This window comes from Benincasa hispida, chromosome 5, assembly GCF_027475165.1.
Source record: "Benincasa hispida cultivar pf3 chromosome 5, pf3_genome.v1.1, whole genome shotgun sequence".
Taxonomy (NCBI): Eukaryota; Viridiplantae; Streptophyta; class Magnoliopsida; order Cucurbitales; family Cucurbitaceae; genus Benincasa; species Benincasa hispida.
Genome location: NC_143482.1, coordinates 57,091,002 through 57,163,090, shown reverse-complemented (window position 1 = coordinate 57,163,090; position 72,089 = coordinate 57,091,002). Strand labels below are relative to the sequence as shown.

Here is a 72,089-nt window from a genome sequence, read left to right as displayed (position 1 = left end):
GTCGAACAAGGGATTTTCTCTAATAACGATCCCGCCTTTAGTAGATTCCATTAGTTTTTTCGTGATGAGGGAGCTTATATAAGTATTGCTTGCGACAGTAGCTTTGGATACAACTTTCTTTGGTGCCATTTGTAGGTTTATGGACTTGGATGACGAGAGAGATGAGAGGTAGAGAGATCCTACTGGGCATGCCAATTTGTTCGCACGAGATTTCAAGAGAAATTTATTTCGTGGAACTTGAACTTTGTATTTGTATTAATTTTGTGGAAAGTAAGTACAATCTCTAATACATAGTATTTTGATGCTTTCAAAATAAATTATAATCTTTAAGTTGGTTGATCTTCTTGAACGATCGGCCTTTGGACTTGTTGATCTTCTTGGGTGATCGGCCTTTGGGCTTGTTGATCTTCTTGGATGATTGGCCTTCGGGCTTGTTGATCTTGGATGATCGACTTTTGGGCTTGATGATATTCTTGGATGATCGGCCTTTAGGCTTGTTGATCTTCTTGGACGATCAGCCTTTGAGTTTGTTGATCTTCTTGGAGGATTGGTCTTTGGGCTTGTTGATCTTCTTGGATGATCGACTTTTGGGCTTAATGATCTTCTTGGATGATCGGCCTTTAGGCTTGTTGATCTTCTTGGACGATCGGCCTTTGGGCTTGTTGATCTTCTTGGATGATCGGCTTTGGGCTTGTTGATTTTCTTGGAGGATTGGCCTTTGGGTTTGTTGATCTTCTTGGACGATCGACCTTTGGGCTTGTTGATCTTCTTGGAGGATTGGCCTTTGGGCTTGTTGATCTTCTTGGATGATCAGCCTTCAGACTTGTTGATCTTCTTAGAGGATTAGTGTTCACATGAGGTTTCCGGAGAAACTTGTTTCGTGGAGTTGGACTTGAGTTGGTGTTGATGTTGAAGTTGATTTGATGCGATGTGGTTTGATCTCTAATACTTGATCCTCTGATTCTCTCTCAATTGAGTGAATATGCTTTACTTGAAAAGAAAAGCATCGAGCATTCTTGAAATGGAAGTTTTGGAAGAGTCTTTGTGTCTTCAAGGGTCTTCTGTCTTCTAGGAGTGCAGCTTCAGGAATATTGGGAGTCTTCTGCTTGTTGATGAATTCTCTTTGTGCTCTCTGAATGTAGAAAATGCTTATCTTCAAAGTACTTCAGTCTTCAGAATGTTTGTATCTTCAAAGGACTTCGGTCTTCAGAATGCTTGCATTTTCAAAGGACTTCTGTCTTCAGAATGCTTGTATCTTCGAAGGACTTTAGTCTTCAGGTATGGCCAGCTTCAGGAGTCAATGAGTCTTCTGATTGTAGAGAATTTTCTATAAATTTTATGGAGTATAGAATTGTTAACCCCCACAAATGAAAAGAACTTCTCTATTTATAGAGTTCTCAAGTGGGCTTAGGCTTGGTTGATCCATGGGTTTGGCCTTTGGACCCAATTAGTTGGACTTAGACCTGATTTGACATTTGGGTGCCTATTTTTGGGCTTAGTTGGACTTCAAATAATAATATCAAATTTGGTCAAATTAATCTTATCTGATTTAACGGTCATGATAAAACCACGTGGTGTCATCGAAATTTGTTGTAACTTCAATTCAGGACATATGTCAACTTCTAATTGAGCCCAAATTTAATAATTTGAAATTTCGTCATTAATTTAGTAAATGACGTGGCAACTTGTGATTGGTTTAAAATTTCTCATTCAACAGCATCTTATTTTTAAGTAGAATTTCTATATTCGAAACATTTGATCGAAATATTTTCCTAATTAGTTTATATTTTATATATCTTTGAATATAATTGTTATATATGGAAAAATTATGATATTTATTTCCTTAATTGGATTTCATACTCTTTTTTTCATAAGAATTGAGTTTCTTTTAAATAAATGTGAGATTATCTCATGATAATATTTCTTTTATTTGTTAAGATTATCTTTTATCTTTCAAATATGAGAATAAATATCTAAAATTATCTCAATTTTATTTTGAAATGTTTACGTTTTTAAAATATTAAAGACTATCCCTGAAGTGAATTAGCTTTGATATGATGAAAAAATAAAGTTTAATCATTCACATAGATTCATTAATCTATTGATTAACTCTCAACTAAAAGATTAATGAATTATAAATTAAAATTTGACTATAAAGGAACTCTGTCTAAGAATTGTTTTAGGTTGAAGTATTTAAGTTGATCGTAAAGGAGCACCTCTAACTGGGAACTAACTTGAGAGTTGAATTAGTCAAATTCACGTTAATATTGAAATTTATCCAATTATTGAATATTTAAATTATTCTCGTGTATGCTTTGTGGATAAACTTGTGAACTTTAAAATTTATGTATGGTAAGATTGAATTCTCTCATGGCAAAGATAATAGTTCATTACTCTTCCTAAATTTAATTATGAATCAATGCACCTAAAGTTGCATAAATCAAAATGCATTTGATTTTATGAAAATAATGAATTTCGACCATTTAATATCATTCCTTGGAGTGAATTGCAATATTTATTAATTGTGGTTGAAATCATGTTAATAGAGGAAATTATTATATTAGAACCACATATAATTATATGAGAATTTCATTTTTTTTTTCAAATGTGATGCAAAAGAGTCAATAATCTTGTACCTGTCATATATTAAGATTCTATTAGAAAAATTAAAATCCTTAGTAATGAAGAGGAGAATGATGTGTGGAAGCAAACTTTGAGAATTTATTTAAATCTCTGAGATTATAACTTATCTTTTTAACCCCTAAATATCTTATTATTTGGATGTTACAAGTTTCTTAGAATCTCCTAAAAAGATTATTATTGTTTTTTATCCACTTATAAATGAGATATTTGGATTTTTTTAAAAAAAATTTTATGAAGAAAATAAGAATAAATAATATTTATCTTTTGCATAAGAGTAAACCATATGTTTTCCAAAATTCAAATGCTTGAAGCGAAAAATCAAATATGATATTAAGTCCTTGACTTGATCAAAGATTTTGGAAAAGAAAATAACGTTTTACCAGAGGAGCAAAATTGACAATTGATATACTTTATTCTCTTGTAAATCAAAAAGAAGTTTAGTAAATTTGGAAGATATACCAAATTTACTAAGGAAATCTGCCGATTCATTATACGGTTCCTAAATCTGCTTATTCATGTGGTAGAGCTACATAAAAGGAGCTCACTCAACTCAACCTATATACCCTTTCTTGCCTCAGACTCTTTTACTGGTTTTATGGCTTGCGATGGGAATTTTTCTAGCTTGGCAAGGGTGTATGCGCTTTCCTTGCTAACGGAGATCCGCTTGTCTTGTGTCTATGCCTCGGCTTCGGAACATGGGTGTAGGGATCCGTTTTTATATCTCAAACAGCTGCGTAGTAAGATGAGAGATAAATGGGTAGTATGGGGGGCTTTCATTCAGTACTCTTTTTTATTCTGAAAAGACCACCGGAGGCAAGGGTAGGCAGAAGACCGGGGGTTTGGAGGGAACTACTAAAGGGAGGTGCATAAAAAGGTCCGTATTTTCCCGCGAAAACTTGCAAGTGCCGGAGGTAGCTGCATTAGAGACTCAGCGGGTGTCATTGTTTAGCATTCTAAAGAAGTAGGTGGCCACGGTAGCCCCCTCTTTAACCCATTTCTCAATAAGCGTAGTCAGGGAAAAAGAAAATGGAGGCGGAGGCTAAAGCCTTACTCCAAGGGATTCTCTTAGCTAATCAGTTTGGCATTACACTTAATTACATAGAGAGGGACTCTTTAGCTTTCACAAATGCAATGCAGTCTCAGGTCTCTGACACACTTCTTGGCAGATTCACTATCAAGTCAGACAAATTAAGAACCTTCTTCAAGGCAAACAAGTGCATCACATTTACGACAAGTAATGGCTTAGCTGACTCTCTGGCAAAAGCTGGACACTCCTCAGCAGATGATCTTCTTTCTACCATCTGATCTTCCTCAACATTGCTACACTGTGGTTTTGAATGATTTACAAGGTCTGTATGCAACCAGGCCGACTTCTTAGGGCAAGAGTGTGACTTTGGTAATCCGGTTCGTCGCTCGGGAGAATACATCCGGGGTTTACTGTTTTCCTTCTCTCTCTAACGTCTTGGTATTGGGTCAGCTTCCGTAGCGGTAATGAACTTTGTCTTCTTGGTTGTTGACTAATGCTTGTCAATTCTTGGTGGTTTACAATAACTTTCCGATCACTTCCAATGACATAAAACATTTCCTATTGATTTGTCCCCTGGACCTATTCTATCTTTGTCGACGCGCGATTTCGTTTCACCATTTGACTCTGTTGACTCTGAAGCTTGATTTCACACTGATAGGTTTGAAAGAAATTCAATTAACTAACCCTTTCTGACTCCCACTACTTCATCACCCGCGACAGCAGGGACGGATACAGACAAGGTACTCGCTTACTTGATTGGCTCAAAACCGCTCCGTGGGCTTGGATTTTAGCCTTCTGTTAGCATGAACATGAATTAGATTCTATTTGTCTTCTTTATTCTTAAGAGAACCCCCCACCCGAACATTCAGATTCTTTATTCCCCCCAAGCCGGTTCATCTTTGCTTCCTTGCATGCCGCTTTGTTAACAACCGGCGAGACTCTCCTTCTCAAGCCAACCCCAGGTCGGGACGAGACTTTCTTTGAGCTACTGGGGAGCTACTTTCTACCCTAGATCTTCTCATTGCCTTCAAAGGAATGCTGAATCCCTCTACAACCGCCTAGAATTCGTGAAAAAATCACTTGATTCGCTTATCCAGTTTGCGTTCTATTCTACTCCAGCTTTCCTTGCTAGGTCCAATAGGCTGTTAGAAAGCGTTTGTTTACCCCAGTAAGAGAGGAGGATGATCGGCATATCGATCATACTACCACACACGAATCCAACCAATCACAACTAGCCCGAGAGAGAATTTCCACTATCCATTCCGAGTTATATTAGTGATAGCGCAATCATCCCAACTGTCGAATCTCGTGCAGCAGGAAGCATCCGAGTGAGATTCAAAACCATTTAGCAGTCTTCGATCTGACATATTGGCCATATCGGAATAGTGTCTAGCGCTTCGACCCTGTCCTCCCTTGGGGATTGGTCTCTTAGATTGTGCACGTGAAAAGAAAGCAGTAGCATTAGCAGGAGCAGTAAGATCCAATAAGAAGCCATTGAATCTGCTGCATCGAATGCCGGGTTCTTTAATTTGAATCTCCTGTTAGGCGCGCTAGCCCTGTTTTCAGGAAGTGAATAAGATAATAAGAAAGCCAGTCTCTTTCGTTCACTCGATCCATTGCCCGAAGAGGTCCAATCCTCCACTCCACCCCTCTGTCAGTTTCAGCCAGAGCAGAGCATTTGGGCTGTCTTACGTGGTTGACCGAATCAAGGTTTTGAACCAATGATGCAGACGACCTAGGACCAAGGTCTTACCCTAGCAACTACTTAGACAATGGCTGTAAGAAAAGAGATCTCGACGGGAAGATATCTATTAGCAGTTTCCCTAAATAATAAAGAGCTTAACAAGTAATAAAAAACAAGTAATGCAAAGGAAACTTCGACTGAAAGGCGCTTTCCACTGTAATAAAACCCGACAGGGAATATTAATGAATAGACGAAGGTTTGAAGATCTTAGTACATACGCTCTTCAGCAGAAGACCATAGGACCAACGAGAGAACGGATTATTGCAACCCATCTTTCATTGTGATGAGGAAGCCGGCCAATCAACCATGTAGACAGAAGAAAGAGAGTCAACTGGCTCATCAGTACAGCTAATAGGAGTCGCTATAGCGAAAAGGTCAGTGAAATTCTTTGTTGGCCCAATTCTTCCATTCCAGAGCCCAAAGGAAAGTCCATGCGGCGAGGCATCGCTAATAACATCGCCTGTTGTCCCGTTGCTTTAGCCTAGGAGCCAACCTAGTTATTGCAATATCCCAAAGAAAGTAGGGGCAGCTAACTGTGTAGATAGAGACTCTTTCCTCTTGCGGGCATAAAAGACCTTGAGTTGAGATGCTACTGCTTAGATTAGATGGTTAGCTCAGTAGATTCTTGTAGCTACCTATCCCTAGAACTACTAAACGCTATGAAAGCCATAAAACTGCTCTACTGACCAGTGACTCTACTTTTAGATAGATAGAGAATAAAGAAGTCACAGTCCTTTGTTCAGAGAGAAAACAAATGTGACAACCGCGAGGAAGTACTTGAAGAAGGCAGGGAAGACCCCTGAACTAGTAGTAGCAATTGAGAAAGAGAGTTCAAGCTTAAACGGCGGCTAATGCTACATCTTCAACCTTAGTCACTCTGTTACTCGCTTCAGTCTTTGGCTTTGAATCTTCTATTCTCTCAACTATCTTTTTCATGACTAATCCATGCTACCTATTTGAGTGCTCTAGGTAGGAGAGGGAGACAAGAACTACATTGCTATACCTGAATTTGACTCAATGCTTGCACTTGGATCTTTCTCCCCTTTCTACGATTCTGAAGAGTCAAGCAAATTTCTTAAGATCGTGACAACCCTTAGTCAGAGTACAGACTAAGCTCTGAAACCCTTCAACGAGATGAGATCTTAGAAGGTGCTAAATCAGTCGGTGCCAGAGCGCGCTGAAGCAGGAAGCCGTAACGTCATTTTACTACTCATAGGTGAGGCGACTTCCCCAAGGTTTCAGAAGAAGAAGGAAAAATGTGATCGGATAATGGTAGCTGTTGTCCGTGTTTGATTGGGAAGTTCCGGGTCGAAGAGTTGCTATCGTTATAGATATCATATAGAAAAAATAATAATAATAATCATATATAGTATTTATATACTATACCGATAGTTAACTATGGGAAATGTATATAGAAAAGTTGTGTTTTTCCTTCTAAATTGTATTCATACATATTTGTGTAGTTGAAATATATGCAACAATGAACCTGAAGTTACTTGATCCAAATATATTTTTCTTTGACATGATAAGTTATTTTGGGTCAATGGTGAAAATAATTATTGGAAATATATATTGGTATCCATTGAAGAATTAGAAGAGTCTTCCATATAATTAATTATCAGAGTGTTTTGTTTCTAAGAGATTAATTATCAAAATCCCACTATCTAAAATTGAAATTGAACCTCTCCTATTTTTAGAACGGATTCATGGTTGTATATCTAGATTTATTAATCCACCAAGTGAACTATTTCAATATTTTATTATTTTTGTTAGTCCATCTAGTTGATGGTCACATATATACTTATTATTTTATTTTGATATTGCTAGTGAGTTTGCATCCCAAACATTTGATAATTAATTGGGATAAGTGTTCAATATCGTATAGTTTATGTTCAAATGGCAAATCTTCTAAATTTGTATGAGATCATATTATTGTATGCTCTAAGTCAATGGCTTATAAGTTTGTGGCCAAAGTCAAATATATTTCATGTATAGTAAATGTTTAAATTGTTCTGCAACAACAATTAAGATGGTAGAACAATTTAAAATAGTCCTCAAAAGAGGTTATGAATCTATGTTGAAATTGATTTCATATCAATTAATAAATACTTTGAACCCCTTATGGATTATGTATTTAGTATACAAATTTTTCAATATTTGGGGGAGGGGTTAAGAAGTTAGAAACTAAGTTGAATGAAATTTATGTGTATTGTTTCATTTTGATCATCATACAAATCAATTTGAACTATAAATTCAAAAGATAATTCATTTGTAAAATATTGCAAATCAAATGCTAGATGCATTAACAAAACATTTACCGTTAAAAGAAAGTGACCAAGTTATAAAAATAGTCGCAAATACACTATCTAAAATTGACATCCCAATGCAACAAGTTGTCAATACTAATGAGTCTGCAATACGCCTGAAGCATGATAGACACATCGAGTTCCAAAATAAAAATCCTCGAAAAAAAGTAGTCAATATCAAAATGACTTATTAAGAATGTGGATATTCCTAAAAAAATCCTAAATATGAATATTCATAAAAAACACTGATAAAAAGGATAATAAAGATAGCTTTGATTAAAATTATATTCATGCAAGGGAAAGAGGGAACGCATACTTAAATAAGTTGACGACATTTTTGCATACAATGATGCTCATGATATCATTTATGAAAATGAGTATTACATTACACAAATATATAGGAATAAATGTAGTGACATATAAAGGATTGACTTATGTGGAAAGAAACAATCAAATAGAAATAAACTTATTTTTTATAAATCCGTAAGAATTAATAGTTTCAAATATTGGTAAGAAAATAAAATAAATCGGACACATTATTTATCACGAGACAAGTTCCCACAGTATTCTCACAAAGAAATTGTATTGATTATAATTAGGGGTGTTCCCGACAATCCAAACAGTTCGGACTACCCAACCCAGAATACCCAACCCAAAATGTAAAAAGAATTATGGGTTGTGGGTTTGGGTTGGCTAAAAAAAAAATTTGGGTGAACCCAACCCAATCCGAATTTTGTATATATATATATATATATATATATATACCTCCTGGTTTAAAGTTTGATTTCTTTGTATTGATTAATTTTTGAATTTTTAATATTTTTCTTTTAAAATTGAATTTTGTATATATATATATATATATATATATATACCTCCTGGTTTAAAGTTTGATTTCTTTGTATTGATTAATTTTTGAATTTTTAATATTTTTCTTTTAAAATTGTTATGATATTTGTATTTGTTTAAAGTTTACAATAAATATTACAGATATTTGGTATTTAGCATCTTAATTTTATGAGATTTTAGTTATTAGTCATGTGTTATATATAAATTTACATATTTTTCATTTAAAAAAAAAAGTTATAACCCGAACCCAATCCAACCCAACCCGAATTTTAAGAATTGGGTTGGGTTGGGTTGGAAACTTTATTTGGATCATTTGGGTTGCCAATCAAACCAACCCGGATTTTCGGATTGGTCCAAAAAAATACCCTCAACTCAACCCAACCCAATCTATGTACAACCCTAATTATAATAAGACATATTCTTCTATGGTGGATACAATACCATGAGATATCTAATTTATCTGGTTGTGTAGGAAAAGCTTAACATACATCTTATGGATATAGTCATTACACATTTATATGAATCTCTTAATAGTTATATCCCTGAAGGATTAAAGGTACTAAATTCATATAATTCAAATATTAAAGAATATATATATATATATAATACTCCTAACGAATGTGATATAATCATTTTATTAAATATTTGTTGACATGATGGTATAAATACAACTCATATTTGTCCATATGCTTTTAAAAAGAACCACAATCTGACATACATACGTACATACATACATACATATATATATATATATATATATATATAATTTAAGCATAAACTCCGAAAGAGATTTCAAAAGTAAATAGAGTTTCTTAAGAAATAGATTAAAATGATAAGTTTTGAAGGGATTGAAATTCCCCGCAGCAGAAGAAAAAGTGTCCCAATTTTAATTTTATAGAATAATAATTTGAGGACGGAAATATAGGATAAACAAAACTAATTAAATGTGCTTTCTACTGAACAAGAAGAAGAAGAAGGGTTAGGATATTACATACCTGTTGAAGACCAATTATTTTCATTCCTCTCTGATTCGCGTCGTCTTCTTCCGATCTCTTGAACACCACAAGGTCTTCCTCGTTATTCTCAAGGACGAGAACCGTGCAGAGGTGTGGGCTTGCATTTAAATTTGGAATGAGGGAAGGATAAGAGAACTAAGAGATTATATGAGAAAAAATGTTTTCTACAGAACAAAAAGAGAAGGAGATGAAGATCAGAGAGAAAAACTTTTTTTTCTCTCTCTACTTTCTTTTACATGATCTTGGCAGTTATAACTCCCTCCCATTTAATAATTCAAAATTCAAATTCAAGATCTGAATTTTAATAAAATATTAAATAAATAAATATATATATATATATATTAACTAACTTAGTATATATAAATATTAAGCTATATGTTATATCACATATAACATATAACCTATAGTTTATATTATATCACATATAATATAACTTATAGTTTTTATATAAATCACATTCATATAATTTAATATTTGATTCACATTCAAATAACAACCATTTTCATCAAACTATATAAATTTAATATGAATCATATTCATATTAATTTTAATATATAGTTTCTATAAGAATCATGTTCACATAATTAATATTTGAATCATATTCAAATATTTATTTATCATAAAACTATATACATTTGGTATGAATCATGTTCACATTAAATTTTAATATATAGATTTTAGGTAAATCATATTCACATTAAATTTTAACATATAGATTTGAAGGAACTCCGTTTACAGAGAACCTTTGAGCGGAAGCGGATCGTTCAAATCCCATTGTGATTGAACTCAAACAGAATAGATTATGCATAAATCTTAAATTACAACATGCTTTTGAAAATAAAAAGTAGCGGATTAGAGATTATACCTTTGAAGAACCATTCTTCAAGTAATCTCTTGATCCAACTCGTTCATGAACGCGCGAACAACTCAAACAAGCAGCAAGTAACACTCGATCCTCGAACCAACCGAACACTACCACACTGGTGATCTTGGTATTCTTGGTGTGAGAATCTAGGAGTGGCGGGCTCTGGTTAATTTTGATTAGAGGGGAAGTTTAAGTTTGAGGAGGAAGACAATCGAGTAGGAAACAACACAGTCGTGTAGACGACGAAGTCTATCGTATAGACAAGCTTACTCGATTGTGTAGATAATGAAGCTATCGTATAGTCTCTCAAGCAATCGTGTAGATACTCGATCGTGAATGCTTGTTTTCTCGTGTGGAATAATTAAAACTAATTTTATTTATCCCACATTGCCATAAAACTAAATAATTACCCACTAAGGGTAGTTATCAAATTATTAATGAATATAAATAAATATGATAACTAACTTATCATATTATATTTATAACCTATAGTTTTAATATTGCATCATATACAACATATAAACCATAGTTCCTTTCTCTATTTTATGGTTTAATAACTACGAATCTAATTAATAGAAAACATATTTGAATCATATTCAAATATTTGTTCCTCCAATTAAACAATGATGTATCAAATACATTATATCGATTATATCATATATAATTTAATTAATTTAATTATCATATATAATTAAATTTCCTCTTATTAATTTAAACATTTCAAATTAACCCAAAAACTTATTCTCAACTTAAATCCATCGAGCTACCAAGGGGACCTTGTGGCCTGTAGCTTGAAGCTCCAACGGTACATGAATAACTTATTAAACTCTTTAATCACATTATCCACCATCCATTAACTGTCGAGCACTCCACTAAAGATCGACAGCTGCACTCTTCACACTACAGATATATTTATGTGTCCATTGGATATAACCAATCAACAGTACGATGACCCTTCAAAAATCGCTCGTAAGTATATTTGGGACAAATTACCATTTTGTCCCTATAGTTATATCTAACTTCTTAAGTACCATTGATCCTTCTAATGAACAATAGAACATAGTCCCACTATGACTAAACCCCTCTCGAGCCAAGAGAGGGTATGATGCCACGTTGTTCAAGACCCCGAATTAGCCCTTAAGGGAGCAATTTATCTACTTACCCCTGCTTTGGGGAAGGAGTAAATTCCATCTTGTGTAGCTGAGTTCCCAGCTCTCCAATCAGACGAATCCCCAAAATGGTAAAATTGTTGAGTCGGCGATCTGGCCACTCTCACCCATGCAAATCAAATGACTGCCCTCATAGACAAGAGTTCACAACTCACTCAGGATCGATTAAGGTCATGTTACCCATGGTCATCCTAGTGAAATGAAAGTCTCAATTATGAACAATGTTATATGACAAGACTAAACATTTCGTGGTCCGGTCTTATACAAACTCCTTTATATAGAATATCCATGCTCACATGTCTAATACATGAATGATCAGGATCATATCATTTGTAGCATTTCACAACATTTGTAGCACCTACAAAGCGGGCCATACTCGTAGTGTCACCAGGGTAAGGTACCTAGCCTTATCCATATACTACAGATCATTTAGTTTATCACTTAAAAACGATCCACTTGTATGTCTCCACATACATGTTTAAGTTACAACGATAACCAGGGATATTAGTTTATTGGTTTGTGGTTAATGCAATTAAAATATCATATATTTCATAGACAATGTGAATAAAATATCATATATTATAAATCACATAATGTTTGTTCATACAAGTGTTTACAAACTACAAGACCCTACAAGATTTATGCATCAACCCCAACAATCTCCCATTTGTCTTAAAGCTAGTGGGGTGTACAAAATAATCAAATTCAAAATATACAAAATAATAAACTAGGGCATAAACGCCCAGTGCAAGTTCTCTCACTTGCGTTAGTCTAGCCGTGGTCTGTCCCATAGACTCATACTCTGCAGGTGACCTTCAAACACTATATTCATGAGGGCCTTCATAAATGGATCAACAATGTTGTGCTCCAAAGACAATCACGTCCCATCGATGCATAATCTCTCGGATAAGATGGTATTTTCGTTCAATGTGTTTGTCGCGCTTATGACTTCTAGGCTCACGGGAATTTGCCACAACACCATTATTATCACAATAAAAGGTGATAGGCTTAAACATGTCTAGAACAAATTCCAGATCAGTCAGGAATTTTCTGAGCCAAACAGCCTCCTTAGCAGCTTTACAAGCCGCTACATACTCGGCCTCTATGGTGGAGTCCGCGATGCACCCTTGCTTGGTGCTTCGCCATATTACAACCCATCCGTTAAGAGTGAACATCAATCCTGAAGTGGATTTTCGAGAATCCCTACCAGTCTGAAAATCAGAGTCAGTGTATCCTGTAAGGATCAAATCCTTAGAACCACACACAAGCATGTAGTCCCTCGTTCTCCGAACATACTTGAGGATGTTCTTGATGGTTGTCCAGTGATCATATCCTGGATTAGACTGATATCTACTGACTATCCCCACTGCGTAGCATATGTCAGGTCTAGTACATAACATCGCATATATCAAATTGCCTACGGCAGATACATAGGGGACCCGTCTCATTTTCTCAACCTCTTGAGGTATCTTAGGACACTGTTCCTTAGACAATGTAACTCTGTGCCTGAAAGGCAAAAGACCCCTCTTAGAGTTTTTCATTGAGTACTTAATCAAACTCATTCCACCCTAAGATCATGTTACCTATGGTCATCCTAGTGAAATGAAAGTCTTAATTATGAATGGCGTTATATAACGAGACTAAAAATGGCGTTATTTAATTGTATATCATATAATTAATTTCCTTTAATTAATTTGAACAATTCAAATTAAACCAAAATTAATTTGATTCTCATTCATCTTCAATGAACTAACGAGGGGACCTTATGGACCTATAGATTAAAGCTTCAATGATACGAGATTAATTGATTAAACTTTTTTATTCAACATTCATTAACTACCCATCACTCCACTAAAGACCAACAGTTGAACTCTTCGCACTATAGATATATTTTTGTGTCCATTGGATATAACCAATCAACAATATGTTGACCCTTCACAAATTGCTCATACGTACAACTGGGTCAAATTATCGTTTTACCCCTATAGTTACATCTAACTCTTTAAGTACCATTGATCCCTTTAATGAATAATTAGTCATAGTCCAACTATGACCGAACCCCTCTCAGTCTAGGAGAGGGTGAGTCACCTCATTGTTCAAGCTCTGAAATCAGCCCTTAAAGGAGCAATTCATCTTTTTACCCTAACTATAGTGAATGAGTGGATTCCTACTTGTGTAGTTGTGTTCCCAGCTCCCCAATCAGCTGAATCCCAAAAATGGTAGGCTTATTAAGTCGAATGGTCACTCTCACCCATACAAATCAAAGGATTGCCTTCATATGCAAGAGTTCATAACTCACTCATGATTAAGGTCAAGTCACCTATGGTCATCCTAGTGAAATGCAAGTCTCTTCTAGCAACGATATTATGAAGAGAGACTTACATTTCATATGTCCCTTGCTCATATGTCTCTATATCATGTACTTAAGTTACATGGGTCGTATCAATAATGATAAGATACCTTGGATCACTTAGGTTAATATATGTTTAAGTTACATTATTGCACACAAGTAATATAAAATTAATCAACCATTGATGCAACTAACATAAAACTACGAAGCTTTAAAGCATACACCCCAACAATTTCTTGCACTGAAGTCGGAGAAATATGGGACAGTGAGACGTGTATCCTAGGGCATACACTATATCCTACATGTTCTCCCACTTGCCCTAACACACTAGAGACATGTCTCGTAGTCCTAGACAGTCTAGGTTATCATCCCACACTTTAGCCTAGAGAATCATTTCATATAATACAAAACAGTTATGTTAATAAGAACCATTTATTCACCAACGAGATGTATTCACATTCCATGTTATTCCTTCCACTAGGTGAGCACATATGATCTCCAACTTAATCTTTGAATCACATTATTGCATAAAGTGAATAGATTGAGTTATATTTGAAACAGTTTTCAAATATCTCAAGAAACCTTGAACATAGACAAATTATTGCTTCACATGCAAAGTACTATCTCTCAGTCCAATAAACACCATATTAAACCAATAATTGTATATTAAACTATATACATTGAAGTTTTGTTATCCATAATTTTTAATTTTCAACACTCAATGGTCATAATCGAATTCCCCGATTAAACCAACTAATTGTATATTAAATGTTAATGAAATCTAATGTAAAATTGATATCCCCTCAACATTTGAGGTGTCTTATGAAACATTTTCATTAGACATCAACGTCATTGTAGATTGGTACATTATCATTCCATCTTTAGCAATCACATTGGACATTAAACAATAACTTTATAAATGTAAGATGCATGAGACAAATTAAACAACATGTCCTAAACATCTGTATGTGAACTTTTAATATACAAAATCACTTCTAATCAACTATTTGAAATTGGTTGAACAGTCAAAACTCGTACATTGATTTTTACTTCATTTATAAGAAGCAAAAATCAATATAGAACATACAATTATCCACGTTTCATTTTCTTGTCTGTACAAGAATATCATCATCGCTTAAAGTCATTGATTATGATACTATATAAAAAAATGAAATTGTATAGACGCTTTGAACTCCTTTTCATAAAAGAAGGTATTCATTTTTTACACATCTCTTATGTAATAACAAATGCACTAAAACTTTGTTGTAAAACTAGGTAGAAAATTGACTCATACTCTATTTCCACCCAACAGCTCTAGCGTGGGTTTTCACTTGATGTCAAGAGTCTTATTTTGAAGATTTATATCTCAAAATACTACACTTTCAAGCTTTCTTTCCATAGACCCCTGCATATCCTATGAGGTAACTCCATTAATGAAAGTCTACAAAAAAGTTGGTTGAGATTAAGTACAGTACTTCATCTCATAATTATGATTTAGTAACGTTTGTCAACTTCTTTCAATACTTATCATCTAGTATGACAGCTTTGATTTCCAATAAGTCATAACGTAAGTTGAATCACCGTATAGCTCTCCCACTACTGAAAGATTCATAAGTTGTCATTTTGTCATCTTATATGACAATAAAGACTTCAAGTAAGTCTTGTCATAAAGGTCGAGTTATCTCATAACTCACCCACTACCATGAAAGCTTATGTGTTTGGCAGTTAGAAATTGACGTTCAAATGAAACAAAAGGTTAACAACACTTGTTAACTATTACGTGGTGTTACTTTAAACAAATTCATCAACAAAGTTTGCACTCTTCAACGTTCCAAATAAATCAGTATTTGTCACACAAACACATCATTTTAATTTGGAAAGTCCAAAGAAATAACTAGGTATCTTTTGAACATTACTTTCAGTAAGGGTTTGTTTTGACACAAGTGTATTAACTTACCCAAAACTTGAAATGTCATAAACAAGTTTTATAATACTTCCATGATACAACAATGTTTTGCAAGCATGTTGGCAGAAATAACGTTCAAAACAATGCAATCTATATCGCACTACCTTAATGAAGTCAGACATCGGTGTAATTTAAAATCATTAGGACTCAGTTCAACAGAGAATTTAAATTGTACTAAGTTGAACAAAGTCATATTTCTCTTGCAGCAAAATGTCATAGAAATTATACCGAATGCTCCAAGTGAGAGCTCATCTCATCTTTATCAATTACGCTCAGTACATCAAATATCCAGTACTAATTATGATCAGATCATAATGTCACAATATGTTTTCCTAAGTGATTTAAACTTTAGTCTAATTTCTTTTGAACATTTTAAAGAAAATAAGACCTGAGTTGAATTAGAACAGGATACACTTATTTATAAACACTCATCAATCATATTAATGGATTATCTATGAAATCAGACTTGTACTTTCTAACATGGACCACTTGGGTCAAAGAAGGAAAAGTCGAACATTGGCTAGATGACCTTATCTAATAAGGTTTAAAGACACACTTGGATGAGAAGTAAGACTTTTGACAGGTAATAATAATTTAACTCTAACTCTAAGAGAATTATCCATAACTGTCATTTCTAAAAACCAAAGTCATGTATCCTTCAACAGAATAAAATTTGTCTTTATTTTCGGATTCATTAATCCTTACACTCTCACAGTTGAGTAGTAAATGTGTTAACCTTTAACACACCGTTAATGCTGAACATATTTTCAAAACAACTTTTGAAAACATGTCTGATTACCAAAACTATTCATACGTTATGAAATATTTTAGTAATTGAATGTCTCTCATGGTGATAAAAACACCATATTCAGCATAAATAAACATCATTACATTTTAATGCACAAAAATGCATCTAACTAAAGCTGAATATGTTTTGAAAAACGACTTTTGAAAAAACATATCTTATCATAACTATTCATACACTATGAAATATCTAGTAATAAAGTTCGGAGAAGTAGAATTTCTTTTATGGTGATAAAAACATCATATTCAGCAAGATTAAATAACATTTAAGGTCTCCCACTACTTTAACTGAGATGGGCATATTGTTACCAATTAGTAGAACTATTCCACTTATTAAGTATTCGCCAAGATTTACAATCTAATTGTAATGAAGAAAAGTTCTGATAGTGAATCATTATTCAGTTATCAAGGTGTAAATTTGTATTCTCCACCATGAACTTAGTAAATTAGATTTACTTGTTCTCATTTTTCTTCTTTTTGAGACATTTCCAAAATCTCTCAACAACTGACATCCCAAACTAATTAGAAAACTTTTTCCTCATTAGTTTTAGTCATTATAATTTTCTTAGAACCCCGATGATACCTACCTTATAAATCATTTACTTCCCATGACACCAACATACAATATGTTTTATCATGTTTTTATCTAGACACATCATATTTTATGTAGATAATTATAATAAGCTACCGCTGCAAAGTTTATTCATGAACACTTCATGAAATGGCAACAATTCTTTTAAGAACATTTCCTAAATTAAATGACAAAATTACACTACTTTTATGTGTTGATAAAAATTTCAATGTAATATATTCATCATAATCTTTGACTTATATCGGCAATTAAAACTTTTAGAGAAATAGATATAACTTTGAATTATATAAAATATGTTATTCGATTATATGCAATCTATTATACATTATAATTCAGCAAAGAAATTTAAAGATGAACCCATGAATTTGAATATGAATCACATTCATATAAATGCAAAATTTCTATTGTTATGATACTCCAGTGAGTCAAAATAAAAGCCACCGTACGGCAGTTAGTCATTCATTCACTAGATTGAGACATTTTCAATCAAATGTTACACCAGAATAACTCTTTATTCATATAACATCTAGTTACCATATTTTGGTCAAGAAACCATTAGCTTACTTAATAATTTCTTTTAAGTGTAACCATTCATTTTAGATTATAGAGTTCCGCCCCAATAAGCCAACTGTAGGGAAAAACTAAAGTAATCCTATCCATTTTTGGAGTTTGGATAAAATTTCATGTAAGCACCATCCCTAGGGGGACACAAGCAAAGGTGTCTCGAGGCCAAGCATGAAAGTTTACTGCAAATCAATGAAGGAGACCGTGGAATGTGTTGACACACTTTCCTCTCTCACTTACTATAAACACTATTTCCATTCATCTTGGTATTGACCTATGTAAACACCATCCGTAGGGGACACAAGCAAAGGTGTCTCGAGGCCAAGCATGAAAGCTTACTGCAAATCAATGAAGGAGACCGTGGAATGTGTTGACACACTTTCCTCTCTCACTTACTATAAACACTATTTCCATTCATCTTGGTATTGACCTATGTAAACACCATCCGTAGGGGACACAAGCAAAGGTGTCTCGAGGCCAAGCATGAAAGCTTACTGCAAATCAATGAAGGAGACCGTGGAATGTGTTGACACACTTTCCTCTCTCACTTACTATAAACACTATTTCCATTCATCTTGGTATTGACCTATGTAAACACCATCCGTAGGGGACACAAGCAAAGGTGTCTCGAGGCCGAGCATAGATTTCACGGTGTGAACTATTTAAGGAGAAACACGAAAAGAAAATTGAAGTATCATATACATCATTTTCTTCCTACTGAGTATTTTACAAATAAGGGTTTGTAACTTAGGTAAATTAGGCTAATAAATTTATCTAAGTGAATTGTTAACTTGACACAATATAACAACTATATTGGATATTTTAAAAATGTTGATTCTTGCATATTGAACATTTTAATAAACTTAAATTATTCATTGCATGCTTATAACATTATTGTCTAATTCACCTTCCAGGTCGATTCCCAGGTAGGGGTATTCCGTTTTCGTCAGCTTAAATACCCCAGTCTTAAACATAACCTTCCTTAGACAAAGGTCCCTTATAGGCAATTATGTTATAAACTTAATCTTTTATTTACTCCAGTTTAATCCTATTAAAATGGAATTAAAAGATTAATTATATTTCTAATCATATTAGAAATATATTAACATAGGTCTAGGTGAAATTAATTTTAAAACATTTAAAATTAATTTTAACCTATGTTTGCATGCAACTCTTGATTATAGATTTTTATTCTAATTTCATTAGTATTATAAAGTTTAATGAAACAATAAACCTAAGTCATGCATCTAATGATATACACAAAAATATAATAATTATATTTCTAAGGGAATGTCATGCTTCCTGCATTTTCATTTTCATTATATAACATAACATTTATATTATCAAATAATGAAAATAAATAACATACCCATCACATAATATAACACTTATATTATATATCATACTAATATAACATTTACAATAAAGCATGATGCATGGACATGTTACTATGCATGCAATCATATAATACAACTCTTATATTAAATATGACGTATGAGCATGCTTAACTCAATCATGCAACTATATAATATAACTTTTCTATATGCATGATTTTATCTTATGGTGGGATTTATATTATATGACATACAATATGACATATAAATAATTAAAATCATACATTATATGTATAATTAAATAAAACAACAATATTGGTGTCACACCCCACTCCAGATTACCCTCTTAACCTGGATGGAATGTTGACTGCAGCAGTTACCAACCTTTTTGCTGGCACTTACTACTTATCTAACCTGTTAAATGTTGCTCAAACCCTGAATATGTACATTTCATCAATATACGAACAAATTAACTTAGAACTTAACACATTTACATTACAGGGTTTTATATCATTTCATACATGAATTTACAACTTAATGAGCCCCATCTAGGATACTAGTCCCTATCTGATAGACACATGTGTACTAACTAATACAAGTCTTCAATTAAGCTTCCTTCAACCTAACTCTTTAAGTGGCAGAGCAGCAACAGAGAAGTCTTTTGGGAACTGACTACTACCTGAAAGGAAAACATTTAAAAACATGAGCTAGAAGCCTAGTAAGTGACTAACATTTAAAGCATAATGTTCATACATAAATTTCATATTAAAACTGAAAGCTTTCACTGAAAACATAAACTTGGCAACTATTATTCATGTCATCAGCAACATCACATAGCACTTTTCTTACTTTGCTAGACTATGCCTTAGTCTATTTGTCTAGAGTGGCCCTTTTGCTCACTCCTTATCATTTTACCATATTACTACCTAACTGGGAAGGAACCCTTTTTGTTCACTTCCTACAATCATAACTTGCATTCTTAGTTGAGAGAGAACCTTTATTCAATTCCTCAACGTCAATCCATAGCTAATGTGGAGTGATCTTGACACTACCAATAACAACTTTTCTTTCATTCATGTAATTCTAGTTTAAGTTCCGTCATACCTTAGGTACTACTACTCAGATACCTTCTCCGTATACTTCTGTATCAAGCTGCTCAGATACCTTCTCCATGTACTTCAGTATCGAGCTATTCAAATTCTAAGAAAAAGCTTCAGTACCTTCTCCGTGTACTTCAGTACTGAGCTATTCAAATTCTAAGACTGAGCTTTAATACCTTCTCCATGTACTTCAGTATTGAGCTATTCAATTTCTAAGATTGAGCTTCAGTACCTTCACCATGTACTTTAGTACTGAGCAACTCATACTCAACTTACATATTCTTTTCTCTTAACGACTTGGTTGCCCAAAACATTCTATACTAATGCATCCTAATGGTCATTGAAAAGCATAACATAAGTATAACATTAATGTGAGATGCATTGCTTGGTAACTATTTGAGAATAGTTGTCATAAATAGCTTTCAGTAAACATGCATTGCTAAACATTCATAAGCATTAGCAATTTACTTAAAACATTTAAATCATTTAGAGTCACTCACAGTCTGGCAATCCTCTTCATGTATGTGCTTACTGTGTGTTGAACACTTAGCCAAATTCTTAGGCCTTAACTTGACTAGGCAGTAACTTTATTATCATGCGTTCATGCCTTGCGTTAGGCGTTCAAGCCTCCTATGGGACCAAGCTTTCAGCTCACGCCTATTGCCCATCGCATGGCCTATCACATCGAAACCTTTGCACTCATCGTTCAGCTCATGCGCCCGTCTTGTGGCACATCAACACATGCCCCATGCGTTCGTCTGGTTGCGCCCATCGTTCAGCTCATGCGCCCGTCTTGTGGCACATCAATGCATGCCCCATGCATTCGTCTGGTTGTGCCCATAAACTCCAATGCAACCATGCGCTTACGGCTTCAATATGAATTGCATATTCTAATGTTTCTCAGCGCGTCCAATTCAACCTCCAACGCATGCACTCAACATCATCGTCAAGCCCTTAAAGCTGCTTGCTTGTTCAACCCAAGCAGATGCCTGCTTGCTCAAGATTCCAGATTTAATTTAAAATTTTAATAACTAATTTTCTAGGCCTTTTCTCAAGAACTTTCCTTCTACAAACATTCAAAATGTCTTAGCAAGCTTAACTTAAAATTTCAGCTCAAAATGCCTCGTGGTTATGCCGGAATCTTCAAATCATCAAGACTGACCCATATCCGAGAATTCGACCTCCAACCGGATTCTTCATACTCCAGCTCGATTCTGCTAGAATCTCCCTCCGACATTTCAACCTTAGCAACTAGACATACTCAGGGTTTAAATGGCTCTGGAATTGCTTCATTTGCCCGAGCGAATTTCTCCTCAACTCTTTTTTAAGTCGAGCTTCTCTTTTTAAACTAACAGCTATATGTTCTCCTTTTAACATCAAGTTGTCACTTCATCCTTAAAGGATAATATCAAACCTGAATATGAAAACTGGCTTAGCTGATCAATCACCAAGATGATCTTTCCCTCTTGGTTACCAACGCAAGGGTCAGCTTCTAAGCGCACGCTTGCAACCACATAGTCGCATACCTCCTTCTCAACGCATCGCCCAATCTGGCTAATGCATAGCTCACTTAGAGGCTATTGCGCCCCTCCTTTGGTTGCATACTTCTAAGCCAACGCATGTCCTAGCCCACGCATAACTGTCTTATCATATCAACCATGTGTTAGGCCTTCCTTGTTTCATAGCATAACTTTAGCGTGCATCACAAACATCATCGTCTAGTGCCTAGCATCTATCATCTAGCGCCCAACGTCTATCGTCTAGCATTGATGCAGATCGTGCAGTGCCAACGCCTCGTCGCTTAATGTTATCGTCCAACGCATAACACTATCGCTTAGCGCAACCCTTCGTATCGTCTAGCGTCGCACTTTACCGCACGATCGCCTACCGCATCGTTTAAATTCGTGCGTTTGCTAGACGATCGCATACCTCATCGTGTAGTGCAACATATTTACTACACGATCGTCCAGTGCCCAAATACCCTCGCAAGCCCCTTGGCTGCCGCAAGCCTTATCAACGCATCATGCCTTTCAACTCATGCATTCATCCTTAGTACCAACGCATAATTTATCCTTGCCTTCAACACTTAGCCTCTACGAGCCTTGGTTGCTACACATGCAACCTCATGCATCCACACTTCTCCATCAACGCATGCCTACACTTTGCTTCCATCCTTAGCCAAATTTCACTTGTTATATTATCTAAAACTCACCCAACTAAGTATTTCTAATACTTAGAATTTTCTTCCTCCATCTTCCTACTTTCTTTACCTCCTTTCATAATTTTACTTAACACGCTCGTTACTCACTTTTGTAGGAAAATGGAGTACGGGGTTTACAATTGGACCAAAATTGGCATTCTAAACATTAACTAAATTAATATAACACTTATATAAATTTAATCAATAAAAAATACAATTAATAATTAATTATTACAAATTAGTAATTAAAAAATGGAAAAACTACCAAAAAAAGAATATTGAGGAGACTCAAACTCACTAAAGGTTTCTTGACGCGCATGCTGACCATCCAAGGTTCTGCAACACTTTGATGCTAGTGTTGCAAAACTGTTTTTCATGTTGCCACAATGTTGCAACGTTGTGTGGAGCATTGTGACGTTGTAAGGTAAAAAGTCTGCTCTATTTCGCCCATTCATCCGATTTGCTTCATTTTTGCTCCAAAATTTATTTGATTCGAAGCCAGAACTTCATCACAAACGACATGAATAATTACAGACTCAATTATATGAAATTAAACGCCTAAAACACTGAGCAATTACAACTGTAAACACCTTTAAAGTAGTAAATTCTAGGCCAATTTCGAAACCATTCGATATACAAAAACCATATATTCAAAATGCAATATACACTCACCAAAACCCTGAATAAAGTTCCAAAATCAAAATTTGGGACTCAAACGACCGTGTTTTGATACTAATTGAAGGGATTGAAATTCCCCTCAAAGGAAGAAATTGAGTCCCAATTTTAATTTTACAGAACAATAATTAAAGGATGGAAACATAGGATAAACAAAACTAATTACACATGTTTTCTACTATACAAGAAGAAGAAGAAGGGTTAGGATATCACATACCCGTTAAAGACCAATTCTTCGCATTCCTCTCCAATTTACTTCGTCTTCTCTCGATCTCATGAATCCCGTAAGTAGACACCACCACGGGGTCTTCCCCGTTATTCTCAGGGACGAAAACCGTGCAGAGATGTGGGCTTGTACTTAAATTTGGAATTCGGGAATGAGAAGAGAACTGAGAGATTATTCTAAGAAAAATTGTTTTCTGCAGAAAAAGAGAGAGAGATGAAAATGAGAAAAACTTTTTTCTCTCTATCTACTTTCTTAAGAGGTTGAGGCTCTCCTTTAATAATTCAAAATTTGAATTTGAATTTTATATATATATATAAACTAACTTATTATATATAAATATTAAGTTATATGTTATATCATATATAATATATAACCTATAGTTTATATTATATCACATATAATATAAACTATAGTTTTTATATAAATCACATTTATATAATTTAATATTTGAATTACATTAAGATAACAACCCCTCTTATCAAACTATATAAATTTAATATGAATCAAATTCATATTAATTGTAACATATAGTTTCTATATGAATCATATTCACATAATTAATATTTGAATTATATTCAAATATTTATTTCTCTAATAAAACTATATAAATTTAATATGAATCATAATCACATTTAATTTATATGAATCATATTCATATATTTAATATTTGAATCATATTCAAATATTTATTTTTCTCATAGAACTATATATAAATTTAATATGAATCATATTCACATGAAATTTTAACGTATGAATCATATTTATATATATATATATATATGAATCGTATTCATATAGGTATTTCTCTCATAAAATTATATAATGTATCAACATACATTATATAATATATCTGTATACATTATTTAATTGTATCTCATACAATTAATTTGAACATTCAAATTAAACCAAAATTAATTTGATTCTCATAAGTTCTCATTGAGCTATTGAGGGGACCTTATGGACCTATAGATTGAAGCTTCAATGATACAAGATTAATTGATTAAACTCTTTTAATCAAATTAATCAACATTCATTAACTGTCGGTCACTCAACTGAAAATCGACAGTTGAACTCTTCGCACTATAGACATATTTTTGTACTTATTGGATATAACCAATCAAAAGTGTATTGATCCTTCACAAATTGCTCGTTGGGTCACATTACTGTTTTACCCCTATAGTTATATTTAACTCCTTAATTACCACTGATTCCTCTAATGAACAATTAGTCATAGTCCAACTATGATCGAACCCATCTCAGGTCAGGAGAGGGTGAGGTGCCTCATTGTTCAAGCCCTGGAATCAACCCTTAAAGGAGCAATGTATCTTCTTACCATAACTATAGGGAAGGAGTGAACTTCTTCTTATGTAGTTGTGTTCCCAGCTCCCCAATCAGACGAGTCCCCAAAATGGTAGGATTGTTGAGTTGAAAAATCTGGTCACTCTCGCCCATACAAATCAAATGACTTAGAAGTTCACAACCCACTCAAGATTAAGGTTAAGACACCTATGGCCATCTTTGTGAATGTAAGTCTTTTCTAGCAATGATATTATGAAGAGAGACTTAACATTTCGTGGTTTAGTCTTTATACAGACTCTTTTGTATAAGATACCTTGTTCACATGTCTCCACAAGAACGATTAGGATCAAATCATTTGTAGTACTTTACAACAATTGTAACAACTACAAAACGAATCATATCAGTAGTGTTACAAGGATAAGGCACCCAACCTTATCCATATACTACAAACCATTTAGATTATTACTTAAACATGATCCACTTATATGTCTTGACATACATATTTAAATTACATCAGATAACTTTGGATCTTAGGTCAATGGATTATTGCACAAGTAATATAAAATTAATCAACCATTGATGCAACTAATATAAAACTACGAGGCTTTAAGACATACACCCCAAAAAGTTTTACCTTACCTTGCAAATAAAGCATAAAGCAGATGGAATTGCATCAATTTATGCATATGAGATCTTATATGGACTAGTTCCACCATTGAACATTCCTATGATGGTTCATTCACTTGGTGTAAAAATGTATATAATTCGATATCATAAAGATAATAAAGGACTTTAGGTCCGAAGAACCATAATTTTTGGGAAATAAATGCACTTATATTTTTACTAGTTTATACGCTACCTGTCGTAGCATAAATATAATATTCCTCCAAAGAAAGATATTGGATTTGAGTTAAACATATGTTATATTTTTATTTGAGAATTAATTTACATGGATTTATTTTATTCTCATAAATCTAATTGTGATCTAGCTGACTGTGAAGATGCAAGTTACTTATCTAACCCATAAGAACTAGATCTTAAACAGGTTACTTAGTACATAGAGAAATATTATATATATAATGGTAGCTTATGAAACAGATCATAACAACTACTTTAAATCATGTTAAAATCTTGATGGCATACGAGGCTAGTCAATAGTGTTCTTATATGAAGATGATAAAGTATAAAGTACCAACATTACTCTTCAACGAATTTCTTAAAAATACGATTGAGAGACTTATTAACGAAGGTGTTACCTGCAACAACATTTGAGAAGTTAACACACCACATTTATATATGACAACCAAAAGTATCAAGTGATGTTTTCATGAGGGGGAGTAAATGTGCTACACTCTTTTTCCCTTGACTATGGTCTTGTCCCACTGGGTTTTCCTGTCAAGAATTTTAATGAGGCAGTTATGGAAGTATATGAATGATCTACTATTTTTCCTTCATTAGTTTTTTTATCCTATTGGATTTTTCCTAGTAAGGTTTTAACTAGGCATATTCTATACATTACGATATCTAAAAGGGAGTGTTATAAATATTTTAATTAGATATAGATGTTTATAGATTATATTGATGGGATCGAATCTTGAGCGGAAGTGTGAGGACACCTTGCATTTGGTTTTTCCATTTTAAAGAAACAAAAGACAACAAGCTTAAACAGAATCGAACAGGATAAACATCATACATTAGCATGCATAATGAAGTAGAAATAAAAGGATTAATAATCTCTTGCATGCTTATAAAATATTTGCCAAATTCGTCTTTCAAGTTGGTTTCAAGGTAGAGGTATTCCGTTTCTGTCAGCTTAAATACCCCCGTAGAGATAGAACGTTCTTAAGACAAAGGTCCCTTATGAGCAATTATGTTATAAATTTAATCTTTTAGTGGAATTCATTTTAATCCTATTAAAACAAATTAAAAGATTAACCTATTTCTAATCTCATGCTCAATGCAAGGTTCATTTTCATTGGAAAAATATAACATTTATATTTGTCATCCACGAAAAATAAACATACATGTTCATCATTTCACCATACATTATAACATTTATAATATTGTATGTGAAGGAAATTACCAATTGAAGGAAATCATGCACGAGGATTTCCATGAGCAGCGGAAAGATCATTCCAAATTACAATCATATATGAACTTTACAAATTATAGAAATAGAAACATATGGTTATGCAATCATTACAGAAATTACAGCATGATAATATAAATAACCAAGGAGAAATGCTACCGATAACGAACAGAAATGCACGTTTTTACAGCGCTAAGTTATAAAACAATGCAGGCTTGCGACGGTTAAAATATACAATGTTGCGTCCAAAAGCATTAAGCTTGCAACATTGCGATCGCATGCGTCCATCGCATTAAAATAGCTAACTTATGTATTTTATGCAAGAAAATGCGTTGACGCAAGGTGGAAATGCGATCCAAAGAAATTAACATCCGAGCGCATTAAGAGATTACGACTGCAAGCTATATGATCGTTTGCGCTCAAGATTTGCTCAAGAAGGTGGCCGCATAGAGTCGACGTATCAAGATGGGCGCATCTGGGTGAAAGCTTAATAAATCGCGATGGGACAGAAAGTTGATGATGGTCGATTCCAAATTGAGTTGACAAGCTGTTAACGACCTACTGTAGTGAGTACACTCAACTTTTCGATGACAAATATTCGGCGCATCAGACAGAGAATTAATACCATCCCATCGATGCAATCATAAGAGAGAAGAAGCTTTTCACCCTGAAGCTCTATAAATACCGGAGGCCATCTTCAGTGAAGGAGTTCGCCGAGTTAGTTAGTCGTTCAGTTCGCTTAGTTTTTAGAGTACACCATTTAGACGATACTTAGCCTTGTTCTTAGTTTCTTATACTTAGAAGGTGGAAGCGAGAGAAGGGAAGAGACGTTGGAAGATCGTCCTAGTCAGCTCGAGAGAGTGCCAAAGAGTGTGGAAAAACAAAGAGAGGGTCGACTCTTGCGAGAGCAAGAATATCTTTTGAGTAGAGTAGAGAAGAATAGTGTAAAAGCTTGGGAAGCAAGAAATTGCTACCAGGCTCCTTATTCTCATTCCGCATTATCATTTTGTACTTCGATTATATATCTATAAAATGGAACTTGCTTATCTACATCTGTTCACTCTCTTTAAAACACGCATGAGTAGCTAAATTTATCAAATGGGTTAAGGAGTACTTAGCTAACATGATCTAGGATCTTCATTGCATGCGATCATCTTGTCTTATGTTGCACCCAACACCCTTTAGAGCTACTTGAGAGAGAGTCTAAAGAAAGAACCTAAGACTTGAGAGAGCTAAGTCAAAATCTAGACTCGAGAGAGCAAGATTAGATCTGTATAAGCAAGAGATAGGGACTTAGAAATAAGCTCTGTTTGCCAACATGCATCGTATGCACCCTAGAGATAGGTTATGGTAGTATGCAATCGTTTTGTATATGTGTGTGTCATTCATCATCGCATAGAAAAGAATAGAGGTTTAGATGTAAGTCCTATAGACATCATCGTATATATCGCATGCATTCTAAAACTAGAAGCTGTAGCATTTGCATTGAGAGATGATTTGCTATTATATGTATGTAGCATGATCGCATAACAATGAACGCAATCCCAGAAAGTGTTAGCTAAACCCCTTCTCAACCCGTTCCCTCGCATATTCATCGCATCTTTCTTATTATTAACTCTTTTCTCAACTCCGCCGCATACATTTTATACTGTAAACAACAAACCAACCAACTCTTTGATTTATTTGTTACCGCAAAGTGATCTAAAAATTACTATCGCATAGTGTTTTCCTTAGTCCCTGAATTCGACCCTGGGCTTACCAGACAACTCAGTAGGATTTATACTTGGATCTTGCTAAGAAAACTTGCATGTTCAATGCATTTTCCACCATCCCATCATTTTCCATTATTTCATCGCATAACAACACGCATCAGCTACACACATTTGTAGACTCATTACCAAGCTCCTTGATCACGAATGCTCGAACACAACAACCTCAAACGCTCATCTAACACGATCGCTACACTGCACGAACACCGCGCACTCGAACTCAGCGATCGCCTTGGTCACGAACAGCCTCCATAGAACATCGACGACGTCGAGTTGAGTATGACACCACCAAGAAGGCTACTTTGGTATTCTCGGTGTGAGAATCCAAAGGGTGGGCTCTGTGTGGACTTGGTTTGAGGTAGAAGATGGAGGAAACAACAATCGTGTAAACGATTGAGCAAGTGGGAGAAGGTTGAACCTATCGTATAGGTCGATGCCCAATCGTTTAGCAAAAAACTAAGCGGTTGTCTAGCAAAAGCTAAGCGATTGTTTAGCTCATCGTTCAGCTACGTGTCTGTCGCCTACAAACACTACACAATCGTTTGGCTCGCTCCAAGTTGTCGCTTAGTAAATCTATTTACTTGACAACTTTCGTGAGATTATTTTTCGAGAGAGAAAATCTCAAATCTACAATTTTGCAACATTACTAAAATTAGGAAAACAATTTTCCTTTTATATCACGGTTAGCATGAAACCACCAATAACCTCCCACTCAATTGGTTATTAGAGAAAAAATTTTAATTATCCAATAATAATTATTATTATAAATATAAATGATAACTAACTTACCATAATATATTTATAACCTATAGATTTAATATTTCATCTCATGAAACATATAAACCATAGCTATTTTTCTATTCCATGGTACTTAATGTAAATCTCATTTATATTAATCCTCCACTAGATGTATCTCATACATCATACCGATCATATCATATATAATCGAATTATCTTTTATCAATTTGAACATTTCAAATCAACACCAAGAACTGATACTCAACTGAATCATTAAGCTACCAAGGAGACCTTATGGACTTGTAGCTCGAAGCTCCAACGGTACGTGAATAACCGACTAAACTCTTTAGTCACGGGATCCACCATCCGTTAACTGCTAGGCACTCCATTAAAGACTAATAGCTGAACTCTCCTTACTATATATATATTATGTGTCCATCTTAACCAATCAGCAGTGCGACAACCCTTCATAGATCGCTCGTAAGTATAGCTCGACCAATAACCATTATGCCCTGTAGTTACATCTAACTCTTTAAGTACCAATGATCCCTTTAATAAATATAAGTCATAGTCCTACTATGACTGAATCCTCTCTTCCAAAGAGAAGTTATGGCTACTATGTTCAAGCCTCGAAATCAGCCCTTAAGGGAGCAATCTCTTTACTTATCCCTGCTTCGGGAAAGGAGTGAATTCCATCTTGTGGATTGAGTTCCCAGCTCATAAATTAGATAAATCCCCAAAAAGGTAGGCATGTTGAGGTGGCAATTTGGCCACTCTCACCCATACTAATCAAAGGACCGCCCTCAAAGGTAGGATTTTCTAAAACACTCAGGATTGAAGTCGTGTCACCTATGGTCGTTTAGGTGAGATGTAACTCTCTAGTATCAACGACATTATATATAGAGTCTAGTCATCTCGTGGTCCGGTCTTATACAAACTATTTGTATAGGACACCCCCGCTTACACGTCTCCATATGAATGGTCAAGATCTACCATCTGTAGTAGTTTATAACACTTGCAAACCTCTACAAAGCGGGACATATCCGTAGTGTCACCAGGATCAGGTATCCAACCTTAATCCTTATACTACAGACCTATTTAGGTTATCACTTAAGGCATGATCCACTTGTATATCACATATACATGTTTAAGTTCATATAAGATAACCATGGATGTTTGTTTATTGGATATGAGTAAATGCCATAATTAAATAACATTTATTTTATTCATCAAACAATATGTATCATTACAAACAACGAACCTCCAGGAGAATTAGGACACCAATCCCAACAGTATGATGTATGAACATGCTTAATAAATCACACATCAAAATAATATAATACTTATATTATGATATATGAGCATGCTAATAAAATCATGCATCCATAACACTTATATTTAATCATGATGCATGAATATGTCTATCCTAAGGCGGGATTTTGAATTTATATGACATACATTATGTAATATAAATTTAAGTATTAATTTATACATGCACCAAATGCTTAATAAATTAAATAGCATATATTGGACTAAATTTTGACACCAAAAAAATTAAATATATTAATATAACCAATTTATATTAACTCACTTAATAAAAATAAATAAAATTACACAAAAACAAGAAAAATTGTTGCAAACACCGGAGAGGAGGCTCAAACCCATGATTGTCGGATTCCTCGGGCCTGCCTGTGAATTTTGGAGCGTTGCAACGCTAGGGGGTGGTGTTGCAACGCCACAGATGATGTCCATCACACCTAGCCCCCAACATCGCAATGCTTCAATAGAAGTGTTGTGACGCTGCAGTCCAGAAAGCTCTCTTTTATTGTGTTTTGCTTCAAACTTGGATCGAAAGCCTCTGTTTTTCCCCGATCTCTTTAGCAACTCTTGCTTCTCGATCGACACAGACTTACAGATTCGATAGCAAAACATAAATGCCCAGAAAACAACGGGCCCTTACATTTTAATCAGATTAAAACGTAAAGCTAAATGCCAAAAAATATAAACATCCAATATAGCAAACCTCAAATTCAAAATGCAGATTAAAACTCACATTTCTAAACTAATTTTTGTTTCCAAAATGTGAAAAACAAAATGCAATAAAATGGCTCTGATACTAGTTGATGAGATCGAATCCCGAGTGGAAGCATGAGGACACCTTGCATTCGATTTTTCCATTTTAAAGAAATAAAGGGGAGCAAGCTTTAAAATAATGGAATAGGATAAACATCATACTTAGCATGCATTATAAAGGAGAAACAAAGGAATGAATGATTCTTACCTTCGTAGATTCCCAAATTTCTCGAAATTCCTCTTGTTCTTCACAAGAACGTCTTCTCAACGATCACCGACACTACTACAAGAATAACCTTGTTATTCTCTAGCATTTCAAGAGTTGGATGAGTGATCTCCAACCCTTGGAAGAGGAAGAGGAAGAGGTAGAGAGATTGTAGAAAGAGTGTAAAGAGGAATTCTTTTAGAGGCTAAGGTATCTTTTTGCACTAAATGAATTGTTGCCCTAAATGGGCGAATATGATGAATTCATATGAATAAGGGTTTACCCCTTCTCCAAGTATTTCTTTTTTCACTCTTGATGTCAATTAATTAAATAACCCATAATTTAATTATTTGATACGTTAATTAAATAACCACATAATAAATCTAATTTAATATCTAGTTAATTAATTTATATATAAACATCACATGTTTATAAGTTTCTACCTCTCTAACATTATAATTAATTAAATCTTCATGAATCTAATTCTCATTAATTAAATATTTGAAACTCATTCAAATATTTCTCTTTAACATAATAATTAATTAATTCTCCATGAATCTAATGTAGATAAATTACATATTTGAATCTCATTCAAATATTTCTCTCTAACATAGTTTAAATTATAGATCACATCTATAATTAATTATATATCAATCAAATTAATATACAGTTTCCTCAATTGATTTGAATAATTCAAATCATTTCTCATTAATATCTTTTAGTGAGCTAACAAGAGGACCTGATAGACCTACAGATTATAAACTCCAATGATACGAGATTAGTTGACTAAATTCATTAACCAAATTAACCAATATTTGTTAACTGTGGGTACATTCCACTAAAGACCCACAACTGCACTCTTCTCACCACATATATATTTATGTATCCACGGATATAGATCAATAACAACAAGTTAGTCCTTCACGAGTGTTCGTAATACCAGTTGGATCAAATTATCGTTTTATCCTTAGGTTACCTCTGTATCCTTAAGTACCAATACTCCTTTAATGAACAACCTATTTATAGTCCAACCATTAAATAGAAACCCTTCTCGGGCAAATAAGAGGAGGATCATTTGTTCAAGTCCCAGAGACCCCACTTGAGGGAACACTCATCTACTTACCCTAAAGTCGGGAATGAGTGAACTCCATCTCGTATTATTATGTTCTCAACTTCCCACTCGATCTTGCCCCGCAAAATGATAGGCTTATTGAGTTAGTAAACTGGTCACTCTCACCCATACAAATCAAAGGACAATCCCTCATGAATAGGAGTTCATAATACACTTAGGATCAAGACTAAGTTGCCTAGATCATCATATTGAAATAGAAACCTAACTAGTCAACAGTGTTATATCTAGTGGTTATTATTTCGCGGTACGGTCTTATGCAAACTCATTGCATATGATACTCCTACTTGCATGCCACCTACACGAGCGTGTTGGATCATTGTGTTCGTATCGAATATAAAGTGAGTCGTATCCATAGTGTCACAAGGATAAGGTACTCAGCCTTATCCCTATACTATAGTCCCTTTAGGTTGTATCTTAAACATCGATCATTGTATGTCTCCAAATACAATTCAAGACTCATAAGATAGTCTTGTATTTATTGGATTTAGGGTTATTAAGATGAAATAAAATATAACACAATCAATAACATTTATTAATAACATCGATAACTCTTTATTGATGATAATCAATTATTTACATTTACTATCTGCGAGTTTTATGACAAAAAACCCAACATATATATCCCCATATATTATTTCCAAATATCTTCCCCATTATATTCTTCATACGTTTACCTCTCCATATCTTGTAAACTCTATAAAGAGTGGTATACCTTCGAGATATACAATTGAATAGAGAATATATTCACTCCACTTTCTTTTCTCACTATTTTATTCTTTATTCTATTGTTTTATAATATATTCAACATTTTTTTAAAGTTTAGGGACTAATTAGAAAAAAGCTTCAAGGTTATCATTGAAAGCACAATCATTCAAATGTTTTGTTTTCAAATGATTTAAGTTTGGTATGTCAGAAGTTGTAAAATTTTATTTTGACGTATTTAATGAATTAGGGAATAAAAGTTATTCACCCCAAAAATTCCCATGATCATGAGACCAAAATCTTATATTTTGAAATTTGGCCTAATTTTCAAAGTAAAAACATTTTGGTCCACCTTTGCCAATCACCAAATAAGTAAAAATTAAATTATAGGAAATACTCCTAAATTTTGTACTTTATTTAAAAATAGTTTTAAACTTTCAAAAAGTCATATTCTTAAATTTAAAAAAAAAATTAAAAAAAATACTCCTATAGTTGATTTTGGATACATTGAATATTTTATTTAAAAAATGTCTTGAAAATTTAAAATTCCAGTAAAATTTTCAAAATTTTTAAAACTATTTTGAAACTTAAACAAATTATAAATAATTTCCGTTTATCAATGTGGGGCGGAAAGAATGAATAGTTTCATTTTTATAATTTTCCTGAACCACTAGACGATGGGAGCAAGTAAAATTAACTACCAGAATAATTTTTTTTATACTTTTTAAAGCTTATGAGTATTATTAAGGACATGTTTGAAAATGATTTTGAAATAGTTAAAATTATTTCGTCATTTTCAAAATCACTCTAAAAAATATTTTTAAAAATTAAAATCAATTTTGATGATACAAAATTACGATTTTTTTAAAATAATGTTATTTTAATATTTATTGACAAGAAAAAGGGTTGAAAGGAAATAAATGACAAAATTAGATTAGCCTCTTATCTTTCAAGTTAGCCTCTTAGCTTTGCTTCAACACTACAACTATCCTATTTTTGTTAATAGTTTCGTCTTTAACCTTATGTCTAAAATTTATTTTTAGAAAAATTTTCCCAAGTACCTTAATTTTGTCATTATTTTCAAAAACTACATTATTCTTGAACTTACTCTCGGAAATACATTTAAAAGTGTAAAATATATTAATTTAATTTTGAGTGATAAAAATTGTGTTTAAGGTGATTTCAAACACGACAAAAATGATTTTAACAATTTCAAAATGATTTCAAAAGTGAACTAAAACTTTTAAAAGTCAAGATATCTTTTAAACAAAGTTTGAAGTTCATGATATTTTTTGAGAAACTTTCACAAATAAGAAAAATGTCAAATTATTTACGAAAATAACCAAAAAAATTGATTGACAAAATTAGACTTCTATCAACTTTATCAATGATAGACTTGTATCAATTTCTAATATTGATAATATCAATGATATATTTCTATCAATTTCTATCATTTATAGACTTCTATCAATATATATTTGTGATAAAATTTCTATCCCAACTAAAATTAAAATTTTCTAGTTGTGTAAATATTTTTTCAAAACTTTCTATTTTTGAAAATCTTTTTTTTTATATATAGATAATTTAGTGTGTATATATAATCGAACTATTTTTGTAAATAATAATAATAATAAAAAAATCGAACTATTTGCATTTGAACATTTTGAAATGTGTCTTCAGTTTCCCGCACAAACAATGTCACCCCCAACTTTCTTCCATCCATCTTCTTCCTCTCCTCTCATCTCCGCTGGTTCAATTCCGATCAAAACTCCGTTCAGTGCTCTGAATCTCATGAACTCTCACCGCTAAACTCTGAAACCTCTCGAACCCATTGCGCTTTGTAATTTCATCTATCTCCAATGGCCTCCAAGGACCCTGAAGAGACCGCCAACACGACCACTGAGGAAGAAAGTTTGGCCTTCAAGAAGAAGCGGGCTCGACGCGTGAGCTTTGCTGATGTCGAGATCACTTCAGTGCATATCTTTAAGCGCGACGAGGACTACGAGACGCCTCCTGAGCCCCAAGCCACTCCCGAGGCTGCTCCTCCGGACAACGAGGTCCTAGGGTTCTTCAGGGACTTGGTTGATAGCGATGATTCCCGTGAATCTTCGCCTAATTTGGATGATGATCTTCTTGCGCAGAGGAAATCGTTTTTGAGACCGCTTGGATCGCCGTCGCCAGGGAGTATTTCTGCCGGCTCTGCAACCTCCAATGATGGCATGTTTTTCTGTTCTTTTATCTCTTCGTTTTATCTAGCATCTTTGTCTGTTAGGTGTTTGCAATTCGAGGGTTTTCGATGAAATCATTTCTACCATAGTACATTATTTTTGAAAAGTAACAGTTTAGAAGAAGTCGAGATTTTCTCTGTATTGCACACATTAGAGGTTAGTTGCTCTAAAATATTCACTCACTTCACTATTGCAGAAGACAATTTTTTTGGACCCGTATCAGCGAGTTTCATTAGACCTATGCGGTTGTCTGATTCTGCTGCCTCTGATGATAATCATGACGTCACCATGGATTCAACAGCATTTTCGATGCATTTTCGAAGCCTTGCTGAGTCAGACTCAGGGAGGGATCTCAAGACTCCTACAGCTATTCGGTCTGGATTTGAAGATAGAACACCGACCCAGAACACCATGCGTACTAACACTGACAGTTTTATGACACTAACGAGGGCTGACAAGCTGATTTCGCCATCTTCTCAATCTGGTGATGTGGTAAGAAGTAAAGATTCTAATGCAATGAGTATTGTGGGAGAGAACTCTGATAAATTTGATTATGGGAGATTGTCTCCTTCTTTAGATGCACTTTTAACCGAAGGAAGCAGGGATCTCTATGCTGTTTCAGTGGATGAAAAATTGTCTGAACAGATTGAGACTCGTGAAGTTGATCAGAATGGACAAGGCAACTATGATGAGGAAAGCTCTGAGAGAACAGAAATGGAAGATGTTAGTACGATGTTTTATTTTTCTTTGATGTTCTTTTGCTTGGCAGACTTACCTTACTATTATCCGAGGATTGGTGTCACAATTTAATCTTTAGTTTTTGTCGGGTCTAGACCGGTGATCCTAATTTCGAGCAGTTGTCCATAGAATGGGCAGCTTTAACTTTTGAAATATCTTATTTAGCCCAACTGTTATTCTGTCAGTTAGCTCAGAGACTTCGTCTGTGGCAATATTGCTGGGTCTTATGTGGTTGGCACATCACTCTCAACTGCCTCTTGTATCATATTATGCTGGCGATGCAATCTTATGCATCCATCACATGACTCAAACATTTAAAATTTTTATTGTAGTTGAAAATTTTCCATGTGTTTTGCTGTTGTTGCACAAGTATGGTTGAAGATATTTGTTCATTTGTTTTCCCAGGGAAGCAAAAAATATGCCGAACATGGTATTGAGGAAAGTGTACCGAACAGTGGCACACCCCATAAAGTGTTTCAATCCACTGGTTTGTTACAAAAAGATTTGTCAGATGGGTGGGATAAGGAAGATCTTCTGGTGGACAAGAGGCATGAGACACCAAGAAGCATTGACTATAAGCTGAAAGATATATCTCCGCTAAAGAGATTCTTATCTGCGGAACAGAAAACATTTTCTGCTACTTTTAATTCACCTTCATTTTCCGCTCTTGTGACTCCTAACACGAAGCTGTCAAATTATAGATTGAGTACAGGGAGTATGAAGTTTAGCAAGGGTATGTTGTCCAAGCAGAAAAGTATTTCCAAGTTCAGACTTCCGGAACCTTCTCCATGTGTTTCAAGTATTAAAGGAAATGACAGATTGAACTCCAGACCATCTAGTTATTCTTCTCTGGTTAACTTGAGCGGTCAACCTAATCATAGCAAGGGTCTTGAATACAAATACATAGACATTCCTGTTGCGTGTTTAGAAGAACAGCTTACTAGATCAAATGGAAACAACGGTGAATTTGAAAGTTCATTTAGCACTTGTGGTAGTGGAGTCAAGACTACAAACGACTTTCCTAGGCTGAGCCAAAGTGAAGAGCCAAAAGGTTTAACCGAGGCTGGAGGAACACCAGACTATACGGCTGTGGCTAACTTTTCCAATGTGCAACCCAGTGAGCCAGCCATAGAAGCAAAGTCACCTGCTCAAGCTACCTGGATTGGGGACAAAGATCTTATGCCACACGTCTTGATGTCAGAAGATCCTTTATCGAGGTCATCTACTAGGATCGAAATTGATGACCTGACAAACATTAGACCCGATGACAGGGAACAAAATAACTCAGCTAGTATGCATGATACGCTTGTTTCATCTCCTTTGAGAAGTTTAGATGTGAGGTTATTAGGAGCTACTGAATGTTCGACTAGTTGCTTTGGTGAACTGAAGCAGTGTGACCAACAAGTCAAGCATGTTAGTGCTTGTTTGACTCAAGGTGGAGCTGCAGCTGCACCTACCAGCAATACCAGTCCTTTGAATTTGATTGCTGACAATTCAAGTTCATTGCAATCCAAAATTGGAACTGTGTCAACTTCACCGCTCCTCAAAGGTTTGTCTTTGGTAGATGAGGATGATAATGAAGTTAACCTTTCAAATTTGCACAATAATTCGGAAACCTTCAGCAATTTACAATTTTCTTCGATCGATGGGAACATCCTGAATTCTCGGTTGGAAAGTCCTGCTAAGAGCTCCATGGTTGGTGCTTTTTCACCACAGTTTCAGAAGGCTTGGACAAGTGGACTATCTATCATGAAGGTCGTATTCTCTTTCCTTTTCCTTAGCAAATAATTTATATAGGAATCTTTTTATATAAACAACGACTGCTCTAGCCCCATGATTGAGTAAAACTCTCATTTGAAAGATATCTTATCTGCAGTTAGCTTTCTACTGAGATCTAATGCTCTCACAGAAATCATTTTTAAGTTCTTAACCAGTTTTTTAGTTTATATAAATGGTTTATTGCCGTCTTTAACGATGTTATTGGCTGTTCTATCAAAGTTTTGAAAGTTAATATTGAGTTTGCTTATTTTTTATTTTATTTTATTTTATTTAAAATCTTAGAGTCCCTTCAATGGAAAGCCAAACTACAGTCCCAGAAGGATAATTTCGATCCAAACATCGTCAGGGAAGAAAGAGGCTGTGGTTGCTATCTCTAGTAAGTCATCTCCAAGTCCCTTCAAGAATGAACAATCTCAGAGTTCCGCAAGAAAAAAGCCATTTCAAAGTCCCTTCAGGAATGATCCTTTTAATGAAACAAAAGACGATGGGACATTTATGAGGAAAGTTATGGATTCTCCAACATCGAACTCGAGTGGATATATTAAGCATGATAGTTATCAAGCAAGCTGCGTATTGGGGAGTTCTTCAAGGAAGGGCAATCATAGCCTTTCTGGGAGCAAGAGAAGAAATATTGACTCAATGCCTCTTGATAGGGATCATGATGACAATGACGTAATAGTAAGGATTCGACAGAACATAAAACTTAATCATAGTGGAATTTCTGATGTAGACTCTCCGTTAGAAGAGTCCAATCAAATGAGCAATGGAAGCAAGAGGATTGAGGGCAATAGAAATAGAGCATTTATGCATTGGACAGATGTAAGTTGATTGTCTGTATTTTTTTTTTTTTTGCTTGGTATCTTACCGTAAAAGAAAATAGAGACCACGTGTTTGCTAACCATATTTGATGATAGGAGTCATAGAGGGGTTCTCTTTTTTATTATTATTTTTTTATTTTTTTAATCGAGTTCAATAATCATTTAACTTACATTGTCATGTTTCAGATGTCAATAAAATTTTTAGCAGAGATAAATGATTTGCTACCCCCATCGATCAACAAGTTGAACTCAAAAGCAGTATATTTTCCCTAATTTCTTCCTTTTTACCTTCTCTCTCTCTCTCTCTTCATTTACATGTTAAATTGTATTAAATAATGTTGCAATCTTCATGAATCATTACCCTAACTGATACTGTTATTATGTTATTTTTTTTCTTTTCTTTTCTTTTTCTTTCTTTTTTATGTAGATTGAGAAGATTGAAGATACTTTGGTTCACCTTTTGAAGGTTAAAAAATATGAATTGCTGTGTTCTGAAATCCAGTCTCAGGTTTCAAATATTGAAACGAGCTCATATGTGATATGCTATTATGTCATAACAACTGTCCTAGTGGAAGCTTTGGCATATTAACACTGGTTTTGTTTTATATGTAGAAAGTAACCGAGAATCTTGGAGGAATGCGTAAAAGGTGATTTGAGAAGTACATTTGCCTATGTTAACCAATTTTTATGTGAATACTTCATATTCTCAAGAATTTGTTAAATAACTGCTTTTGACATCGACACTCATGAATTGATGCTATCATAGAGTAGTGGAAGCCAGGTCATTGTTGTATAAAGTAGCATATCAGAAGGCGAAGTTTCAGTTGGTGTGTGTAAAGCGTGATGGATATCTGGTACTGTATTTTCTGGTAATTTTAGTTTTTAAATTATGGATGACTTTTAACCACCGTGAACACCTCCATGCAGAATAGAGCACAATCATTGAGCTCTCATATTGAAGATCTGCAAATGTTGAAGTTGAACTATGACCGCCTCACAAATTGTGGTTCAAAGAGCAGTCAAATTGATGACGGAAACACTCTTTCGTGCCCCATTGATTCTGAGGTCAGGCATGGGGTTTTGAATCATAATTCCTTCTATTTGGCTTGAGATCCTATTAATTGAATCACTGTGATAGGAGTTTCTAGGTCTCACAATTAGGCAGATGTCTTGAATTTGTGTTATGTTATGGTATACACTAAGACTTGTAGCCTTGGTATTCTATCTCTAGTCATCACCCTCAGTTTTATGTGTTTATATGGTTCACACACTTGATTCCGAACTAGTGCTTGAATGTATGGTGTTAGTGTATAGGTGAATTTTCTAGGATGCTTGTCGAATATCTCTGGGTTCACAATATTGCAATATTTCATTCAAGAGCATTTGAATAACTTGACTATTGAATGAAAATTGGTCAGATGTCCTGCTTACTTTTCTGCCAAATATGGGAGCATAATATTGACATTTCATACTAGAGCTGTAAATTAGTTTTTCGATGTTCAGGAATTCTGTCTGTGCACTTTAGTTTTTCAATAATTTTATATCTCGCAATTTCTTGGTGAATGATACAAGTAAATTTGTTTGGTGCAGGCGTCTTGTGAAAGAGCCAGCACTATAAAGCACGAATTCGAAACTTTGGATGGGAAGATAAAGGCACTAAGCAAATATTTTTCAACATACTGTAAGTTGAAAGGCGTAACCAGTTCAACTGACATTCTTGGATTGGTTATTGATCATCTAAGGAAGAGAAAGCTCTGCAGGTCTATTTATCAGGGTTTGCAGGTTTTTATATTCACTAATTTTCTTTTTGACTTGAGACCATAATTTCTTGATTGTCTGTGAATAGTTTTCTAAACATCATATGTATTTCTTCAGATGTGGAAAGTAGATGATTTTGAGAAAAAGAATGACCACTACAGCATACTGCTCAACTACTTTAGTTATGCCTGTCAAAGGTTGGATTATTTTCCCCCTGTTTGTTTATGTTTGCTTACGAGCAATTAATGATGGATAATCTCTGTTAAACTCTGTGTTTGTTCATTGGGATTCTAACTAGGATTACAATTAAAGCCACTCCATTCCCGAGTGTAAGCATCTTAAATACATTGAATGATACTCATATTGAGAAGGTACAAAATGAAACTTCTTATTTTCTAACAGCCTTTTACCTATTATCTTCAATTCTGTTATACTTTATTTTTCTCCACCAGAACTTTCCAGAAATGAATGCTTGCTGTGCATTTTCTTTTGTGTTAAACGTTGAGAGGACGAGGAATAGTAATGCCTCCAGGCATTTGTCCAAAGAAACTCAAGTGAGTTAATTCATCCTGCTTGGCCATTTTCTCCCCATGACTCACTCCCACCTTTTTCACTTGCTTTTTTCTTTTGTGTATCCGTGACTACTGTTTCTATTTCAAGTGTTTTCTGGTCCCATCAGTTTCTCTTAAATAATGCATCTTCTTTCAATTTGAAAACAGAGGTGAATTTCAATGTAATTTTCTTGTTTCTTGTTTAAAAAAGAAAATAAAATTGTACCTAGCAATTGATTTGCTGGTATTTATCCGGAGTATATGTGCTAGATTCTTTGCCATGTCAACACCTTGACAGTTTAGATTGCAAACTCCATATTCATTAATGTTGATGCACTAGGCTGATTCTTGCGATGCTCTTTAATTCTCTCTTTACTATACAGATGATGAGTTCTTTTCTACACAACCTGCTGGATGTGATTGAGGAAATGCAGATAGCCCAGATAGAGATTTCAAATCTCATCCTAATAAGATTTTACTCACCTTCAGGTGATGAATATTTTTGTTACGACCATGCATGATCTTGGTTTGCTTGTACATGATGGCCCACATGCATGATCTTCACTAATTAGTGTTTTTTCCAACAATGTTTCATTTTATAACACTACTCCAAATAACCTTTCCAGAAACAGTGTTAATGCATTTAGCTCCATGATACCTTTTTATGCGTACTATTGGTGATGTCTGCTTATTTTTTATCCTCCAAATTGACCTTGACCTACGTGAATAAGCTATGGAAGTTTCATGACTACAAATTGTTTTCCCTTATGAGAACTTAAAAATCCAACTTCTCTTTTGCTGTTCTAATATTTGCAGACGAGCAACTTGATTTGCAGCTTAGTTTCATTGACTTCCAAAGTGGCAGGAAGGTAAATCTGGTTCTGGACGTATCGGATTTGAGGCGGTAAGCTACAATTTAATCTTTCTATATTTTAAACTGTCTTGCTCGTCTGAGTGGCCTAATTATTTGGCTTAAGATTTAGATGTCAAGTTCTATCACTTATTACTGATTCTTTTTATAGAATTATTATTGCCGTTGAACATGTAATATTTATACTTTTCAGTCGCCAATAGTAGTTCTCCATTTCAGTCTTGTACGTAACCCAGAGCATATGATATCCATACATTACTCAAAATTTTATGTCTGGATTTGGATGGATCATAAATGTGATTTATATAGTAATATTAACATAATTGTATCGATTAATTGCTTGGTCTCTTGGCAGAGGGATTTACCCTTCTGAAGCTCTTCCGCATAAGGTTGAATCTCCTGCTTCGACTGAGTACACACCCTCAGAGTCAACGTTAAATGGCATTAGAACTGCAGTTGGGAATTTAGATGCTGGGTATTTGAGGATTTTAAGAGTTTGTAGATGTGTTTCGGAGGTTGTACAAAGGTCATCAAGCCGACCGTATCACTTTCTCAGTATTTCTGCATGTTAGCTGGCAGTTCCAACATGATTGTAAAATCTAGTCTTGTTAGCCGTCAGGTATTTTTCCCTCGAAAATACACAGAGGAATTGTAACTTTGACTAACCTGTTGGACGAGTTTCTTTATGATGTCTGTAATGTAGCTGAAGCTTGTTATCTTACGAAATACATCTAAACTTTAAGCAAGATCGATGATGTTAACTACAGAGATTAATCAGTCTTGGTTTCATGACTCGGATCTCTTTCGTTTTCTGTTATGAGTGTCTCATCTAAAAGTTGAAGGCCGCCTATGGATGTTGGAACAATGAATTGCAGGAGGATCAAGTTGGAACTACACCACAAGGTTAAAGGCTTAAAGCTACCAGTGCACAGGCTTCATCAAGCATCATCATTCAAAATTAGGTAATATCTCACGGACTCTTAAAATGTAGTGTAAAGATATAATAGGTTGGCCTGGTTGGTTATGGAGTTTAGCAATTGAGTCAAAATCCTAGGATCTTATTGCTTAATTTCTTTGTTGTCCGTTGGATTTTAGCATGACCCAAATGACCCAAAAGCAAAAAATTCTCAAGTTGGACGTGCCTTTTATTTTCTTGCCAAACCACCCTCCTCCGTGTCACATGAGGTCCAAATTTGACATTGTTACATAAATATAAAGTTGTTAAACAGGGCAGGATCTGCTTGGATCAGCATCTTTCTTTTAATATTATAGTGTTTATCATGCCATGAATTAAAGGAGGCCAGCAAGGAGTGGTCCAGTGTGTATTGTAACTTCACGTGGCATTATGAGGGTGCAGGTGATAATTATTGGGAGGGAAAAGGGAAATGAGGCAGGACTAGTGTGTTGGTGACCTCATGTGTTGGGATTGGATGCCACTTTTCAAATTTATTAGGTGGATTTTTAGTGAAAAATGACATATTCTTCTACATTTCTATTTTACTTGTACAATAGTATACGAAAGATGGGTTTAAAGGGGGAAAAAAGGAGTTAAAATCATTAGTTCTTGTACTTTGGCTTCTCGTAACATGTTCTACATAAGTCTAGTTCTTTTTTCATAATCATTTATTCTCTATTTTTTAAAAACGTATAAAGTCTTTGACATCAAAAAATTGTTTCAATCGACTACCTTTAATTTAAAAGGTGGAGGTTTTTGTTCTTTTAATTGTATCTATTTTGTTTATAGGTTGCTTTTAAAATAGAATCTTTTAACTCATCATCATAGTCATTATATTTTCGATTACAAGTTAAATGGGTAGGAATATAAGTTCGAGGAGGCAGAGGAGCAAAGTGTTGTAAGAGCCAAAGTATAGGAATTAAGAGTAAATTTAATTATTATTTATTATTTTTTCTTTTAGTTTAAAAATAACAAATTAATTTAATGTTCCTACTTGGGATTGGAATTTATTATTCTTGCATTTTATCAACAAGAAGAAAAAAAAAACGTTTTTTTTTGGAAATGTACAGAAATACAGTCAGTTTTAGGTTAAGATGGGGAAGAGGATTTCTTGTCATATTCAAATTCCCATTCCCAAGTCATGCTTTTTTGGCAAATGGGGGTATTATGTTATGCCCAATGTTTTCCTTGTGAACAACAAAATCTAGACTGCTTTAGATCAAAACTAGCAATCTGAAAATGACCTAATTTCTTGATGTAGATGCTTTCTTATGTGATCAAACAAAGACAAGTAGGATTTTGTCTGTTTATAGAAAATCCATGAAGGATGAAATCAATAGTTTATTGAAAATCATCCAAATGGTTGAACTTTTTAGCCCTATATGAACTTATATTGTAAATATTGAAAATCTCATACAATTCTTATGTAGGTTATGAAAAACTTTCAGGATCATAATAGCATAGAATCTCTGTTATATTATATCAGCATATTACATCACTAATTATAAAAAGGAGTTGATTAAGAAGTTTAATTGAAGACTTTATGCTTCTTAAATAGGTTATGAATCTTTATTGTTAGTATTTATGATATTCCTTGTTGGACTTTCTATCATAGCTTAACATTTTTACTGTACATTTGACTTTTGTTTGGTATTGTTTAAATGTCGACCAATGCTTCAATATCGATACCTAATAGTTTGATTAATGAAAATGTTAATGAAAAATATCTTTGGATGCAGGTAAACAATAATGTTGAAAAGAAAAGTGAGAGGAGGACAAAGCACTTTTGCACACTTTTTGGGTTGGTGGGGTTGAATGCTTCATTGTTGAATCTTTGATGTCTTTTCTTCATTTGCCAAGTAGGCCTTTGATTCCTTCATATTAACAATATCCCCTTTTTTTTTCTTTTTTTTTTGAGCTTTGAAAATTGAAGATAGCATCTAAAGGAACAGGGTTTTGAATTGGTTTCTCATTTGTCCTTTTATTTTCTCTGTACAATTTGTTCTCTTCCTTCCAAACATGATCTGAGTAGAGTGGCTTTTCAAGTGGGATTTACTGTTTGTTGTAAAGTTTGAATAATCTTTTCAAATCTATGGGATTGAGAGACATGATGATGTAGACATCTTTTCTCTCTCTCTCTCTTCCCAGGAATTTAGTACTCCTTACTTTTTATTATAGGGACATATTTGAAAATGATTTTAAAATGGTTAAAATCACTTTTGTTAGGTTCAAAATTGCTCTCGAACATGTCTTTTTTATTCTATGAAAGTCACATGAATAAAATATTAAGAGCATATTTAGATGTGATTTTAAAATGACTAAAAATCATTTTTGTCATGTTCAAAATTATTTTGAAACATCTTTTAATTATTCAAATTCAATTTTGATAGTAAAAAAAATATGTAAAAATGTAAAACCGAACATTGAATTGATATTGAATAATAAAAACATGTTTTGAACTATTCTAAACATGATAATTGTGATTTTAACTATTTCATAATTACTTTCAAACATAATATTAAATTTATTTTGGTTGATTATAGATATGTATAATGAGAGATTTTAACCATATCAAAATCATTCTTAAATAATGCTTATATTTCTTAATAGCTTTATTAACTCGAGCTTTTTTTACATGTATATTGAACATTATTTATTTAGTTTGGGGCTATGTGGTTAGGTTAGAGTGTTTTCATGGTTGAGTTTGGACGTTTTTGTGTTTTGACTGATTTCATTTATTATTATTATTTTCTAATTTTCTAATTTCGTTTGGAGATATTAAAGCTTAATTCAATTTAGGGTTGAATTCATGAAATTATAAAATTGAAAGTCACACTAAACTAAATTATATTCAATTAAAATTTTACCTAAAATTTATAGTTGACTAGTACTTACAGCCTGTTTAAAAAATAAAAAAAAGGGGTTATTTCTAAATATAAAAAAAAAAATATCAAAATATTTACAAGATATAACAAAATTTTAGAATTATCAGGGATAGATTTCTATCCGTGTCAGTGACATTAATAGACACTAAAGTCTATCAACGTCTATCATTGATAGTTCTAAAATTTGCTATATCTTATAAATATTTTCAATAGTTTTATCATTTGAAATAATTTTCCTCTTTATAACGGTATAAAATATAAAATTTTTGATACTTAACTTATCTTTCATTTAATATTTGATAATCTTATGATAATGAAAAATAAAAAATAACAAAAAGAAAATTAATAAATAGTTGATTTCCACGAGTACGGCTCCAAGTGATTAAAGGGCTTTAAATTTTGAACTAATTAATAGTTGAAATGTGAAAATTGCACTTTATTTACCCAAAAATGCACCCTTTAGTATGCATAGACGATGAAGTGGCTGCCTACTTGCACCAATTGGGAAACCAAAATCCTAACTTACATTTAAATGTATTGGAAAAAGCATACACACAAACCCTAGCGTATACAATCAAACCATCTCTCCCATTCTAGAATTAAAATATGATGTCAATAATTATAAAAAAGGTTTCAATTTTACGGGTGTACCTAATGAAATATCAATGATAAATAAGTTCTCTTAAGTCATAGATGTTATAGTTGTTTTCAAATAAAGAAAATAAGTCAATTTATTTACAAGTTTTATAAATATCATTGTCTATTAGTGATAGATTGCGATAGATATCTATCACGGTCTATGAGCATTATTAGGAGAATTGGAGCGTTTTCTAAATCCCTAATTTGTCTTTACCTGGTTCGTAGGTGTTGTTGTTGATAAAACTACAAATACCAGGTAATTGTAGAATATGAAACATGATTGAGATATATTAATTGCACAACTGCCCTCCTAATTTTACTCATGTAGTTAACATAATCTTTATATTTTATTATTATTTTAGATTCTGTTTAACCATTTTTCAAATTTATCTCACCTTAATTAAATATCCTGGTTTTTCTACTAAATTTATATTTGAAATATCCATATATTATTAAATTTTATTTTATCCATATATTTTATTCAAATCGGTTTATACGTATTCAATTTTATTTAGATCTTTATACCAAATTTCTATTTTAAATATCCACATATTATATAATTTCATTTATTTATTCAAATGTTTTGAATTGTTTTTCATTGTTTTATACACATTCTTAATAAATTAAATGGATATTTTTCCATATTTTTTAAGGTATAATTGTTTTGTATATGTTATTAGATTTAATTGTACATATCTCATATTTAGTCATTATTTTAGTTGACAATATTTGCCTTGCCCTTAGTTGATTCGTATGTCCGGAATATTAAATACAGTGTAATGTAGAGTTTTATTAATAATGTAGAGTTTTATTAATAACCTAGATATAAATATAGTGGAGATGCTGATTAATAATTGGGATATAGATACAATGTAATTGGAGCATTTGATTAATAACCAAATTAATCATATCATGATATAACGGATCCAATTCCAAAATTGAAAATGAGCATCATTCCGTAATTTTCGCCCCTTTTGGAATTTGAATTTATTTTTAATATTCAAATTAGATTTTAATTACTATTTCACAAATTGATTTGAAATAAACCAATCTCTTACTTATTTTTTTTATTTTTCTCTCCCTAATTCACTATATGTTTTGATTTGATTTAACAACTTTTTGAAAATATTCAGAATTAATCAATCTTTAATTTGTTTATCATCATTTTGATTTTAATTTATAATATATCTTTAGATTTTATATTATTTTATTCATTTTTTATTATTTTTAATTCGGATTAAAAAAATTTCATTTGATTAGGACTTTACTTAATATTTTATACATATTATCATCAACAAATGGTATATTTCATTTAAATTTTATCATTTTTTTTGTATTTTTTTAATCACCGTTTATTCATTTTCATCTTATTATACCATTATACTATTAATTTGTCTTTTCGATAAATAAATAAGTATCCAGGTTTTGTGGTTGATAGAGTTATAAATAGAGTATAATTGTTGAAGCCTTTTTAAAATAAAATTATGAATACAGTTTAATTGTTAATAAACAAATTCCCTTCTTATTTTTTCTTCCCGAATTATATTTGAATTTATATTTTATCTAACTACTTATCGAATTAATCATAATAAACAAAAGTCTCCTGATTTTTCTCTTCAATTTATATTTGAATTTATCTTTTATTATGAAATTTGATTTTATTCAACTAACTTGTACTTAAAAAGAAATATATAAATGAGAATTAAACTTTAAATGTTTGAAACGAGTGCGTATATAATATATATATTGTCTAGTTTATTATTAATATTAATATTATTATTGTTACTATCATCATCATTATTATTATCATTATCATTATTTATTAAAAATTTAGATAACAAAAAATCCTAAATCTCATATTCTTCATCTTCTTTACTTAGCCGCCCCAAAACCCCCTTTTCTCCTTCTCAATCTCATATATGCGATGGTTGGTTCAATAACCATTTCTTGAATTCCATCATCTTAGCGATCTTTTGACGACAACCCTCGTAAAGTTGCCAACCTTTTTCGATCTCACACATATTTCCGGCTTTTGTTTCTACTTTGAACATCGTTTTCAACAATAACATATCCTATGAGCAGAATGATCACATGGAATGAAGACGATAAAACTCTTTACATCTGGTCTAATGCCAAATACAATCATATTTCCAACAGTCACATCATCCTGAAGTTGCGATTCCTTCGAATACTCACTTGCCAACGACAACTGTACTATCAACTTTGCTCTTTCTCTCTCACATTGAAAGAAGTCCATTGTTGTAAACATCTATAAGTTTTTAATGACTCTCACCGCTGGGTCTTCATCTTCCTTCACGTACATGCGTTCTATAGGCAGTTGGAAGTTTGTTGTTATAGAAGGTTTTAGAAGGTTTAGATAAAGTGTATTTGTTGTATTTGTATTGCTTTGGAAGCAATGTACCTTTGCATTATTGTTTATACTTTTTTTAAGGGTAGTTTTGTCATTTCTAATTAGTATTTTTTATTATATAAATTTGTTTTGCTATTTTTATAATTTTGAAATATTTTTACCATTTTTCCAAATGAAACTTTAAAATTTGCTATTTATCTTATCATCCCCATTTATTAATGTCAACCAATAACATTTTGTTATATTTATAAATATTTTTAACAATTTGACCATTTAAAACAATTATCTCGGATGGTATTACTAGTATTTATATTTATATTTGTGACTCATTGATGATTTTTGTAAATATATCTTATGTGGGAAGACTTGCATGTACCCAACAGACGATCCTCTCAACTCAAGTTTGGATCCCTCCTTTAAGTTCTTCGATCCTCTCAACTCAAGGCCTCGGGACATTAGCTTCTGCCAACAAACAATGAACTATTTCTTAATCTAGGATAAAAAGAGGTTTTTGGGTCTTTCAAGATATTGCCTGGTATACCTGGAATAGAAAGCCCCTTGTTGCTCATCAACGGTTGTCTATGCAAAATTTAGAAGTAAAACATAATATTAAAATATTTACCTGCATTTAATTACCCATTCTATTCTTTATCAGCAAAAAAAAAAAAAAATATATCTTTTCCATCCCTAGGTTTTAAAATTTGCCTATTTCGTTTTTAAGTTTTGAGTTTCGTTTCAATTTTCTCATCGAGATTCAAAATGTTACAATTTTACCATTGAGATTTGAATTTTATTTCAATTTGATCCCTTTATTTCAAGATTTTACATTTTTAACTCCAATTTTTTATTAAATACTCACTTCCAATCATTGACGTCGATATCTCTTAATTAATTTAAAATACTTGTGAAGTGAAATTTTAAATATGTTCAAAGTAATGAAATTTAATTAATTATAATTATATTAGTTATTTCAAATTTATCAACATATATTAACATTAAAGACGATAAAAATGTAAATCTTGAAATCTATGGACTAAATTGAAACAAAACTCAAATGTCAAGGATAAAATTGTAACATTTTAAAACATTCTGACTAAATTGAAATCAAACTCAAAACTTCAAAACTAAATATGTAACATTTTGAAACTTAATAACCAAATAAAAACTAGATCCAAAATTTAGGTACCAACCATGTATTTTTTCTTATTTATTATTTATTTAATCTGTCTTAACAAAGGATTTTGAAGTGAGTAGTTAAAAAAGAAAAAATAGTTTTCTGATTCTCGAAATATCCTTTTCTTCTAACTTTAAAATAATAATCAATTAATTTCATTTCTGAAAAATAAAAAATAAAAACCTTTCCATTCATCTCTCTACCTTCCTCTCTAACATATATATCTATAGTTTTTTCCACCCTATTTTCTTTTTCTCCTTAAGAATATTATTGCTTTTATTTCACATCCTCTTCTAAAATATCTTTTCACCTTTCTCTATCTATAAATCATTATTTTTCTATTTTCAAACAAAAAAAAAAAAATCATTGTTTTTCTTTTTAACTTTTTCCTCTCGAAAATTTCTCCAATTATATCTCTTTAAAATTTATTTTTCTATTTTGTGCCTTTTACTCTATTTATAAAATTCATCTCTCTTGTAGTTTTCATTTTCTCCCTCTCTCTAAAATTCATTTATTTCTCTTTTACTTCTCTCAATAACATTTATCTTTGTTCTTTTAATTTTTTTTCTCAAAATTATTTTGTCTCTCAAAGTAATTTAACTACATTTCTCTGCTCTCTGATACTTAAAAAAAGAAAAAAGAAGAAGAAGAAACCAAAAACTGTTGTCAAGTACTTGGTTTTCGTTTTTAAAAATCGAAAAACCAAAAATAATAATCAAAATCTCATTTAGTAACTATTTGGTTTTTTTTTTTATGAAAAATGATAATTTAGTTAATAACTACTACTTTTATCAACATATATATATATATATATATATTTTTTGTTATTCACTTTTCATTGATGTTTTAAGAACCAAGTCAAATTTTAAAAACTAAATAAAGTAATCTTCAATAAGTAGTTTTTGTTTTTAAAATCTAAGTAATAATTCAAATACTTCTTTAGAAAATGTGATTTGCATAATATGGAGTTTTAGAAGAAAACAAGTATAAATTTCAAAAACTAAAGTCTTGTTTGTAACCATTTCATTTTTTGTTTTTGATTTTTGAATATATTCAACTTATTTCATCTCTATTTCTTACAATGATTAATATATTTCTTAAGTACAATTATTAAATTCTTATCCAATTCTAAAAACAAAAATAAGTTTTTAAAAACTATTTTTTTAGTTTTCAAAATTTAGCTTGTTTTTTAAACTATTGGTAAAAAATAGAGATAATAAATGAAGAAATTTGGTGGTGGAAGTACTGTCTATAAACTTAATTTTAAAAACAAAAAATAAAAAACCAAATGGTTACCAAACATGGTCTAAATATAAAAAACTTTTATTTTTTTTAAAAAAAAAAAAGTGAAAAATGAAATATTTATCCAATAGGGACTTAGGAGATTTTTCAAATAGATTACGGCAATTTCTTAATAATGAAAACTAATTTAATTTCTAAATATATTATTTTGTTCCCTTTTTCCAATTTTGTCCCATATGTCTCAAACTTGATTGAATCCCTCTATGTAGATATGTTGAAATTGGTAAGAAATTTTATTTAGTTTATATATATATTTTTAGAAAATTTTATTTTCTATTAGACAACCATTTTTGGTATGTTTGGTATTTATCAAAGTTTTACTCTATTCCTTATTCACTTTCTTTTAATATATTTCTTTTTCTTTTTGATAATAGATGAGGTGGTGGGATCAAACCTCTTATATCAAGGTTGATAATATATATTTTATGCCAGTTGAGTTATGTTTTTTTTACGCTAATTATAATATATTTGGTTGTTTAGAAAAACTCATGGAATATAATATTAATTCTTAGGCCTGTGACTACTGAAAAATAAATTCATTACCTTTAAATCTTTCATTATTTACTCGATAAAATATTTATGAAAGATTCTACATATTTTAGACCATTAGAAAAGAGTATATATGCAATATGACAAGGTATTGTCACAAAATATTTCAATCGTCATTTTACAATTTTGTTAATCAAGATGAAGGCAATCACTATATAAATTTTAGGCACATTTAAGATAAAGTTGAAAACTTAAAAACATTCAATACTATACATTTAATCTTAATTTGATTATTTGGTTAGTCTAATTGTTAAATCCACCTATAGCTCAAAGACACCTTTAAAATTATTTTTCAAATAATTTTTTGGAAATTACCTGGAGGATTTTTTTAGTATTAAATAATACTTTGGTTTCTATACTTTGGATTTTGGTTCATTTTGGTCCCTACATTTTCTAATTGTTCATCTTGATAATTGAACTTTCAACTTCAGTTCATTTTGATTCTTAAATTTTTTAAAAGTGACCATTTTAATCTTTAAAAAATGAAATGAAAATGAAAATGTATGGACTAAGATGGTCGTCTTTTCAATGTACAAGGATCAAAGAGAATATTTTGAAAGTATAGGGACCAAAATGAATTAAAGTTAAAAGTATAGGAACCAAAATGAACACTTTCAAAGTTTGGAGACTAATATGAACAAAAACTCAAAATATAGGGACTAAAATAGGGTTATTATTATTATTATTATTTTTTGTTAGAACTGGTTTACAAAACATAAATTAGGTTAAATCGTTCTTGGGAAAAAAATCAAATACTAAAATAAAATAGAAAATTTTCTTTTTGAAAGATACACTCAACCAAGCAAGTACTTGTCTCTTCATAAACTATAATATCTCTAGTGACACACATACATTATAGTAGAAAAAGATATTATAATATTATTGAAAATTCTTTTAAGAATATAAAAGTACCCTTTTTGGCTTTTGGGAATTAAATACAAAACAGGGAAAAAAATGGAAAATTGCAATTGGTAAAGCACATGCCAAGTAGGTTTTGATGCATTCAATTGGAGGGACCATTAATGCAGAGTGAAGGCCTAACTTCCTTGATAAAGGACAATGACCCATTTTCACTAATCCCCTTTTTTTTTTTTTTTTTTCTAAAATTTATTCTTAGATTTTCTCTCTTTTTCTTTCTGCTCTATTTTTTTCATTATCATCTAAAAAAAGAAACCTTTTTTATTTTTTTTATTTTTAATTGGGCTAAGTCATTTTTCTCCTTCTCACACATGCTCACATCCATCCCATATCCTTCTCTTCTTCCTCTATCCATCTAAAAGAAGGGAAAGAAAAAAAAACCCAGAATCAGATTGTGAGAGATTCTAAAAAGTTTCCAGCTTTTTTGTGTTTCTCTTGCAGTAATCATTAATTTTGTTGTAATTTGAAGACCCCTTTTACCGATCTCTGTTTGTATGTTCTGGTAATTTCTTTCTTTAAACCTCTTGTACTTCTCCTCAGTTCTTCCCCTTTTTCTGTTGGTGTGTGGTTCATCTTCTTGGGAAAATTTTGGTTTGTGTAAAAGTATTGGCTGATTTTGACTTTAGGAACGTTTTTGCTGACTACCCTTTTGATTTTGTTTCTTGTTTGTTGCATCAAACTTTGTTATTGCTGAGCTCTTCTTCTTCATGTTTTGGTTATATTCCCAAGTGGGTTGGTTTGATTGTCTGAATTTGTGTGTTTTTGCTATGGTTTTTCTCTTTTTTCTGACTAGCAATTATGATTGTGCAAAAGAGTTAGACGATTGATTTATTCAGTGTATGAAATCATTGCAGGATGCTAAGTCTATTTATTGTCGCCATGGTCCTCATGGGTCAGAATTGATTGTTCACGAAAGTTCTCTTCTCTTCCTCTTTATTCTCGTGCCGAGTATGAATTTGTGTTAGTTTCTTGAAGCTGGGGCCATGGTTAGTGGCCATATCTTTCCATTTAAAGGCAGGTTCAGGTTTCCTACATATCCTCAGTTTTCCAATTATGTGTTCTTTTTGAATTTGCAGCTGAAATATTTGCCTTTTTTGGGCAGTTTCTTTTAACATAATTCTGGATTTTAGCAAATAGCTTATGCGGATTTTGTTGAGGGGGAAATCATGGGGGTATGGTATATATTTTCATTTGTCGGTTGGGTTCTTAATCTTTGTTTCGAGCTAACTGAATTCTCTTGCTATAAGTAACCACTTTGGAACTGCCTTTTTTTGGCATTTGTAGGGATTTCAGGAGTGATTTTGATCCTTTATTTTATGTGATTTTGATCTATTGCAGAAGCTGCATTTAGCTTGTTCATATATTTGATTCTAGTTTTGGCAATCTAGAAGGATTTCTAAGGGAACGTTTCAAGGATCTGATTGCAGTATGGGTTACATATGTGATTTCTGTGGGCAACAAAGGTCGATTGTGTACTGCCGATCTGATGCTGCAGCTTTGTGCTTATCTTGTGACCGAAATGTTCACTCTGCTAATGCCTTGTCAAGGCGCCACTCAAGAACATTGTTATGTGATCGATGCCATTCACAAGCAGCATTTGTTAGATGTCCTGAAGAGAATATTTCACTTTGTCAAAATTGTGACTATATGGGGCATAGCTCATCTGCCTCCATTTCATCTCGAAAGAGGCAACCAATCAATTGCTACTCAGGCTGCCCGACGGCTGCAGAGCTCTCATCTATTTGGTCATTTGTTCTAGATCTCACTTTTGGAAGTGATGCTTGTGAGCAAGAATTAGGATTGATGAGCATTGCCGAAAATAGTGCAGTAAATGCTTGGGGCCCTGATGATAAAGCTGGTCAAAACGTATCTGGTGTAGATGAAAGCCATGAATTCGCAAGTGAAGATAAATCAATTTGGTATGGGTCATCTTCAATGCCTCACATTATGGACCAACCAATTACTAGGGATGCAACTTCACCCAAGGTATGTAACAATAAAAATTATTCTCCAGAAGTAAATTAAAACCGGATGGGTTTCTGCATCTGTTATGTTGTTTCATTTAATCCAAATCCTTCTCATATGGTGTGGTTTCCCCAAAATGCTTGATGTTAGACCTAACTAGTAGACAAAGTACATAGTCATAATTTTACCAAACTAAGTTGAAATGACAAGCCAACAAGCTCATAGACCCATAGTTTCATATCTTAATCTTAATGGCCATCTATCTACTTCTACCATATTAACACCTTATGGTTTTCTTTCTAAAAATGTTAGTAGATTGTAAGAACAGAATGTACAAGCAAACTTTCCAGTTGAGAAGTCCTAGGTTAGTGTCTTAATTGCCATTATCTGTCATGATTTTCATTTTGAAAGGTCGTGGTATCACTTAGTCGTTTGTAAGAATGGTATGTATAAGCCATTTTTGACGCTATGGATTTTTCATTTGACAAGTCAAACAATTTCTGGAACAACTGGAGAAGTTAAAAATTTCCACCAACTATTTTATTGAAAACCATAATTATTTTTCAAAGATGTACTTTTGTTGTGTATTTAAAATTATGATCAAGGATCCTCACTTTAATCTCCATTAGTGGATAGTTGTTACCTTTCACTTTGAAGTTGATATCGGGATCTGTCATTTTTTCCAACTGTTTTCTTTCTTCTGATCTCATATTGGAGAAATTATGGTTACCACTGTGCACAACGCAAAGTTATATACTGGAGCACTTCTTTTCAAAAGCCATTGTTTTTTGTTTTTTATTCAAGGAGTCATGGACCTTGCTGAATAAATATTTGGATACATATTGATGATCATTATCTTTCGACTCTGCAGTGAACTCTAAAACTTCACTTGTTATTTGTTGTTCTCTAAATTCTTAATATTCATTATGGTCAACTCTCATTTTTATAACTTGAAAATAATTCTGCCCTCCTATATTTTTCAAATGATGCAAAGTTGTTTTATATTTGCATAAATACTTTTAAATGGCTCTACAGGCAGCAGTGTCACTCTAGTTTACTTTGCTTGCTAAAATTACCCGATGATGACTTTTCGTGATGACCTTTATGTCTTAGAATTCAATAGTTTTTTCATAAGAATCTTTGCAAATTTCACACTATTAATATGCAGTTGCACTATCCTGGAACAAAAGGTCCTGAACTTGACATTGAAGATGACCTCTACGAGACTTTGAATATGGATGAAGATAGTTTGAATATTGAAAATTATGAAGAACTATTTGGTGTATCTCTCAGTTATTCTGAAGAACTGCTGGAGAATGGTGGTATTGATAGTTTGTTCAGGATGAAAAACTTATCTGCTGCTAAATCTGGTTGCCCTGGCGCAGCTCCTGCAGAGGTATCTCAGTCCCCTTGCAGCAATAGCTTTTTGATTGTTTATGGAAGTTAGTCTCTCATTGTTTCATGTCATTTGCTACCTAATTTCACGAGGATGTACACATTGGTAGTTGTTTCTCAAGGATAAATTTGTAAGGATTTGATAAATTACACACCACTTGATTTAAGTCTAAGCTATAACAAGCATTAAGATACCAGTAATTACACTTGAGTATACTTAACAATTTTGAGCTCTGAATTCAGAATTAAAACATGCTTATTGATAAGTACGCCTTCAGCATTGGATCCAAGAACTGTGTTGAACAACAAGACTCAAAGAACTCAACCCAACAGCCCCAAAACCTATTTGATCTCAACCCCTAAGATAGGCTAGAATACATATTACTTGGATGATCAAACAAGTGAGGGATTGGACAAAGCTCATGGCTCCATCAACCCTTATCTTTGAATCACTCCACAAGCAAGATTGATCAAGTCAAGCTTAAAAGATTCTAAACATGCAACCTAAACTTCATAGAATTGTAAAGAAACTTAGCTCTAGGCTAAAAGAAAGCTCAAAAACTCTTTTACTACCTATTTCCAAGTCTTTTATGCAAAGACAAATTACATGACATTACATAGCCTCAAAATTAAAACCCTTGAAGTAATTTGAAGGGTAGGTTCCTGAATTTGATGCTTCACTTGCACAAACGGAAGCTTGAGATGCAATTGAATACGTTTAATTGCAACTTCATTTTATTGTAATTTTTGACGCGTGAATAAGATGGCTTGGTTCATATCATTTGCTCAACATGAATGCTTATATTCAGGGGGTGTCAGGCGGTTTTGTTAACAATACGATGCAGCCTCCAAGCAGTAATGCAGCATCGGCAGATTCCGTAATGAGCACAAAGACTGAACCGGTCCTTTGTTATAACAATAAGCAAGAGCACTCCAGTGTATCGTTTTCTGGCATGACTGGAGAGAGTAGTGCAGGAGATCATCCAGACTGTGGAGCTTCATCAATGCTTCTAATGGGAGAGCCTCCATGGTGTTCCATGAGCACTGAGAGTTCCTTCCAGTCATCTAATCGCAGTGATGCTGTAATGCGCTATAAGGAAAAGAAGAAAGCTCGAAAGTGAGTATTTAAGATGAACTTTAGACATGTGCATGCATATGCAGTTTTTTTCTCTACCCATTCTGCAAGTTCTTAACTTTTTTGCTTATAATGTTAGCACTTTCAAGTTGGAATTGAAATTCTGAATTATCACCAGTTACACAACATAAATTTCCAGAAAGAGCGATGAACTGTTGTGAATACTGTAAAAATCTTCCAGGCTAATGGTTAAAAGATGCTGAAAATAAGTATGGTTGTTTATTGTCTTTCTTAAATAGCTGTAAATAAGGTGCATACTCCCAAGTAGCTATAATCCCTTTTAGCTTCTTACATAATTATTTCATAAAGCTTTTGCATTATATTATCATTTATTGTTTGATCCTCTCATAGGTTTGAAAAGAAGGTGAGGTATGCCTCTCGCAAAGTTAGGGCTGATACTCGAAGACGTGTCAAGGGGCGCTTTGTCAAAGCTGGAGAAGCTTATGACTATGATCCATTGAATCAAACCAGAAGCTACTGAAAGTTCAACTTTTGGAATGAACATGAAAAAGGAAAAAAAAAGAGAAAAAAAAAAAGGATATGTGGCTTAAGGGTCCAACATTGTACTCCAATCGATGGATAAATATTGATATCTCAGTGTTGGACGGGAAGTATAGACGTATACAAACAAACCTGAGTTTCATCAGGTAGATGTACAAAAGCCGGGTCTAATAGCTCTATCGATACAACTCGTGGGGCCAAAAAATCTGTATCCATACCACCTAAAACTAACAAAAATATTGGCATCCAAGACAATGTACATTTCGGGGCTCTAAGTGATGGGTATAGTTTTCTTGGTTAATCAATGCAGCTTCAGCTCGTTTGCTATGTACTTAAAAGTTTGAAAAAAAAAAAAAAAAATACTGATCTGATCATTGGCTGGCAATGGCTGTGTTCACAATATGGAGGTCACCTCTTCCTCCTTGCTTTTGGCTACTTGACAAACATGGCTGCACCAAATTCACAGTTTCCAGGTAATCTTGATTCCCTTTTCAACTGACTTGTAAATTTGATAATCTGTTTATTTGCTGAGGTAGAAACATGCAGCCAGAACAATTATATTTGGGACAAAACTGAACTGTTGTAAGTTAAAATTTCCTTAATGGCACACAATGAATGTATATGTTGCAAAGATTGGTATTAGTATTTAACCAATTTTGTAGTCCATTTTCTCTCCTTTTTTACCCTCCAATTACTTTCACAGAGATATTAATAGTTTATATTCTGTCAAGAGCTCGTAAGTTCTTTGTGCAGGATGTCAGCAGTCGCATTGGAAAGTCCAAAAGGCATATAACCAAATCAAGCATCTATACACATGTTTCAATATGGAATTCACTATGTTTTTTCTTCTTATTTTCTATTTTTTTGGGGTCAAATTGAAATAAAGATGGGATTGAGAGTATAACATAGCCTAAACCTCACTCCTTGTGGTGGTTGACTTCAACATATTCTGAAAAGATGAGAATGTTATATTCTTTTAATAGGGTTAAAAGAGGACCACTTTGTTTAGATTCTTTTTTAATCATCTTTTCATTTTGATGAATGATTTAGACTCAACATGGTCAAGAATTAAGATTCTCTATTGAAAGAAGAACACGAAACTCGCTACAAATCACTTTTTAGTTCTATCTACTTGGTTTATAAATTTAAAAGATGTTTAATAAGGCTTTAAACTTTCCATTTTGTGCTCAACACGTTTATCAAGTTTCAATTTTGTACTTAATACGTTTATGAAGTTTTAATTTTGTGTCAAGTAAGTTCATGACTTAGTCAATGTTGGATCTTTTAGATAGTTGAATTTTTGTAGTTTTGTAGTTTTATTAAACAAGAAAAACTCAATTTTATATCTAATATATTAGATATTTTTTTAAAATTTTGAATATAAAAGAAACCTACAAGGCACAATTACCTGCAATTGAAAGCTCAATGACTAGTACACATTTTAAATGTTTTAAATAAAATTAAAAGTACAGAGAATTTCTAAATTTCCGACCTCTTTAGACATAAACTTAAAATTTAGGAATTAAGGCCATGTTTATGGAAGGGTAATGAATTTTGGTGTAATTCGAATTGGTTTATATTCATGGATCGATGGAAATGGGACTCAATTGTAATGATTATTTGATTGTAATTGATCACGTTTAACTATCATTATACAAAGGTAATCTAATATTTTTTTTTCAAATTTTCAAACAATTGATGGAACCCCCATTTTCACAAACATTTTGAAAACGTATATGGAACTTGATTGTCTTTTTCTACTTCTTGCTACATTGTCCAATTAAAACTTTAGGGTTTACCAATTGGGTGTTCGATCATCAGTAAGTACATCGTATCTGGTTATTATGCTCCATTAGTGGTTCATTGTACACCTTGAACATGTTCAATTTTTATGTTCATAACTTTTCAACTAGGGTTTATAAAAGTCGCAATTTTTTTTCTCCGATTTCCATGACCATGTACATGGAGTTTAAGAAACTCAAAATCTATTTTACCATGGACACTGTAGTTACATTGAAACAGTTGCATTGCATGTTATCTTTGTTCTACTGGAGTGTTATGAAGTTATCGTTTGTTGTATTGATTTGGTCAAACCTTTGCAGTTCATTATTCGTTCCATTTTCGTTACGTTATAAGTTACTGTTTCCGTTTCATTTTCCGTTGTGGTTGGGGTTATTGTTTGCGATTGTGATACGTGTATGATTAGTAAACACATGAATGAAGTTGTGACCTTGATCCCCAATAGAAGCAGTAAATATGTATTACTACTGCAAACGATAACTCAAACGGTATGACTTAAAATATGTATACGTTTCTTACTTAAAAATTATTACAGAGTTGACATGACACAAATTCAATACAAGATTCATGAGGCGAAAGTGGTATCCTACTCAGTACACCAATATATCCCGTATCAAGCATGCCAACATTGTTATCAAGAGAAAGTTCAGTCCTGCACGATTGGATATGTTTAGAAGAACGATTTTCGGTCACTTTGTTGATATGAATATAATATTCAACAGTTTTTTTTTGTTTGTTTTGGAGAGTCACCAAAATTGACCCTTTTTTTTTTTTTTTTTTTTTTTAATAAACCTACTTATTTTGAAATGTTAATATATTTTTGTTTGGGTCCCATCAATCTCGCCAACTTCATCAATAAACGAACATCTCACGTAGTAGTAGTGAACAAATACATGGAAAATAAGAAGATATTCATCACATGCATAATAAAATATAACTTTATCGATATGGTTTTCGATTACATAAAACAATAGATCGAAGACCCTAAAACAATAACTGTATTATTTTAATGAACGGTGTTAGTCATCTAGAACAATAACTGTTATCAATAAATCCGAGCAGTACAACAATAACTGCTGACATGTGACTTGGATGAAATTATCAGAAAAAGGGTGTGGGTCCTACGTAATATTCAAACACAATTCGATTGGTCACCCATTGGTCTTCATTCATATTATATTACTTTATTATGGTTTTCCAACTAGACCTACCTGTCAGGAAGAATGCACAATGCCGATACACACTATCAAACGTAATAAAATGGATTCCACTTTCCAAATTACGTTTCATATATTGCGATTCACCTTCTGTAAACATGCTCGAAGCTCGTAATATAACACTCATTACATAATATCTTTCATTATTTCCATGGTGGTGATAGTCTTATTATGAGCTTAACAAAATTCACAAAAAGAATGGTGAATAATGTAATTTATAAAACCTGACCAAATGAAGAGAAATTTTCACAGATAGAAAAAATGTCAAATTATTTAAAAAAAAAAAAAAATACTGATAGGCACTGATTAACTTCTTAACTCTATTAATGGTAGACTTGTATAAGTTTCTATCATTGATAGTATCAATGATAGACTTTTATTAGTTTCTATCACTACTAGACACCAATAGACTTCTATTAGCTTTTATCAGTGATAGACTTATATCGACTTCTATCAGTGACAGACATTGACAACAATATCTATCATAAGTATCTAAAAGCAATCAATGTCTAGTGTATGTATTATAAACTATCTAAAAAAACAACTAGCAACAACAAAATGATAGGCAATTGATAGGCAATTGATAGGCAATTGATAGTAGTCTATCAATGTCTATCTGCGATAGATTAGATAGTGATAACAATGGTTATCACAACTATCTAAAAGCAACAAAGTTTTCATATTCAATAACGTCTAGTGTATAGTTGTTGCAACAAAATTATGAACAAAATTATTACTATTGATAGACCATTGATAGTAATCTATCACTGTTTATCATTGATAGACTATGATATATGATAATGTTCTATGATAGGTAATGATAATATTCTATCACTTGGCCTATCACTCATTACATAATATCTTTCATTATTTCCATTGTGGAGATAGTCTTATTATGAGCTTAACAAAATTCACAAAAAGAATGGTGAATAATGTAACTATAAAACCCAACCAAATGAAGAGAAATTTTCACAAATAGAAAAAATGTCAAACTATTTATAAAAATAACAAAAAAAAAAAAAAAAACTGATAAACACTAATTAACTTCTTAGCTCTATCAATGATAGACTTGTATAAGTTTCTATCACTGATAGTATCAATGACAAACTTCTATTAGTTTCTATCACTAATAGACACCGATAGACTTCTATCAGCTTCTATTAGTGATAAATTTATATCAGCTTCTATCACTAATAGACACTATCTATGACCAACATTGACAACAGTGTCTATCACAACTATCTAAAAGCAATCAATAACAATGTTTAGTATATGTATTATAAACTACCTATAAAAAAAACTAGCAACAACAAAATGATTATATATTGATAGTAGTCTATCAGTGTCTATTTGTGATAGATAGTGATAACAATGGCTATCACAACTATCTAAAGCAACAAAATTTTCATATTCAATAACAACGACTAGTGTATAGTTGATGACAACAAAATTAAAAAGAAAATTATTACTAGTAGTCTATCACTGTTTATCATTGATAGACAGTAATATATGATAATGTTCTATGATAGATAATGATAATATTCTATCACTTGATCTATCACTTACCTTCCATTATCTATGATTATCATTCTAATTACTATTTTGGAACTAGCAACAAAACTACCAAAAAACTACTATCACTTGGTCTATAATTTAGCCTTTCATTTCTAGTAACAAAATTATAAATAGAGAAGAAGAAGATGATGATTTATAATTGAAGAAAAACTAATTTACATTCTTGAACTAGCAACAAAACTATAATAGAGAAGAAGAAGATTTACCATTAAAGAATAATAAGGAGAAGAAGGGAATGGAGGAGAAAAGGAAGAAGGAGAACCGAAGATGGAGAAAATAATTAAATTTTGTTATTTGTGTAAATATTTTTCCTAATTTTTCTATTTTTGAAAATCCAAGATATATTCTTTTATTATCAATCAATCAAGAAAATCATTTTTTTGAAAATCCAAGATATATTCTTTTATTATCAATCAATTAAGAAAATCATTTACTATACTTTCGAGACAACCTGTCCTATATTTAGTGCTCGAAAAATTTCGATGGAGAGAATAATTAAATTTTGCTTGAACACCATCTCTTTTACAGTTGGTCACTTTACAATCCAAGTGTTGGTATGTAGGTTAAATACACATTTCTTTCAAATTAATTATGCAAATCCATACAAATGTAGACCAAAATTTGTATTTTCAAACCAATTTGCTCGAAAAAAAACCTACAAAATGGGCGACATTTATACAGTTGAATCTCACCAAAGGGCAGACTTAAAAATTGGACAAAGAAATAGAGGGAAGAAATTCTTTCTTTTTGAATAGCTGAGGCATACATGGTGAATTTGCTAACAAGCCAAAATGGAACCCAGCTTTGTGAGTCTAAGCAACTTGAAAGCTACAACAAACTAGGCAAAATTCACTTGGAAGTTTTAGACTTGTCAATCATCTTCATCTGAACTACTGTCTTCCAACATCCTCCCATTGTCCTCGGCCATCGTCGTCATATTATCCTGCACAGGTATAATTGATCAACATGCGAAAGAAACAGAGATGCAACCGACATTAGGCTTCAAAAGTATATCGACTCTTACTGGCATCTTATCCCAGTCTTTTAACTTGGAATTGGTCAGCATATAATTATCACGTAATGGAGCCCAGGCAGGGCCTTCAGCGTCCGCTGCACCACCTGATGTGTTTAACTGTTCGACACAGAGATGGCCATTTGAGTTTGTTGCATTATGGACATGAAAGAACAGATAGTATATGATGGTGACCTAAGTTTCACTCACTTAATCAACACCCCGATCGATGCAATTTTCCCTGCAGGGCTTGGTCCCGTTCCCCATCCCATTTACCTTTTTTAAAATTTTGTATCATTTTTATTGTTGTTGTTATCGTGAATTTTCCGCAGGAGACCCTGTCCCAATCCTCATAAAATCTAACATGAAATTTTGTGGGGACATGAAAGTCAGTCATCCCTATCCCTGTGGACCCATGGACATCCCTACCCTTCCCCATTCCACTGCCCACATACAATAATGATGATGAAGGTGATAATTAAGAAGGCCACGGATAATCGGTGCACAGAGAATCGGTGTTTGTAGAAAGTAACATCAATTGTAAGGATTAAAAATAGAATTTACCAGCACTTCGTTAAAATCGGAAGACGAAAAAGCAGAAAAATAACCAACCTTTGCATTACTGTTTGTTGCTGACAAAGTTGGCTTGCCCAACTCAGAAAAGAAAGCTTCTTTTCTGCGCTTATTTATAGCTGGCAGTATAAACCAAATAAATTGGTCAGAATGAGATAGATAGAATGAAAAACCACTCAAGACATGGTTTCACCCTCAAATCTTGAATGGCAACTCACATTCACAAGTCAAGAAAGAAAGGATAAATGCCTTAATACACAAACAAAATGGGTCTAACAAGGTTACGAACATGAAATAATCCTATATAAGAAAATAGGGGAAGGCATTAGTTGACTGGAAGTAAGCATGAGAAACTAATAGGTCGATAAATTCGAGGGACGTAACTCGTAAATCACTGATTGCTGCAAAGTCATCACATACATATAATTCCAAACAAAGTCAATAAATTAGCCAACTAGCCTATGACTCATCAAAGCAGAAACCACAAAATGAAATATAAGACATACATCACATGACTCGGAAAATCAAGCTACAAGAATATATACAATGCAACATGCAGTTACAACAAAATCAATTGAATGCTTTAGAGGGACAGCATATTCACAAGGCAAGGGAAAAGAAAGTGAAGATTATATTTACTTCTTCACAATTTGAGATTTTGTTAACTTCTGAGATCTAAGTTACGTAGGAGGCATAATACCTTTAGCATCTTTAGTTCTTGAAGGATTCAAACCCTTCTGAGCATGTTGTGCCTTGTTGACCTGTATCATATTGAAAATAGTGGAATTCAGTGATAAATGCAACATAAACAAGGAGGATGTGGCAAAAAAGTTGTCTGAAATCAAAATTTGGCTACTTACAGCGTTAAACAACTTGACAACTGACAATCAGCAAGCAACAATACACATGGAGATAAATGTGTTAGTATGATGAGAGATGTAATAATCCCAGTCAAATAAAAAAAATAACCACACCCATCTCAAAGTAAAATAGAACTAGGCTACCTCCTTTTGTAGCAACACCAATAAGAAACTTTTCATGAGAATCCAGGTAGGTAGCAGGTTTCACATGACCTTTTTCACCTACCTACAATATTCAAACATTTACAATCAACCAATTTTAAGCAAAAGCTAAATCATACAACAAACAAGATATTTTATTTGAAAGAAAATACCAGTTGTTTCTCTTTTTTGGCCAATCCTTTAACCTTCCGCTCAGCTTCCTCTTCTGCAAGCTTTTCAACAATAAGCTTCTTGTTTGCTGATAATATAGGACCCTGCAACACAAATATGGCACAATCATTTCTTCACTACTTCAAATAGCAAAAAAAATTCAGACACATTTAAAATATAAACTACCAGAGTTTCATCTTCAACTAGCAAAAATAATTCAGACACATTTAAAATATAAACTACCAGAGTTTCATCAGATATGCTCTTCTTGAGAATACTCCTGAATGCAGCTCGAAAGGCTCTACAACCTTCAGCAAACTTCGTTATACCTGGTTGAATTTCACCATTTTCATCATCTTCGGACAGCTCGACATCTGCATTCACATCCTTCCCTTCCTCTTCACCCTCAGAAAACTCTTCATCCCCAACCTCCTCCGCATGACTGCGCACCAAAACTTTTCTCTCATTTTCAACCGTCGGAGCCTTCTCATCGTCGTCGTCATCCTCTGAATTATACTCACGCGCCCGTTTTTGGAAGAGTTTCTTCATCTTCCTATCAACCTTAACTTTGTTTCCACTTCCACCCATCATCCTCGGTCTTTTATTGTTCCTAGAACCCATCTTTTTCCTCCTCTTTGCACCTCTCACCAATTCTACTGCATTCCCGACATCAGCCATAGTACCTGATTCTAATGCAGAGCTTATCCCAAACAAAATATTTCAACAGTCTTAACACCTGTTTGAAACACCCTGAATTTGGAAGGATAACATATCAGTGTGTTCCGATGCCCAAAAAAATACAGGATATTAAACTAACCCCATATGATTTCATTTTTCTATATAAATTTAGTTTACGCCAGTGCCACAAAAAGCCACCCTATGCCAGTTCATAGGCATCCATAGTTTCTTCAATATTCAAGAAGCCTCAATGTCCCTCAGTCAAACTTAAACTCAATGTTAACTTTCTATTTTATTTGTTCATTGTTGGGTTTTATTTAATTGATAACAATAATTTCAATTACAGCCTTTCCGTTCCAACAAGTTTTTTATACCCAACTAAACTAAGTGAATTTTCTCTTTTGCTTTGCTCATCTTCTTAAACATTTTATCCTCTTCAAATATTGATTTCGGATAGAAATGATATGTTTTCCTTTATTCCTTTTGATTCATTTTTTCCTCTAATACACGTTCTTAGATTTATATTTTCATTTAGACTACTTGAGCAATGGTTGAAGAAGCAATCAACAACTAAAAAAAGAACAAATTGTTCTTGATTTTCTTCTCCGTCCGTGAAGAGAATAAACAAGCATAGTCCAACGAAACAAACTAAAACAAAAAAAATAAAACCTTGGAGATCTGAAAAATGAGCGACGGCGGCCCGGGTAAGGGGCTGAACTACTGTGCTTGTAAGAAGAATGAAAACAGATATAAGTAACTCAGAGGAAGGGGGCAGCAGGCACTTCTTCGAAAGGGTGAGGCTGCGGCAGCTAGAAACGCAGCATCCGACGGCAGCTGCTGAGACGGCGTCGGGCAGGAACAGCGAGCGGAGTGCGGCGGCGGGCAGGGTGCAGCAATGGACGGAGAGAGTGGCTGGACGAGAAATAGGGTTTAGTAATAAGAAAAATAAGGATGGTTTTTTAAAATTTAAAAAGAAAAATAAATAATCTGATGATTGAATTTGATGCGCACGGAAGAGTGGGAAATTGAGGATAAAAGGAAATATTGATTTTTTTTTTAAAAAAATATTAAACTATTTATAGAAATAACAAAAAAAAAAAAATAAGTAGATTTCTGTTAACAACTATTATTCGTAGAAATTAATAGAAATTTATCATTAGATATAAGTCTATTCGTGTATATCAATGATAGAAACGGATAGAAATTTAAAACGAAAATTTACTATTTTAAGTAAGTAGTTTCTCTTATTTTTTATTTTTTGAAAATCCTTTTTTTTCACAACAAATATATATGTTAATTATATCAAATATTTTCATCTTTGAAATAAGTCATTTCAAATAACACATAAATGTATATTTTTTTTAATATTATAAGTGAGAGTTTGTATGTATGGAGATTTAAATATCCACCCCAATAAATAAACTAACAACTATATTTCAAATCACCAAAGTTGGTATGGCTGACAGTGTTGATTTAGTTAGAGTCTTATCTTTCGACTGTTTAGTACTTGATCGTTAGTGCCAGAAAATCCTTACATCCTAATGAAGGAACTCTTATTCAAGAGTACCTGTGAGCGGAAGCAGATCTTTCCAATTTATTGTGACAAAATTTCCACATATACATTTAAAACATACTAATATGCATTCATAACACTAAATTACTGGGCTTGCTCAAAGGAACAATAAATAAGAGATCGAGAGGTCATACCAATTGAAAACTTTTCTTCACAGCAATCTCGCTTTCATTGGAACGACAAGCTATCGTTCAGCAAATCCCAATCGTCTACCTCGAACAGTCTCCACACAAATAGAAGAAAACGGGGACGACATCACCACTTAGAGCCCTCAGTATTCTCGGAGTGAGAATCCTAAAGGTGGGCTTTGTTCGAATTTAGTAAAGGGGAGGAGGAAGGGAGATCATATACAACGATCAAGCAAGTGGAAGAAAGGCTCGTCTATCGTATAGACAAAATGCTTGATCGTTCAGGTGAAGTATACGATCGCGTAGGAAAAAATAAGCGATCGTCTAAATGATTATGTAGGAAAAGCTAAACGATCGTCTATATGATCGTTTAGTAAATATCGGGTGCTAAACGATCGCTTAGGAAAAGGTAAACGATCATTTAGTAAATAGCGGGCGCGGGTGTAAGTGTTAAGCGATCGATCAACACTATCGTGTAGGTAAGCGATCGTTCAACACTATCGTATAGGCACTGATTTTACTAAGCGATGACACACTTCAATACTATGTTCGCTCATCCAATGCTCAACACACAGTGAGCTATTTAAGTGTCTCAAAGCGATTTTTAAACTTATTCATCCGTTATGAAAACAGAAGAGATGGCAGCCTATTATCCCTTAACTGTCCAATTAATAGACAATGAATATAATCACATTATATTCATAACCTATGGATTAAAATCATATATTAACCAAAGTATTTTTCTTCCACTAGATATAAATCATATTTACATCAAATTTCCTCCAAATTAATGTATCTCATACATAAAGTTAATTATATCAGATATAATTAACTAGTTCAATTATATCATATATATAACTGAACTTCCTCTTGTCAATTTGAACATTTCAAACTAACACAAAAACTGATTCTCAACTTGTATCCAAGTTACTAAGGAAACCTTATCGACCTATGGCTCGAAGCTTCAACGGTATGTGAATAACTGACTAAACTTTTTAGCCACAATATCCACCATCCATTAACTGCCAAGCATTCCACTAAAGACCGACAGTTGAACTCTTCTTACCATAGATATATTTTAATGTCCATTTGATATAACCAATCATCAGTACGATGACCCTTCACAGATGCTCGTAAGTACAGTTAGGCCAATTTACCGTTTTACCCCTGTAGTTACATTTTACTCCTTAAGTATCACTGATCCCTCTAGTGAACAATACAACATAGTTCTACTATTTGTGAACACCTCTCGGATTATGAGAAGGTGTGTGGCGCTACATCGTTTAAGCCTCAGGATCAACCCTTAAGAGAGCAATCTATCTACTTATCCCTGATTCGGGGAAGGAGTGAACTCCATCTTGTGAAGCTGAGTTCCCAGTTCCCAAAGACGAATCCCCAAAGTGGTAGGTTTGAGTTGGCGCTCTGGTCACTTGCACCCATGCAAATCAAAGGACCGGCCTCAATGGTAGGAGTTCCCAACTCACTCCGGATTGAGGTCATGTTACCTATGGTCATCCTTGTGAAGTGAAGTCTTTATCATGAATGGAGGTATATGACGAGACGTTAACACTTCATGGTCAGGTCTTATACAAACTCTTTGTATAGGACACCCCCGCTCGCATGTCCCCTACACGAATGATCAGGATCAGACCATCTGTGACCAGTCACAACACTTGTAACTATTCTACAAAGCGGGCCGCGTCCGTAGTATTACCAGGATAAGGTTTCCTTCCTATATCCATATACTACAGACCATTTTGGTTGTCACTTAAGACATGATCCACTTGTATGTCACTACATACATGCTTAAGTTACATAAAGACAACCATGGATATTAAGTTTATTAGTTTGTGGTAAAATAAAAACATCTAAATGTGCAAAGTCAATAAGTGAAGTAAATATCATATATATTATACATCATAAGCATTCGTACAAAATTGTTTACAAACTATAGGACACGAGACTTTAGGACATAAACCCCAAAAATCTCCCACTTGTCCTAAAGCGAAGTGGGAGTACAAAAACAAGTACAAACAATAAACTAGGGTATAAAAAACTAGTACAATAAAATCTCCCACTTCCTTAGTCTAGCTGCGAGTGGTCCCATAGACCTATGCTCTTAAGGTGACCCTCAAACACTATAGCCGTGAGAACCTTCGTGAACAGATCAACAACGTGTTGCTTCGAGGCGATCTTCGTGATGATCACATCTCCTCGATGCACTATCTCGCGGATCAGATGATACTTCCGCTCTATGTGTTTGCCGTGCCTGTGACTCCTGGGCTCCTTGGAGTTTGCCACAACACCACTATTGTCACAATAGAGAGTGATGGGCCTAGACATATCTGGAACAACTTCCAGCTCTGTCAAGAACTTCCTGAGCTAGATGGCCTCTTTAGCAGCTTCACAAGCCACTATGTACCCAACCTCCATCGTGGAGTCGACAATGCACCCCTACTTAGTGCTCCGCCACACTACAGCTTCTCTGTTAAGAGTAAAAACTAACCCTGAAATGGATTGTTGAGAGTCCTTATCAGTCTAAAAGTCAGAATCCGTATATCCAATAAGGATTAAATCCCTAGACCCATACACGAGCATGTAGTCCTTCGTTCTCTGATGATACTTGAGGATATTCTTAACTGTGGTCTAGTGACCCTCACCTGGGTTAGACTGATACCTCTGACTATTCCCATAACATAGTAGATGTCTGGCCTACTACAGAGCATCACATACATCAAACTTCCAACGACAGATGCATATGAGATCCGTCTTATCTCCTCAACCTCTTGAGGCGTCTTAAGAGACATGTCCTTAGACAAAGTGACTCCATGCCTGAATGGTAGTAGGCCCCTTTTGGAGTCCTGCATCGAGTACTTGAGCAAGATCTTGTCAATATACGATGCCTGAGACAGTGCTAGCACTTTGTTCTTACGATCCCAAAAGATCTGTATACCCAGAACAAACTGAGCTTCTCTCAAATCTTTTATTTGGAATAAAGGTCACTAGTTAGTTCTTAACTGCAGTCAGTAGACCTACATCATTCCCGATGAGTAGAATATCGTTTACATACAACACTAAGAAAGCTACTGAACTGTTGACTATCTTCTTGTAAACACAAGGTTCATCAACGTTTTGCTCAAAGCCATATGATTTGATAACAACATCAAATCGAATATTCCAAGAACGAGACACCTGCTTCAGCCTATAAATGGACTGATTCAGTTTGCAAACTTTTTGCTCTTGACCTTGGGCAATGAATCCTTCGGGTTGCACCATATAAGTGGTCTCTTCAAGATTGCCATTCAGAAAAGCTGTCTTGACGTCCATTTGCCAGATCTCATAATTATAATAAGCGACAATGGACAGGAGGATGCAGATCGACTTTAACATGGCAACAGGTGAGAAAGTCTCCTCATAGTCGACTCCCGCCACCTGGGTATAGCCCTTTGCCACAAGTCGAGTCTTGAAGGTTTGCACCTTCCCATTAGCACCTCGTTTGCGCTTGTAGATCCATTTACAACATATAGGTCATACCCCATTAGGCTGATCTACAAGAACCCATACCGAGTTAAAGTACATCGACTCCATCTCGAGATTCATGGTTTTAAGCCATTCATCCTGGTCAACATCCTCCATTGCCTTTTGATAAGACAACTGACCCTCAACGTCGCCATCTGCCACCATAGCTAGAATTTCCGTGAAACCCAGATAGCGATCAGGCAGGTTCGTAACCCTCCCACTGTGTTGAGGTTCCTTCAAATCTTGAGGTGGAACCAACCTACCAGATGAACTATCATCAACAACTCTGATTGATGAAGTAGGTCCTTCAACAACTCTTGTTGAAGTTTTAGTAGTTTCGTTGGAAAGCTCACGTAACACGACTTTACTACGTGGATTGTGCTCCCTGATATGATCCTACTCTAGGAAAGTAGCATTTGTGGAAACAAACACCTTGTTTTCGAACGGATCATAAAAGTAATCCCCCGTGTACCTTTGGGGTAGCCTACAAAGAGACACAACCTTGATTGTGATTCCAACTTCTTGGGATTTTCCTCAAGCACATGTGTTGGGCAATTTCATATGCGGAAGTGACGTAAACTAGCTTTATGCCTGTTCCACAACTCCAGAGGTGTTCTCGCAACACTCTTAGAAGGAACACAGTTGAGAATGTAAACCTCAATCTCCACTACAAAACCTCAAAACGAGTTTGGGAAGAAAGCATAATTCATCATCGAACGAACCATGCAACAAGGTTCTATTTCTCCTCTCCGCTACACCATTCTGCTGAGTTGTACCCGACGTTGAGAGTTGGGAACGATTCCATGTTCTAATAAATAGTCCTGGAACTCAGATCCAAAAACTCTCCATCTCGATCTGATCGAAGTGTTTTAATTC

At 33.4% G+C, this 72,089-nt stretch overlaps 3 protein-coding genes across 16 annotated transcripts; 2 read left to right on the top strand and 1 right to left on the bottom strand.

Annotated features, from left to right (window-relative positions):
- The first annotated feature begins 35,081 nt into the window (after nt 1-35,081).
- On the top strand, nt 35,082-45,104 carry LOC120078802 (uncharacterized). 4 transcript variants are annotated; one of them, XR_016529709.1, is made up of 18 exons: nt 35,112-35,651; nt 35,859-36,385; nt 36,806-38,155; nt 38,462-38,998; nt 39,184-39,255; nt 39,425-39,505; nt 39,610-39,644; nt 39,764-39,851; nt 39,925-40,062; nt 40,588-40,779; nt 40,873-40,952; nt 41,054-41,126; nt 41,208-41,309; nt 41,690-41,795; nt 42,123-42,210; nt 42,533-42,796; nt 43,053-43,139; nt 44,872-45,104. XR_016529709.1 is itself a non-coding variant. In XM_090313886.1 (16 exons), exons 1-16 carry the CDS (start codon nt 35,294-35,296, stop codon nt 42,747-42,749), a joined length of 4,044 nt encoding a protein of 1,347 aa, XP_090170012.1. In that variant the 5' UTR covers nt 35,082-35,293; the 3' UTR covers nt 42,750-42,969. The 4 variants fall into 4 exon arrangements, 2 of the variants coding, with proteins under 2 accessions (XP_090170012.1, XP_038889056.2); XM_090313886.1 differs by lacking the exons at nt 43,053-43,139; nt 44,872-45,104 and having other exon boundaries at nt 35,082-35,651; nt 42,533-42,969; XM_039033128.2 differs by lacking the exons at nt 43,053-43,139; nt 44,872-45,104 and having other exon boundaries at nt 35,113-35,651; nt 39,425-39,463; nt 42,533-42,969.
- Nucleotides 45,105-53,100: 7,996 nt separating this feature from the next.
- On the top strand, nt 53,101-58,974 carry LOC120077853 (zinc finger protein CONSTANS-LIKE 9). 11 transcript variants are annotated; one of them, XR_016529708.1, is made up of 8 exons: nt 53,140-53,472; nt 53,825-53,988; nt 54,073-54,142; nt 54,309-54,956; nt 56,104-56,331; nt 57,140-57,447; nt 57,817-58,439; nt 58,720-58,974. XR_016529708.1 is itself a non-coding variant. In XM_090313884.1 (7 exons), exons 4-7 carry the CDS (start codon nt 54,399-54,401, stop codon nt 57,944-57,946), a joined length of 1,224 nt encoding a protein of 407 aa, XP_090170010.1. In that variant the 5' UTR covers nt 53,137-53,472; nt 53,825-53,988; nt 54,073-54,142; nt 54,309-54,398; the 3' UTR covers nt 57,947-58,632. The 11 variants fall into 11 exon arrangements, 8 of the variants coding, with proteins under 8 accessions (XP_038887859.2, XP_090170010.1, XP_038887860.2 ...); XR_005481844.2 differs by lacking the exon at nt 54,073-54,142 and having other exon boundaries at nt 53,101-53,472; nt 53,825-53,984; XM_090313884.1 differs by lacking the exon at nt 58,720-58,974 and having other exon boundaries at nt 53,137-53,472; nt 57,817-58,632.
- Nucleotides 58,975-63,282: 4,308 nt separating this feature from the next.
- On the bottom strand, nt 63,283-67,002 carry LOC120078714 (Rrp15p protein). Its single transcript, XM_039033012.2, has 9 exons — nt 66,663-67,002; nt 65,559-66,065; nt 65,318-65,419; nt 65,148-65,229; nt 65,004-65,023; nt 64,844-64,904; nt 64,183-64,262; nt 63,583-63,690; nt 63,283-63,501 (listed from the first exon to the last, which is right to left on the bottom strand). Exons 2-9 carry the CDS (start codon nt 65,991-65,993, stop codon nt 63,430-63,432), a joined length of 960 nt encoding a protein of 319 aa, XP_038888940.2. The 5' UTR covers nt 65,994-66,065; nt 66,663-67,002; the 3' UTR covers nt 63,283-63,429.
- Between the last annotated feature and the right edge of the window lie 5,087 nt (nt 67,003-72,089).

Coding starts and splice junctions, on each gene's coding strand:
- LOC120078802 (XM_090313886.1), top strand. CDS start 35,294: ATGGCCTCCAAGGACCCTGAAGAGACCGCCAACACGACCACTGAGGAA. Junction 39,256..39,424: donor ACAAGTTGAACTCAAAAGCA/GTATATTTTCCC, acceptor TTTTTTATGTAG/ATTGAGAAGATTGAAGATAC. Junction 39,506..39,609: donor GTTCTGAAATCCAGTCTCAG/GTTTCAAATATT, acceptor TTTTATATGTAG/AAAGTAACCGAGAATCTTGG.
- LOC120078714 (XM_039033012.2), bottom strand. CDS start 65,993: ATGGCTGATGTCGGGAATGCAGTAGAATTGGTGAGAGGTGCAAAGAGG. Junction 65,230..65,317: donor CCAAAAAAGAGAAACAACTG/GTATTTTCTTTC, acceptor TGAATATTGTAG/GTAGGTGAAAAAGGTCATGT. Junction 64,905..65,003: donor TTGTCAAGTTGTTTAACGCT/GTAAGTAGCCAA, acceptor AATATGATACAG/GTCAACAAGGCACAACATGC.
- LOC120077853 (XM_039031931.2), top strand. CDS start 54,399: ATGGGTTACATATGTGATTTCTGTGGGCAACAAAGGTCGATTGTGTAC. Junction 54,957..56,103: donor GGGATGCAACTTCACCCAAG/GTATGTAACAAT, acceptor ATTAATATGCAG/TTGCACTATCCTGGAACAAA. Junction 57,448..57,816: donor GAAAAGAAGAAAGCTCGAAA/GTGAGTATTTAA, acceptor ATCCTCTCATAG/GTTTGAAAAGAAGGTGAGGT.